The 72,089-nt window shown below is 35.4% G+C and overlaps 3 protein-coding genes across 3 annotated transcripts; 2 read left to right on the top strand and 1 right to left on the bottom strand.

The window, feature by feature from the left end:
* Window positions 1–28,872: 28,872 nt before the first annotated feature.
* Window positions 28,873–32,432, top strand: LOC145064148 (uncharacterized). Its single transcript, XM_079011655.1, has 5 exons — window positions 28,873–30,439; window positions 30,547–31,102; window positions 31,182–31,526; window positions 31,602–31,707; window positions 31,779–32,432. The coding sequence occupies exons 1-5, from the start codon at window positions 28,873–28,875 to the stop codon at window positions 32,430–32,432; spliced, it is 3,228 nt and encodes a 1,075-aa protein (XP_078867781.1).
* Window positions 32,145–35,369, top strand: LOC145064147 (uncharacterized). The gene is made up of 8 exons (XM_079011654.1): window positions 32,145–32,753; window positions 33,313–33,548; window positions 33,610–33,834; window positions 34,178–34,270; window positions 34,360–34,461; window positions 34,633–34,923; window positions 35,143–35,224; window positions 35,359–35,369. Exons 1-8 carry the CDS (start codon window positions 32,444–32,446, stop codon window positions 35,367–35,369), a joined length of 1,350 nt encoding a protein of 449 aa, XP_078867780.1. The 5' UTR covers window positions 32,145–32,443.
* Window positions 35,370–52,513: 17,144 nt separating this feature from the next.
* On the bottom strand, window positions 52,514–56,173 carry LOC145063501 (uncharacterized). The gene is made up of 16 exons (XM_079011098.1): window positions 55,965–56,173; window positions 55,826–55,842; window positions 55,603–55,714; window positions 55,425–55,522; window positions 54,914–55,010; window positions 54,718–54,807; window positions 54,563–54,625; window positions 54,402–54,476; window positions 54,241–54,306; window positions 54,067–54,144; window positions 53,859–53,960; window positions 53,691–53,768; window positions 53,476–53,595; window positions 53,328–53,371; window positions 53,118–53,175; window positions 52,514–52,743 (listed from the first exon to the last, which is right to left on the bottom strand). The coding sequence occupies exons 1-16, from the start codon at window positions 55,998–56,000 to the stop codon at window positions 52,735–52,737; spliced, it is 1,143 nt and encodes a 380-aa protein (XP_078867224.1). The 5' UTR covers window positions 56,001–56,173; the 3' UTR covers window positions 52,514–52,734.
* Window positions 56,174–72,089: the final 15,916 nt, after the last annotated feature.

Genomic DNA, 72,089 nt, shown 5'->3' with positions numbered 1-72,089 from the left:
GCTTTGATAAGCCTTTATCTAAGCTTCTTAAACTTACACACTTTTGCCTTAGAAAGCTCAAATGTGTGTCTAGACAAATTCAGAACTTATGTTACTAAGTCCCAAATGTTCAGAATAATTGCCAAATCTCACAATTTGAACTATGGAAAGGGATGTCGTAACCATAATCGAATTTGAGAATACAATTTTCACAATTGCTATCTTCTTAAAAATCTCTCCTAGTGAAAGCATTTCCTCACAGTCATTTTCATGAAGGAGGGAATCTTATGACACTTCGATTTTATGGTGTACGTGTTCCTATCCATGTGAATTTGCCAAAACCAAAGTTTGCGACAAATCCAAACTCATATGGATTGAAGTTTCTTAATCTTAATTTCTTGCCTTATGGTAACACAAGTGCCCACCATGTCTTCCAAGTAGTTTAGCAACTTATCCTTACATATCAATGTACTTTCCATCGATCAAGATGCTTTGTCTTTATGCATTCAAATGAGAACTCATAGAACTCACATACATAATTAACTCAATTGGAATGGCACAGAAACAAAATAATGTCAACACGATAGGATGTAAACCTCAAGTCGTGTGCTAGTGATGATCGATAAAGTTTATTCTTGATTTGTTCTTGAAACCCTTTTCAAGATCATTAAAACTCCCACTGACCTCTTGACATATATGATTCTCTTGTCAGGAAACTTTCCTAGACAAAACAAATATTCAAGAGTTAGTGTAGTTCTTATCAAGACAAAACACTTCACATAATTGGTCCTAGTTGGTCTTTGTCTTATCCAAGACATCACAACTTACCAATTTCAAATGTACAAGAATAAGAAGCTTTCTTATTCTACATTTGATAAGTGTTACAAACCTACTTAAGACTTTTCACTCTAGTCACAATCTTGACTCTAAGACTTGATATTGGAACGAAGTATGATTGACTTCTTGATTTAACCATTTCTACAATTCTCGATTCCTCTTCTTAGACATGCAATTGCACTAAGGTTCACTTAGAGGATCAACTGATACATGGTTCTTAATCATTAAGAACTATCATAAAACACAATAAAAGTTACTCTCCCTTTTTCTTAGAACAGAGAAAATTTTATCGTTCTGCCTTCTTGATTCTTCTTATTCGTTCTGCCATTCATTGAAACTTTTTCAATTAACTCAGAGTTACACTTAATCTTCTAAGTATAATCATATTTACTAAACTTTAGTAAATCATGACAAATATCTTTATCACTCTTGTGGTGGACTTGATTGATGCACAACATTGTGAACTCGATCTCCTAGTCCTTCACTTGACTCTTTGTCAATGAATTAGTCTTGAATTTCCAATTATAATGTTTCTCATTCATCACACAACCAAGTTGTATGATTCCAAGTTTCTGTCCAATTGAAACTTGGGCGATGAGAAACTCTCCATGTTTGGCAAATTCTCGACATATCCACAAATGACATAATTAAGAATCAAATCCATTATTGCTAATAATAGAAACCTTCAAACATAAATTTTTCATACATGCCATTGCAAGGATAAATAAATAAGATAAAATCAAAATTTATTTTATTGCGGAAAAACTTGTCCTTACAATGAAATTCAACTGAAAAACTATGCTATTACATATTTCTTAGCAATCTACCCTAACTCTAAAGTAGCAGCTCAAAAATCCGATCTTTGAATCCATGCGATCGAAATCCATTTCTTCGTGATTAGATTCAGCACGCTTCTTCCTTAAGCTTCCTTTCTTTTCTTCGATCCTGCAAAACATCAAAATGTAATCTTATCGCATCATGTATTAAGAATCAAAAATAGGAACTTATAGAGTTAGTTAATGGATTTTACCTGAAGTAGAGTCATACGTCTTGACTCTCCCATCTCTTAGATCTCTCAGGTAAACAGGGCAGCTTCGTCTCTAATGCCCCTTCTTTTGGCAATTAAATCAAATGGAATCCCTTGGGACATTACATGGGACAATCTCATGCTCAGTCCTTTCTGGACTTTCAATGTTGCCAGTGTCCAATGAAATATGGGAGCTTGATCGACCAATCAAGTTTGCTTGACCATTGAGCCAAATCATCGTTGATTCAGCAGCAATAAGCAAATAGGTCAAATCAATGAGGGTCACGTCGTGAACCATCGTATAGTACTCTCTTACGAACTCACAATACGAATCAGGAAGTGACTGAAGAACCCAGTCAACAGCCAGCATCTCTGAGATATCGACACCCAACATCCTTAACCTATCAATGTGTGACTTCATCACTAAGACGTGTGCACACATAGGTTTCCCATCTTCGTGTTTACTTGCCAAAAGAGCTTGAGTGAGCTTGAACTTTTCAAGCCTTTGAACTTGTAGGTCAGGGAGAACAATTGGAGGAGGTGGAGGAAGTGAAGCATGACTCTCATTTCCTTGATCGTATCTCGGAATGTCATCTTCATTTGGAAAGCTTGTTCCAAAGGATTTAGGAAGACCATTGTAAGATTCAGACATCTACAAAATGGGAGAAAATTCAAGTTAAGTTGATTGAGTCCTTAATAAAACACCCAAATGAGTTATTAAGGCTAGGATCCAACACAATACTCTACAACCTAGAAGAGGGATGTCGTAATCTAGTTGCAGAATATTTGAAGGTAGGTAAATGACGATTTACCAATTTCCACCATGAAAAACGAAAAGGAAATTTAAGTTTTAAATGAATTGAAACTCCTAGATCTTTTGAGATTCATTGAACTTTTCAATGTCATGTTTAATCTCGATTATGCCCTTCAAGTTTGCGACTAGGATGCCGAGGATCACAAACAAGGCGTGAATAACCATGTGAATCACGTGGTGCACTCAATGCTACTATCACCTAATCAATGTGCCGGTTAGCCACACACGCTCCATTGATATATGATAAACATCGAACCACCCTTTGCTACCAATGGCATCCCCAAATTAGTGTGCCAGTTAACCACACACGCTCCACTAACGTTTGACAAGGGTACGAAGTGTAATTCCATGGATTAGCATACAATTTCACATTTTGCCTAAAGTAACTATGATTTGGGAATTTGTAAAAGCATTTAGTTACTTTGTACTTCATTATACTTATAATGGAAGGTTTCTGTCCTACCCTACCCGTTCGGCTAACGACCCTCCACTAGTCAAGAGTGCGGTGGTTAAGAGTGGATACCCATTCAATCGCCATTTTATAGGCAATTTCCTTAAACACCCCTTATAGACCAGCTTCGTGAATGAGGCCTACTAACAGTAAGACTGACTGTTAACTCATACATATATATAATATTAGACTTTTAATGTTATATATAGTATAGGGTGTATTTTATATTTTTAAAATACTAGGTGGTTTAATTTAGTAAATTATACTTTTAATTTAATTAAATGTAAACCAAAACTTTATGGGTTTATTAAATCTCTTTTAATTAAATACTTTAATTAATTAATAAAACCATACAGTTGTGATTTGAACTTTTCAAATTTCTAGGGTTTTAGAATTTACTATTTCAAAATTAACTTTTAATCAAATTTTAACTTCCAAAACTTGAGGGCAAGTTTTAAAACTTTTAAAAACATTAGGGTTTAACTATTTAAATTTCAAAAACAAAACTATTAAGTTCAAATTTAAACTATAAAACCTAAAGGGTGTAAATTGAAACTTTTCAGACTTACTAGGTCAAATATTTATCTTATAATAATCCAATATTATCCATATTTAACCAAATCCATCAATTTTGATAAGGATAATGATGGGTTTTGAGCATTCTAACACTTCCTAAGTGTACATGCAACCCTAATAACCTTGGATCTATGTTTGTCTAATTATCATGCAAAGTTGAATTCCATGGTTATATTCCTATCTAGCATACATGGGGAACATTTTTTTAACTTGAATGGAAGATAGAATAACTTACCTTGTTGTTGCTTATGATCATTGAAACCTTGTGAGCCTAGCACCCCAAGTGTGATGCCTCAAATGCTTCACACAACACCAAATGCAAAGGAGTAGACTTTGAAAGAATCTTACACTTGCAAAAATCGGTCTAGCCCTCACTTGTTCATGTGTGTAACCGAGTTTTGGTGGAGAATGGGTTCCTTATATAGTGTTGACACATCTAGGGTTACACCATGTAAACCCTAATGTGTCATGACTCTTCATTTCCATGACTCATGGGTTTGTAACTCATATGGAGCATCCATGGAGCATCCTATGGGTGGAACCCAACTTGATAATCCATGGATCCTCTTAGCCCACTATACAAGTTATGGATGATTTACATAATCAACCCATAAATTTAATTAGTTATCTTTTGATCACTTAAGTAATTCTAAATTAATTCTTGATCAAACTAATTAAATAATATTATTAATATATTAGAACTTATAATATATTAATAATCCACAAGTGTTATTTCTCTCATTTAGTCTATCCAATTGCATGGTGCCATGCAACCCAAATGGACCATGTCGGGTCGGGTCAATTACATACCAGAAATAGTTATGGACTTGGACACCTTATCCAACAGTCTCCCACTTGGATGAGTCTAATAACTATAACTACAAGTATGACTTCAGGAACCGATCGGCAATCGTAGCTCTTTCAAGGTTTCTTGGAACTGAGAAGATGATGATACGCCATTTAAGATAAGTGATCATATAATCCTCTGTTCTAGATATCAGCTGGACAAATACATGGAACAATGTCTTACATATTGTCCAACAGTTTGTTTCCCGATTTCTGATTTGTTTGACAAAGAACTTAATTGAACACATCAACTTAGTTCTGACCGGGCCCGGTACATAGGTCAAAACAAAATCATCGAGGGACCCAGATATCAGCTTCTAATCCAAGAAGGAATAGATAAACTTCAACTCATATGTTTGTTCTACCACTCATTGAATTATACACAATAGCACGTTTTATAACATCGAGTTACCAATGCGTTTTCGTACAATCAATGCATAACCAACTCATAAGTAACAAATCATATCTCTAGGTTTGAAGACTTATATGATATTACCGTCTCACGATCACTCGAGATAAACTCCATGAAGTGATTCCAGTGAGAGTGGGTTGATTCCAATGCTCAAAACTTATGAGCACTCATGATTGTTGTAGCCATGTCCAACACCTTAGACCTATACAACCAATCATGACAGTCTTGATTCATACCTACTTCCGACATATGACCGACTGTGGAGGTTTGAATAATATGATATACCAAACATAATTATTCTGGAAGTCAAAACATGCAAAAGAAATATAGTAAACGATTGACAAGAGATAGCAACACTTTACTCATAAATAAAACACCTTTTATTCATCATCTAATGTCAATTACACTTTACAAATTTCAAGGTTATCTAACCACTAAATCTAATATCATCCTTCAGCCCTATGCTCCGATCATGTTGGAGATGCTTAACCCGAGTCAGTCCCTTCGTGAGGGGATCAACTAGATTCTCATCCGATAATACCCTCTTTGCCACGAGGACTCCTTCTTCTATTCGATGTCTGATGAAATGGTATTTTCTGTCGATGTGTCTGGATCTCCCGTGATCCCTTGGATCCTTGGCTAAGGCAACAGCACTTTCACTATCACAGAAAATTTCCATTGGCTCCTTAATAGCTGGTACAACTCCAAGGTCTCCAATGAAGTTCTTCAGCCATATCGCCTCCTTTGCTGCCTCGCTAGCTGCTATATACTCTGATTCGCAATTTGAATCAACCATTGTCTCTTGCTTGAAACTCTTCCAAGAAATTGCTCCTCCATTTAGGGTAAAGACCCAGCCTGACTGAGATCAGAAATTATCCCTATCAGTCTTAAAGCTAGCATCACTATACCCTACAACTCTCAAGTCATCAGTCCCACCGAGGGTAAGAACCCAGTCCTTAGTCCTCCGTAGGTACTTGAGGATATTCTTTACCGCAGTCTAGTGTGCCTTGCCAGGGTTCCCCTGATACCTGCTAACCATGCTCAAGGCAAAGGCTACATTAGGTCGAGTACACATCATAGCATACATGATCGATCTTACAGCCGAAGCATAAGGTATTCGACTCATTTCTGCTATCTCAGCCTCAGTACTAGGGCTTTGTATCTTACTCAATATGGCGTTACTCTGGATGGGTAACTCTCCTTTCTAGGAGTCATGCATGCTGAATCTCTTCAGCACCTTATCCAAGAAGGTACTCTGACTAAGTCCAATTAGTCTTTTACTCCGGTCTCTCAAGATCCTTATCCCTAGAATATAGGCAGCTTCTCATAGGTCCTTCATAAAGAAACACTTCCCAAGCCAGGACTTAACTTCCTACAGAGTTGGGATGTCATTTCCTTTGAGTAGTATGTCATCCACATACAACACCAAAAACCTAACTATACTCCCACTAGCCTTGACATATACACAAGATTCATCTTCACTCCTAGAAAAGCCAAATTCCTTGACTTTCTCATCGAAGCAAAGATTCCATCTGTGAGGTGCTTGCTTCAACCCATAAATGGATTTCTCAAGCTTACACACTCTATTAGGGTACTCTGTGTTGACAAAATCCTCTGGCTGACTCATGTAAACATCCTCAGCTAACTTTCCATTAAGGAAAGTAGTTTTGACATCCATTTGCCATATTTCATAGTCATGAAATGCGACTATGGCTAACAGAACCCTAATAGACTTAATCTTGGCCACTAGAGAGAAGGTCTCATCATAATCAGCTCCCGGAGTTTGTGAGAAACCCTTTGCAACCAGTCATGCCTTATAAGTGTGTACATTACCATCCATGTCGGTCTTCTTCTTGAAGATCCATTTGCACCCTACAATCTTACGACCTGGTACATTCTCAACCAAGTTCCAAACTTGATTGTCATACATGGACTGTATCTCGCTGTCCATTGCCTATTTCCACTTGGCTGACTCAGTGCCTTCCATGGCTTCCGCATAACTATTAGGTTCATCCAGACCTATCAGTGTCTCATCATTGATAAGTGTATCACCTTCCGCAGTAATATAGAATCCATAGTAATGCTCAGGTGCATTCCTAACCCTTGTGGTACGCCTCAAAGGTACAGACTTGTCAATTGGATCAATAGGAGTTTCCTCCTCAAGTTGAGTGCTAGGGTTTGAAGTTCCTTCACCGCTTGACTCTTGAATTTCTTCAAGGTCAACTTGCCTCCCACTATTTCCTTGGCTTATGAACTCTCTCTCTCTCTCTCTCTCTCTCTCTCTCTCTCTCTCTCTCTCTCTCGAAAGAACGCCCTCCTAGCTACAAAGAACACATTTTCACTAGGTCTATAGAAGAGGTAAGCAAAGGATTGATGTGGGTTGCCGATGAAAATACACCTCTCGCTTCGAGGTTCGAGCTTATCATGAGTCTCGCGTCTCACGAAAGCCTCGCATCCCCAAATTTTGATGTGGTCTAGTTTGGGTACTTTACCAGTCCACATCTCATGAGGAGTTTTGGCAACTTTCTTTATAGGGACCAGATTAAGGATATGGGCGGTAGTCTCTGAGGCATACCCCCAAAATGAGATTGGTAGCGAAGCTTGACTCATCATGGAATGAACCATGTCCAACAAGGTTTGATTACGCCTCTCAGCCACACCATTCAATTGTGGTCTCCTAGGAGGTGTCAATTGTGAGACAATCCCACATTCCCTAAGATAGTCGATGAACTATGAACTAAGATACTCACCACCTCGATCGGATCGAAGCATCTTAATGTCCATGCACTTCCTGTTTAAACTCTTTACACCTTTCGAAAGTCTCTGAATTATGCTTGATTAAGTAGACATATACATATCTATTGTAATCATCAGTAAAAGTCAAATAATAACGATTAGCATCCCTTGTGGCATGTTTGAAGGGACCATACACATTTGTGTGTACTAGATCCAACAAACCTTTACCCCTCTCACAAGAACCTGGAGTTGGCCTATGCGTTTCTTGCTTATATGTCCAAGACGACAATGCCATAATGATGCTTTATCCAAGTTATTATCATTAACAGAATCAATACACAAAACATTATTTCCTAAGTTATCAACCACAGATACAGTTTCATACACACCATCACAAGGTAATGCTATAAAATAAAGAACATTATTAAAGAAAGCATTAATCGAACCAACTTCATTATCAAATGAAAAGGTAAAACCTTGTTTATACAATGCATGAAAGGAAATAATATTTCTTACCATTTCTGGCGAATAACAACATTTATTCAAATCTAAATTAAACCCACTACTTAGTGATAAAGTATAAACTCCAATCTTGGTGACAGGTAGAGCTTTCCTATTCCCCATGATTAAGTTTATTCTTCTTTGATCCACATTCTCACTTCTTCTTAGTCCCTGCAAATCAGAACAGATATGAATACCACAACCGGTATCAAGGACCCAAGAGTTAGAATTGGCTGAGTTATTAGATAAGATAGTGTAAATACATGCATGGTTGGGTTTAACTTTCTCATCCTTCACATCTTGCTGGTACTTTGGGCAGTTCCGCTTCCAATGTGACTTTTCATGGAAATAGAAGCATTCAGCCTCTTTTGGGTTAGAAGAAGGAGTGACGAAACCTTTCTTGGTTCCACTTGAAGAAGAACTATCAAGGGTCCTAGCCTTGGTACCCTTCGAAAAGCTCTTTCTCTTCTTCCCTCGACTTTTCCCGAATGCGAAAACTGGGGCGGAGTTTGGAGTAGGAGTGTTAATAACCGACTTCCCCTTAAGACCTGTTTCTGCGGTCTTGAGAAGACCACAAAGTTTGCTGAGTGTGACCTCTTCCTTATTCATGTGATATGTCATGCGGAATTGATCATAGCACAATGGTAAGGAGTGCAAAATGATATCTATTGCAAGCTCCTCAGGGAAGTTCACATTAAGCTTCAGCAACCGATCCACATACCTTTGCATTTTCTACATGTGGCTCGTGACGGACTCTCCGTCCTTCATCATGGTTGTTATCATGGAGCAGATGATTTCATACATCTCTTGTCGTGCACTTTGATGGTATCTTTCCATCAGATCTTGGTGCATTTCAAAAGGGTAGAAGTCCTCATAGGACTTTTGGAGTTCCGTTGTCATGGTGGCCAACATGATGCATGCCACTTTGGTATCACCCCTTTCATGTGCCTGGAAGTCAACGATCTCCTGGGAGTTGCAGTGGTCTCATCAATCTCCTTAAGCTCCTTATCAAGGACATATTCTTTGTCCACGTAGCGGGTAATCATCCTGATGTTTCTGATCCATTCATTGAAGTTGGATCCATCAAAAATGACTTTCCCACATAAGTTCATAAGGGTAAAGGAGCCATTAGGATTAGAGCCAGAAGCAACGTTGTTTAAAGACATCTGAAAGAAGAGGACAAGATTAGTTTAGATATTAAGAGAGTCCTTAATAAAACACCCAAATGTAATATTAAGGCTAGGATCCAATAACAATATATTATAACTTAGAAGAGGTATGTCGTAATCCAAGTTATAACATATTTGAAAGGTAGGTGAATGACAATTCACCGATTTCCACCATGAAAAACGAAATATTAAATATTAGGTTTTTGATTGGTTCTTAGAAATTCCTAGATTCTTTTGAGATTCAATGAACTTTTCAAAGGCATGTTTCAATCTCTAGTGTGCCCTCCAAGTTTTGTGACTAGGATATCGAGGATCACAAAACGAGGTGTGAAGTAACCATACAAATCACTTGGTACCCTTAAAGTTTATCACTCAATCGATGTGCCGGTAAACCACACACGCTTCACCGATACTATGATAAACCTTAAGTCACCCTTTACCTACCTTGTTAAGCCCAAGTTAGTGTGCCGGTTAACCACACACGCTCCACCAACGACTTAAACAAAGTGTAAAGTGTAATTTCATGGATTAGCACCTTATTCACATTTTTCCTAAAGTAGCTAAGATTGGGAATTTAATAAAAGCATCTAGTTACTTTATAATATTCATCATACTTTTAATGAGAATTTATAAGTCCTTAACTTACCCGTTCGGCTAACGACCCTCCACCGATCAAGGAAGCGGTGGGTGAGATTGGACACCCATTAAGTTGCCATTTTATAGGCAACAACCTTATACCCTCTTTATAGACCGGCTTCGTGAATGAGGCATACTAACGGTAAGACGACTTGATCTTATATATATATATATATATATATATATATATATATATATATATATATATATATATTATTAACTTATAATTTTATAAAGTATAAGGGTTGAATTTTAACTTTTAAAATTCTAAGGGTTGGAACTAAAGTTTAATCAAGACTTTACTTGTTCCAAAACTTGAGGGCAAGTTTTGTAAACTTTCAAAACTTTTCATTTCTTATAACTTATGAGTTAATTGAGTAATAAAAATGAAGACTCTTCATTTTTATAACTCTTGTGTTCTTTTAATGGCTTTAATAAAAGTGTGACTTTTGATTTTCCATAACTTGAGGACAAGTTATGGACTCCATTAAAACACATTATGAGCATGAATTAAACTACCATGACGGTTACAAGCAATTCCTATGATCATCTAATCTTCATAAGTTCAAGAACATGAACATGAACACTTTCAAGAATCAAAAATTACACTTAAAAAACTTATAATTTTGATAATTGCCATTGATAATGGATTAGCATAACCATTACATCATCTAAAACAAGTTTTTAAGTACCAAAACAGCTTAGGGTAATGTTTCTAGTCCATTTCCAGCAACAAAAAAAGTCAAAAATTTGCATTTTGAGGCTCCTACTCGTCGAGTAGGATGAATTTACACATGAACTCGGCGAGTCCCCCCATGGACTCGGCGAGTTCAGCAGGCAGACAGCATAAAATCGACTTTTTTTCAACAATTTTGCACAAATAACAAACAAACAAGCCTAGGCTCTTGATATGGGCATATTTAGTTATAAAATTCATGCATTATCTTAATACTTTATGTTGATTTTATCTCATTTAATTAACAAAAGGTGCTTAATTAGTTTATAATTTCAGTTTTCAGCAACAATTACATGCTCGGATGGAAAATGAAGCGGAACTAGCAATTGGAAGCTTGGATCTTGGATTTTGAAGAAAGAAGGATGTTGCTGGACATCTTGACCCCTCGTCAGTGTTTTGGCCATATCTCCTGAACCGTAACTCTGATTGACGAGATTCAAAATGTTCTGAAAAGTAGACACAATTTCGGACGACTTTCATGTTTTGAGAAAATGTTGATTCGAAACGTACTCGGCGAGTAGGGTCGATTACTCGGAGATTTGTATCGAACTTTCGCGATTCTTGACGCGCTGACTTGCCGTACACGGGTTTTAAGTGATGTACTCGGCGAGTAGGTCACTGGACTCGCTGCGTAGCCTCTGTTTTGTGAAAATCTATATAAAGGTACTTTCATAACGATACCCTAGCATGGAGAGAAACCCTAGGAGGCTGAGAAACGATTGGAAGTGCTGCTAGGTCGTGAGGAACTGAAGAATCAACCCTACATTCAATTGTGAAGAGAATCAAGACAATTTTGGTTTATTCTTTGTAACTTTTTGATTTGAATCATGTTTACATACTTTGATTTCATTTTTGAGATTATGTTTACTACAATCATGAGCTAAAAACTTATTCTTCTGTTAGGGTAGACAATTTTGTGAACATGGATTGATTATTTGAGTAGGATTAATTTTAATTGGTAATTATGTTTTGTTAAGCTTGTTAAAGAACCTTATGTGTTGACAATAACTATTCTTCTTTTAATAAATTAGTAATTAAGTTGTATGAACATCTCTTAGTTATTAATTTCATATGATTTATTGTGACCACATAGTTGTATGTCTAGGAATAACGAATGTGAAACTAGAATTAACTAGAAGATAGGTAAGTTAATGTGTGAGCTTGTTTGATGAACATCAGCAAGAGGTTAATTGAAGGGCCAATTTAATTAACCATTACAAGTCTTGTTTAACCCGAATCAATAACTAGGAAATCCGTTAATTTAGACAACTGGCCACTGCTTGAGTTAATTTGTTTCCTAAGGATTAGTAATATCGAACGTGAAACTAATCATCTTAGTCGGTAGTCAATGAAGAATTAATCCGATACATTGAAATCATCCATGGGAACAAATGAGTCGAACCTAAACAGAAGTCCTCTTTATTATTGAATTTAGTCGATTTTTATTTTCTTAGCTCTTAGTTTCTTAGTTTAAGTTTTAGTTAATTGTTTAAGTTTCTAGTCTTGCAAAACTAGAGAAAACCCTCTTTCTATTACTTGTTTATTTAGATAATATTAGCATTTATTTTAATTGTTTACCGTTCCCTGTGTTCGATACCCTACTTACCTGAACTAAACTGCTAATCGATAGGTACACTGCCTTTTGTGTGTTCTTCTTTGTGTTTAAGTTAGTAGGATTAAAACTAGTTGGTTTTACACACATCAAGTTTTTGGCGCAGTTGCCGGGGAACGGTTCTAAATAGTTAATTTTATTTGCTAATTCTTATCATTTTTTTGTTGATTAATTTTTTTATATAGTTTAATTTTTATTTATTATGTATTTTCCAAATCTCGATACTTTTGATGCTTTTCTTGAGGAAGTAGTGCAGGTAAATGAGCAAAAAGATGAGGACAATGACTCAGATGATGATTTGAAGAAATTTGATAGATGGTTAGATAACATCTTGTCTAATGATCAAGAACAATTTGAGTCACAAGAGCTTAAGTTACAAGATGAAGAATTTAATCCAGAAAAAGATTTGGAGGAGCTGGAAAGGTTGTTAGCAGAGATGTCGGACGAAGAACAAGAACAAGCTGAATTGCAGGAACCAACCCGTGGTTTGACCATTACCACGACATGGCCCCTTGTATTTCCGATTTGTGTTTCAAAGCATGGGGTGACGATTCCAACTTTGGAGAAAGTTCTGAAGCGCGATCCATTTCTGATTAGTACTCGATCGGTCCCGACCCTTGTCAGAATTCTTGGGTTTTATGTATTCAAGCTCGTTTGGCCAATTTTAGAAGAAAAGAGCCAAATTACAAATTGGTCCAAAGAAAATATTTAATGCAATGGATGGATTGGCATTGAGTTTATTGAATGTTTATTAAGTTGGGAGTCCAGCTCAAGACTCGCACAAAAAGAAGCGCTTGCGGGAGGCAACCCGCCATTAGAGTTTGCTTTTCTTTTTCTTTTTAAACTTCTAGTTTATTAGGGTAATTTAGGAATTTTTATTTTGATGTTTGTTTTCCTTTTTATTATGTGGTTTTGTCTTTGATCTTTTCAGAAGCTAGGGTGATATTAGAGCGAATTCTTAAAGCATGAGGGAATTAAAGTGAGGGGTCGAGTCGTTTACGAGAAGATTAGAAGACTTTGAGCGATATGTTGAGTCTGGTGTTTATATTTGATTAAAAAGAGTCTCGTCCCTGAAGAAAATGAGGAGTAGTATTACCTTGATACTCTCCTTGAACACCAAATTAAAGCTGAGGCAGAAAGAAGAAAATGCCTGATTAGAGTCGAAAACTCGTCGAGTGCACCCTTATAACTCGACGAGTTCCAGCGAAATTTCGATTTCTGCCCATATGACAATTCAACTCGGAGAGTCTCCACATAAAACTGGACAATTTGCTCATTCTTTTATCTTTGAGTCGACGATTTGATTCAATTCAAGGCGACAATTGGCTATATTTTTGAAGACCATTCTAGGCGATTCCAAGATGCTTTTTCCCATATATTTGGAGCTGTCAACCACACGAGATGAATGACACCCAATGCATGGATGAGTTGTTCCTATGTCTAAAGTCAGCTGAAGATGGAGCTTTAAATGAAGAAGATCAACCTCGCCACTACTATCCCAGTGGAGTTTGTTCCAATTCTCTCCTTATTTTTATTGTTCTTTATCATGCATGATATGCAATGGGTACATTGCATTAATTAAGTGTGGGGTAACGGGTTGGTTGGTTACACTAGTTAAATTTTAAAATTTTGCATAAAATTGCTAGGGCTAAATTAGAAAATTTTGGTAAAAGTAATTAGGGATCATGCTAGTATTATATTTGATGATTCCATGAGGACCCAAATGTTTAGTTGAGCCAATACACGTTATAATGCATTTGTGGCTTCCCTTATTCTAGTGAAATCATGGGACAAAAACACAACCTCGCTTAGTTTGAGGATCGCAACATGTTTAGCATCGTGTACCAGAAATGTATCCAAGAAAGCTCAAGTAGTCATTGCACACTAGACTAATGCCTTTAACCAATAAAGGATGAAGTTAAATTCCCTTGCTTAAGCATATGTTTTTCTAGGTTTTTAGTTTTGAAAGGAAAAAGTGTGTTGAAAAAAAAAAGAAACAAAATAGAGAAAAAAAAAAGAAACAAAAAAAAGTTGAAAAAAGAGTGATGAAATGTTTGAATAAAGAATCTACAAAGCTATGAAGACAAAGAAGAATATCATGAAGAAAAGCTACAAAGTATAAAAGATTCAATCAAAAGTTGTATTTGTAATTTTCTTTTCTAGGTTATTTTATCATATGTATGCTTGGGGATTTAACCAAAAATGACTTGAGGTTAAGAAAGTTTTCTGGGGATGGATTCGGAGGGATGCATAAAATGAGCGTTGTTCAAAAGAAGTGGGCGAGTGTTTATGAGGATTGTGAGTATTTAGAATTGAGGGGGGTCCTTAGGAAAAATTTTAGACACAAATGCATGCGTTGCGGTCTTGGCATAATGGTTGGGTTCGATTGGGATTGTCTTATGTAATATTAGTGTACTAAAATTCAGTTTTGCTTGGGGGCAAGCAAAAGTCAAGTGTGGGGTATTTTGATATGGGCATATTTAGTTATAAAATTCATGCATTATCTTAATACTTTATGTTGATTTTATCTCATTTAATTAACAAAAGGTGCTTAATTAGTTTATAATTTCAGTTTTCAGCAACAATTACATGCTCGGATGGAAAATGAAGCGGAACTAGCGATTGGAAGCTTGGATCTTGGATTTTGAAGAAAGAAGGATGTTGCTGGACAGCTTGACCCCTCGTTAGTGTTTTGTCCATATCTCATGAACCGTAACTCCGATTGACGAGATTCAAAATGTTCTGAAAAGTAGACACAATTTTGGACGACTTTCATGTTTTGAGAAAATGCTGATTCGAAACATACTCGGCGATTAGGGTCGATTACTCGGCAAGTTGTATCGAACTTTCGCGATTCTTGACGCGTTGACTTGCCGTACACGGGTTTTAAGTGATGTACTCGGCGAGTAGGTCACTGGACTCGTCGAGTAGCCTCTGTTTTGTGAAAATATATATAAAGGGACTAGGCGAGTAGGTCACTGGACTCGTCGAGTAGCCTCTGTTTTGTGAAAATATATATGAAGGGCCAATTTAATTAACCATTACAAGTCTTGTTTAACCCGAATCAATAACTAGGAAATCCGTCAATTTAGACAACTGGCCACTGCTTGAGTTAATTTGTTTCCTAAGGATTAGTAATATCGAACGTGAAACTAATCATCTTAGTCGGTAGCCAATGAAGAATTAATCGATACATTGAAATCATCCATGGGAACAAATGAGTCGAACCTAAACAGAAGTCCTCTTTATTATTGAATTTATTCGATTTTTATTTTCTTAGCTCTTAGTTTCTTAGTTTAAGTTTTAGTTAATTGTTTAAGTTTCTAGTCTTGCAAAACTAGAGAAAACCCTCTTTCTATTACTTGTTTATTTAGATAAGATTAGCATTTATTTTAATTGTTTACCGTTCCCTGTGTTCGATACCCTACTTACCTGAACTAAACTGCTAATCGATAGGTACACTGCCTTTTGTGTGTTCTTCTTTGTGTTTAAGTTAGTAGGATTAAAACTAGTTGGTTTTACACACATCAGCTCTGATACCACTGATGGGTTTTGAGCATTCTAACACTTCCTAAGTGTACATGCAACCCTAATAACCTTGGATCTATGTTTGTCTAATTATCATAAAAAGTTGAATTCCAAGGTTATATTCCTATCTAGCATACATGGGGGAACAATTTTTTAACTTGAATGGAAGATAGAATAACTTACCTTGTTGTTGTTTATGATCCTTGAAACCTTGTGAGCCTAGCACCCCAAGTGTGATGCCTCAAATTCTTCACACAACACCAAATGCAAAGGAGTAGACTTTGAAAGAATCTTACACTTGCAAAAATCAGCCTAGCCCTCACTTGTTCATGTGTGTAACCGATTTTTGGTGGAGAATGGGTTCCTTATATAGTGTTGACACATCTAGGTTACACCATGTAAACCCTAATGTGTCATGACTCTTCATTTCCATGACCCATGGGTTTGTAACTCCCATGGAGCATCCATGGAGCATCCTATGAGTGGAACCCAACTTGATAATCCATGGATCCTCTTAGCCCACTATACAAGTTATGGATGATTTACATAATCAACCCATATATTTAATTAGTTATCTTTTGATCACTTAATTAATTCTAAATTAATTCTTGATCAAACTAATTAAATAATATTATTAATATATTAGAACTTATAATATATTAATAATCCACAAGTGTTATTTCTCTCATTTAGTCTATCTAATTGCATGGTGCCATGCAACCCAAATGGACCATGTCGGGTCGGATCAAGTACATACCATAAATAGTTATGGACTTAGACACCTTATCCTACAAATAATCATTCCAAACATAAAAAATCGAATTTAGTCAATAAAAACGAGTTTTGGTAATTATCCACATCAAAATCTGACCAAAAAATCAAAAAACACGGCAACTAAACAGCCAACTCGTCGAGTCCTTTTTGGAACTCGTCGAGTTCTAAGAGCAACTCGGCGAGTTCATCAGGCAGACAGTAAGAAATTTCAATTTTCAAGTCTTTGGCAGTTCAATTATGCATTTATTCAATAAAAAACGACCTAGGCTCTGATACCACTGATGGGTTTCGAGCAAAACATCAATCCTATGGTGTTCATGCAAACCCTAATAGCTTTGGATCTAGTTTGTCTAATGAACATGCAATTGAATATCCAAAGCTATAAACCCTAGATCTAGCATACAATTAATCATATTAACATAAAATAGGGTTTAGATCTGACCTTTGATTGTTATATAGCAATAACAATCAATCCTTAGCTTTAAAAAGCTTAGTACCTCAAGTGTTGCGCCTCTAATGGAGTCACAAACACCACTAAGAAACAAGATGAAGAAGAGAAGAGAGGGGAGGCACCAAAAACGGTTGGAAACCCTAATCCAAGTGTTAGCCACGTTTTTGGTGCATAGAGGGCCTTTATATACATGTAGGCTATTAGGGTTTACAACTAGGAAACCCTAATCTGGCTGCTTAAGCCCTAAGCAGCCCATGGTCTCCTTTAACATATCCCTTGAACGAATTCCTTATGGGCTTCCCATAGAATTTGTCCCACCTATATTATTTAGGTAATGTATAGCCCAATTGCAATTATCTTATAATTACATATCAAGTCCCCTAAGTTTTATTAATCTCTTTTAGCCACAAAATTAATTCTTAATTAATTCTTGACTAATATTAATTAAACAATATGATTTCTCCTTTTATATATTATTCTCATAATATATTAATAAATCATAATTAATCCTTTCTCTCCTTAATTCATCATACATATTGCTATGGTGAAGGCAACCCAAAAGGACCATGCTCATAATCGGGTCAAGTACATACCAAAATAGTTATGGACTTAGACACTAATCCAACATTATATTCTCAACAAAAGTATACTTCTCTTCCCCAAGGACATGCTCATACACGAGTCCAGCCCATCCAAGAACATCAAGGGCTAAATCGTCCACAAAATTAACAGCTTCAACACCACATGCCAAAACCAAACGTTGCATGTTTCTCTTTTTGGCTCTTCGAAGAGCAACTATCTGTCAAGTTACCAAAAATACCCTTTACACGTTACAAACCATCCCCCACGTGAAATTACCAAAATACCCTTATGGATATTTATGAGTTACTTACCCCTGCCCAAGCAAGAAGATCCAACGATAGAGGGTCAATCCCTTTCTGGTTGATAACAACAAAGTTGTCATCAGCACCACACACCTGCAAGCACAAAGAAATTTAAAATGTTAAATTACCATTTTACCCTTCTGGTTGATAACAACAAAGTTGACATCAACACGACACACCTGCAAGCCCAAAAACTAACAACACACAACGATGTCAGTTTCTTTATCTGTGTATAGGTATGTGAAAGATTTGGCTTCAACAACTATTTCTATATAACAATTAAAATATATGAGAAGTGAGAACACTATTAAATGCTTTTTATTGTGTTAAATTATACAAGAAAGTTAAAATTTGCATACTTTCAACTATTTCATCTGTACGAAATTTTGCATTGACTTTGTTTCCACTATCAACATCACGAAGCTCAACCTAATCAAACAAACATACAAACACAATATTATAAAAAAGAAACACAAATCAAGATTACATGATATAGAAACTTATGGAGGTTTTTATAAAAACCTGTATGATAGCGCCTCCTCTTCCTTAAGTAGAATGTGGAGCTTTCACGGCCTAGATCATAAGTGCAAGCTCTTAATACATATAGACACAAAGAGTTGCTTTAAATGTGAAGTTACGAATGACCATTTATAAGAAGTTACAAATGACCTCATAAGATGATATAACATAGTACCTTGAATGTGTTTTGGAGAAAGGTGGTAAAGGGACCAATGAGGATGTTTGAAGTTTGTGATCAATAACATTAAGCTCTGATAGAAGTTCATCAAAACTCCAGCCAATTTGTGGATCAGCTATGATCCCATGAACACGTTGGGGACACCGAAGTTCCAATTTTACCCCTCTCCTGGTTAAACAAACAATCTATCAAACTGATTGTTTCATCTTTTTTGTATAATTTACAAGAGGATTGAATAAATATAAAGCAGGACTTACATGATATTGAGTGAACCAATCTATCAAATTGATTGCTTCCTCTTTGATGTATTAGAAGTTATATTGTATCTTGACAACAATCGTGGAATTCAGAGTTAGAATCACATTTGGTAGTAACTCAAACATGTTAAAGAATTTTACCAATACATTTGGTGTCTTTTTCATAGCATTGTAATGTTAATAGGTAAGAGTTGAAAAACAATGGGAAATTTAGTGTTTGATAATACTCAAACACTAAATCAGTGGACTTGCCAAAAGACTCGCATTTTAGGGTTAGAGAAAGGACTTGGAGTTATTCGGATTTCCGCGAATTTATTTGAGATTAATGTAGATACCAGATGAATTTTGCGAGTTTAATTTTATATACATGTTATCTTGATTATCAGGAAGTAAGAATCATTCGAGCAGAGAGTGATTTCAATCAAGCAAATCAAGTCATGTTCATGAAGCTCAATCATAAACGTTTCTAATTTGTTAAGCTCAACCAAACATAATCCAAACGTACTTCTAATATGTCCAACAAAGAAAAATTCAGGGATTATGATGATCATATGACTCCAGACCACATTAAAACATAACGAATTCAAAAACACATAATGGATAATGAGAAATGAATGGAGAATACATGTACTCCCAAGCTGAAAGCCTGATTTGTAGAGGATGAAATGAAGAGGCTCCGAATAATTGAACACTAACCTAGGTCGCCGTAGTGGGAGTTGTATTCGTTAGAATTTGTAACCGAAGGTGAAAATGAAGCCGGTAGTTAGAATCATCGATGTTGAAGCTAGTCGTCGGTGAGGAAGTCGCCAAGGGAAAATTGTCGATCGATCCATGAGAGAGAGAGAGAGAGAGAGAGACTGATGATTGAGCGTGAAAGAATGAAACGAAGTTGGATGCACTCCTAATTTTAGGCATAGAAAGTTATGGGGACGACAAGTCGTGGGTACAGGTGTTTCAAGAACGCGCCAAATCCACATCCTTTCCGGCTTAACACACTGAGACGAGAAGTCGTCGTTGTAGCCTCAAAAGTCAAAAGAAAATTCGTCAACTCTATGGCAACGACATGTCGTCCCTATAGATGCTTATTCTTGTAGTGGAATTAGCATAGTTAAACTTAGTAATTTTGTTCTAACATCCGCAACTTCTTTGTGAACTTATTTAACTTAATTAAATGATGATTCGTTTGACAAACAACTAAAACTTATTCAACTTGTTTTCACAAAGAATTAATGGAGAACAACATGTAAAAGCATTGTTCTTTTTGGATCTTTTTCTTTTTTTCTTTTTTTTTTTTGTACAGCCAAAGAATTAGTATCAAAAGGAGGTCAACATAAGACTAGGCATGTACAGGATGAAAGCTTTCAATTTGGTTATTTATTTGTTTTTCTATAAGTTGTTTGTTTATACTTTGTTGCAAGCCTATATGATCCACCATGATAATTAAAAACTGATGACAACAGCTTTGAAATTTACAAGCTATTTGAACATCATAATAATTAAAAACTCATGACAATATAGCTTTTTAAATTTACAAGCTATTTGAAAAAACTTTGGTTTGAAAAAACTCTTCTAATAGTTTTTTTCAATTTTGAAGAAATTTTTAGATTGAAAAGGCTTTTGTAAAAACTCCTATTGTGATGCTCTAATAGGATGTTGTCCATTCAGAAATACAGTTTCTTAGGTTAATTTAAATACTTTTAACACCTAAACATTTCTGATCAAGCTTGATTGGACTTTGTTCTTGCTGTTTTGCAGTAACATGGATCCATATAAAGTTACAATGTAACGAAACACAACCATCTTTCTAATTTCTACATGAACAAATAAATACAATTTTTACCCGAAAGATGAAACTTTATAAAAAAATCATTACCAAATGAAACAAACATTTTGCAAATTTTCCTCTCATGTCCTCCATGGACTGCAAAGAAAAGGTGACCCTCGTCTGAATCTTTCAGTATAGCTGTCGAAGGAAGATGAAGATGAAAATGATGAAGCTCTTGAATCACTACGAACCCATCCTACAAACTCAGCATCGGAGTCTCCATCAGAGTAAGTTGCGTGTTTATTAAACCTTGTATGACGCCCTCTTCGATCGTATGTTTGTAGCCTAAGATTTTTACTTAACTTCTTCCAAGACCAAAACCTCCAAGAAAACGAATCTTTAGAGCCACTAACAACAAGTTTAGGCCGAGGAATGGCTAGGCTTTGTACAGCCGGTGGTGGTGTTGGTGGCGGGATGATCTCTACTTGTGGCGGATTCTTGGGTGTTCCTGGTTGCATCTCCCATTTGAAGGGTACACCTTCGTTGGTTGTGTTTTGATAGTATATACGCGATGATTGACCAACCGATGAATCTCTTGAGAGAATCTTGCTGGTAGGAAATTCTTCTCCTTTAAGAACAGAAAAAAGGGTTTGGTTATTTTCAAAATCTTGATTGCCCATTTTTGAAAGGAATTGTTTGATGTTTGAAGTGTTGAGTGAGAAACTTGTTGGATGGAGGATGGAATTGAAGATTTATGTTGGTCTACTTATAGATTGATAGGAGTAGCAATGAAGTTATTTAAAAGAAGAAAGTTCTCTTTTAAATGAAGGGTTTAATGCCTTCTTTTTCTCTAATGACTTTTTTTTGAAGAAAACAAATTCAAAAGCCTCTATTTCTTACAAAGACTTGAATTGCATAACTGGTGTGAGTATAGTGTTGTACGTCCATTTTTTTTAGTAAACGATTTATTCTGAATTCTGAAAAATGTACATAGTTACAATAGTAGAATTGTTTTCAAATTTGTATAAGAAAATATCGTAATAGATATTACATTTACCCTTTAGAATAATATAAACAAACGAACACAGATACTTCTCATATTCTAAGCAAAACTATCAAAAAAAACAATGCACATGTAAAACACTAAATTTTTGTGAGGGTTGCTTTTTAAAATTAACATCGAGCAAAATATATAGAAATTTTACAATTTTGTAAATACAGATTATGTTAAGAGTTTTCCCAACTTCAATAATCGTTTGATATAAAATATCAGTATTTGTGGGATAAATTTTGTGCAATAAATGCTTAAACAGTGTTTTCTAAAATCTATGTCTAAAAATATCATCTACAAGACAAGAGTGATGATTATGCCATGATTGTCTCATTTCCAAATCTATTGGAGAATAGCAAACGAATTCTTGAAACAAAAACATTACTTCATGATTTCTTTAGATTGTATCCACTTTTCGGTTGATAAAAAGTGAACAAAATTTACCTTCGTTATCAAGACTAAATAACAGGTTTAAGCTATCTTAAGCATAAAATATTTAATATATAATCGGCATATCATGCAATTATGTTAAACTAATATATACAAAGAATCGGGTATTTTTTTATCGTAAATAATGGCATGTTTGTTATTTTTCGACCGGTATGTGAAGATAAAAATCAGATGCTTAGTTATAGGAAATTTTTTATTCACGTTTGTATTTTTATTGTATTTTTGCATTAAACCAGCCGATGACCATACGCTTAAGGCATGGAGGGGTTAGTCGACTACCCCTTTTCTTACAAATAGTCGGCTACCCCTTTTCTTACAAACTACTACTGTTTTCTTTTACTAGAGTCAATAGTTGACTTTTAGTGGCGTTATAGAGCCCATGGGTAGGGTTCTTGACTTTGCCAGGCAAATATTATAGGATTTTAACAGGGTAGACCATTTGGAGTTAACATGCATCTCATAAGTAACTTGAGTTTTAAGAAACGTGTACCATTACATACATGCATTTGCCTACTTCTCTACAAATTTACTTCGATAACAAGCAAAAGGCAAAAAAAAAATATCCTTCAAAATGTGGCCCCATAGGTTTTCAAAGAAAAAAAAAACTTTACTTCTAACGATAAGACTTCAATGATAAATTACGTATTGTTGTAAAGAGATGAGAATCTCTAAACGAGGCCTGAATATCAAGCATGAACATCATATTTCTTGTTTTAGAAATATTGTGATGTACATCTTCATGTTTGTCGTATGACCGAAGAGATGGTCATTACCCTTTTTACATTAGGAGTTCTCTTATAAAAACAAATTTGAGGTGTTTACCATGACAAACCATCATCTATAAAATGTGACATGCATTAATGCTCTTTAATGTCATAGTATGCCCAAGATGTGGTAGAAAGAGCACCGTTACACAGCCATTTAATGTTTGTATTGACCCAAGCCTCACTCTAGTGTTAAAACCGGAGGTTTGTGCAAATATATTCTATTTTGTATACCGAAGTTCTCATTTTCTATCCATCACATGTTAAAAAAATGAGAACTCGACCGGTTCAAAAAAAAAAAAAAAAAAAACATGTTAAAAAAATGATCTCAAAGCTCCCCGGTGACAAATAATAGAAAAAAATATGAACACAAGAGTATATATAGAAAACTCTAAAACCAGAGAAAAAAAAAACCATATGTTTCTAGGAGAAAGAGAAACTATATGACACTGTTACAATCATATAAACTAATTTCTCAGGTCTCACACCAAATTAATGTTGGCTTTGATATATACATATATACACATAATAGTATAAACAGTAAAAACATTAACATATTAAAAATTTTATGATCATTTCTAAGCCATGGATCCATTTATAATAACATATAAGACAACAATAATTCAACCCATAAAGTGCTTAGAGTTGTACCTTATATTGATGGCATTATCAAGGCAAATTTTTCTCAACGGTGCACCATAAAGAGAAATAATAGTGACCAGTAGACAGTCAACTAATTCTAACTTTCCTTCATTCTTGCATGCTTGAAGTTGACACCAAGAGAGAAGGGATGGTTTTTGGCCACTAGGTTAACCTCCAACAGAGAGTAGTGCTGGTTTCGGAAACTCGTTCTTTTTCCTACTAATGCATACATATAAACATACTTCAGTTTTTCATGCCTTTTATTTGACAAATGAACTTAAAATTTGCACATTTTCCCTAAGGAGTGACAAACTAGAGGTATATGTAGACATATCTAGTGTGATAGTCATGTTACTCTTACTCAAGAGTGATTTATTAGGCTTGATGTTTGTGAGAACATAGTCTTTGAATAAATTATTGAGGAATTGCTCAACAATATTAAAGGCTTACATCACAACGTACAATGATGTTGATATTTCCATTTAGGTATTCATTTTATTCCTAGTTCTACATGGAACTCTAGAACATTCTCCAAAAGTCCAAGTGTATGACATGTTATTTGAGGTAGACTTAGTTGAAGAAAATTCCATTTCCACATATGATATCTCATATGGTATTACTGACATGTTACGTTGGCATGATAGTTTGTAGGTGAACATGCATCCTAAAATACATTTGGATTCAATGCATGCATTATGTCTTTTAATTAATAGATAACTTTTTCTATGTTTATCTAATATAAACTCTCATTCAAGACTCATTCTTCCAATATTATCATAGCAATGTGTTTTTCAAAAACGTGTAGACATTTTGTGGTCTTACGGGAAAAACAAAGAATTATATGATCTTTATTGTGTATCATATTTAGGCGATATAGAGTGCCCCCACTAACTTGAATGAAAACCTAAAACTCCTCTTCATAAGGCAAGCTCATTTCCTTGATTTTCCTCAAAACGACTACTTACACAAATCATTGAGATCTACGTCCTCGCATAAAGGTGTATATAAATCTTAAGCAATATTACGTCAGAATCATATACAAGAAGGGTTAGCATAGTCAACCCTTGTGAAAAAGGAATCAAAAGTAGGTCAATCCTTACAAAAGTATTTTACTTCTATTTAGTTCTTTATCATTCTAAAGAACTTTGAAACTCAAAACCGACATTTCTTCTAAAGAGATGAGATCTTAGTCATATCTCTTGCAAGTTGTCTTGTGTTCATCGTAGGGATGAAAGTGGGTCCAAACCCAGACCGGATGGACCCGGACCCGGAAAACCCGGAACCGGTTAACGGGATTTTATAGAACCGGAAACCGGACCGGTATATAGGAACCGGTTCCGGTTCGGTTCCGGGTATGGTTCCGGGTAAAGTGGGTCTAGAACCGGAAAACCCGGAAACATCAAATTGGGTAGGTTAGAACCGGATAAAGTGGGTTTAGACCCGGAAACCCGAAAAAAACCGGAATTTTTTGGTAATTACTTACTACTTAGTGGGTTGAACTTTGAAAATTTTCATATTGATATCCCGACTTTGGGGGCTGTAACTTATTGAATACGAAATCACAATTAACAAAATTAGAGTCTAAAATCATGTACAAACTCTAAAATACACTCTGGAAAAACCCACATGTCAATCCGAATTTAAACGAATGAGATATACTTGTGTTAATATTTTCACATAATACAAAGTACAAAAACAAATAGCTGAAAAGTTGAAAATTTTCAGTTTTGATATCCCGACTTCGGAGGATTGTAAATCATTGAATGTTAAACCAAAAATGACAAAATTATAGTCTAAACTCATGTACAAACTGTAAACTAGAATTTGGAAAAAAACCACATGTCAATCCGACTTCAAACGAATTAGATATGCATGTTTTAAAACTTTCACCGAATACAAAAAAACTAAAAAACTAAAAACTTTCAGCTTTGATATCTCAACTTTCACTACAAATAAAATGACATATAGTGGCACACATTTTTAATGGCATATGGTTAATGTGCCACTATATCATGGTTTTTAGTGGCACTTATCATATGCCACTAAAAATTAATACATTTAATGGCACTTAATCTTTTGTGTCACTAAATTTCATAGTTATTAGTGGCATAATGACTTGATATACCACTAAAACTTTTTTTTATTAAAAATACCGTATAAATAATTTTATAATAACTAAAAAATTTAATTATAATATCAACAATTTATTTTATATTTACATATTTATGGAAATTTATTATGTTAATACTTTTAAATTTTGATTTTGTTGTATTAATTTTGAAAACGAAAATTTTTACTTGAGATTAATTTATAATGTTTCCATTAATTTCTCTATTTTCTTGTTTAAAAAAAAATTCTAATATAACAATTTCATGCTGACTAATTAGATTTAAGAATTAAAGGAAAATTAATTATCAATTATAACCGATCAATACCCATATAACGATTTTAGCAAATCCATGTATTCAATTTTACATAGAATTTTTATTTAATTAAAATATCAAAAGAAAAAAATAGTGAATCCCCACTTATTGGATTACTCAAGCGTAGACCCACTTGTACATCCCATCTCAACAGCACCACCATTTTCTTTTCTCGATTTCTCGTTCAATAACTCCCGATAAATTAAAATCTCGTGATAAAATTAAAAACTAGTACATAAAACATAAGCCACAATTAAAATTAAAAAAATGATACGTGCAACAATCAAATCTTACGCTCCCACTCCTGACGATGATCTGAACGCACTATCACCACCCTCTATTTGTCGACGCCGGACGCTGTCGTCGGCTTGTGGGTTCTTCCGTGATCGTCGTTGCTTCCGGTCGTCGCCGCTCCCTCGATCCTCGCCGCTGCTTCCTCGATCGTCGCCGCTGCATCCTCAATCGCCGCTGCTTCCTCTATCGCCAAAACTTCCTCGATCGCTGTCGCTTCCTCGATAGCCGCCACTTCCTGGATCGTCGCCGTTGCATCCTCAATCTCACTGTTAGGTATTTTTGCTGCTCAAATAAGCATATTTACAAATTTCATTTGCTGGTAAATTTGAAGTTGTATACTGCTCGATTTGTTGCAAAATCATTGCCCAAACTTCTAGGGTTTATCAATTTTATGAGAGTTGCTAACCTTTAAAAGTCCAATAGTTTTTGATTATTACAAATGATGATTGCATTTTGTCTTTCTCAAATAAGCGTATTTACAAATTCCATCTTCATTTCTTTGTCACAATCTGGTGACACCATTAGATCATCTAAGAATGATTATGACTTGTTATTTGAGAGGTCCCTGGTCCATTAATAACATACCAACAATTGTTACAGTTTAAAAATTCAATAAATTTTACAATTCTACATATGTTAGAAATATGAGTAAATAAGAGAATTTATGACTATCACTAACAGCCACTCATAGATCAGAAGGATGAACATCTTTAGTTTTAGGTTCACATAAGCAATTCAAATCAATGTGCATAAGCAATTAAATATAAATATTATGAAAAGAGGCATATGAATAATTGACAACATCTTTAGACATTATTTGACTCAGTTGATGATCAACTATTTGTTTCCTGTTAGCAGCATTGTCCTGCATTATTGAATTCAACCATATCTTCACATGATAAGCTATGAATAAGAATAACTCACAAAGGCACATATAGTCAAGAACTCATATGATTGATGATAGTTGTCTCACAATTATAGATGTTAGAGTCTCTCCAAGTTCATAAGAACAATTACAAAATTTTCCATAAATACTCTCCTAAGGGAATAATCCTCAAAATAGGGACCATTGAGACCACAACCCAGCTGGAACAATCCCCACGATTACAGCAGCACAACAAAATTAGTGCTAAGGTCATAACCACCTAAAGGAATAACAAAAATAGAAGGATAAAGCAAAAAGGGTAAAACAGACAATTCACCACACTCCATAGCTGCTTTATTATTTATTGACCTTTCTACCCCTCTTGCTGTAAACTAGAAGTTCTTGAGGCTTATCATCACACTACAATAAGCTTATAAATTTATAGGAAATAATAATAATATTTTGTATCAAAGGAAATAAATGAAATCCCAAAAGATTAGTGGCCTCGTTTGTAATTAAAAATTTGATCTTTTACGATATGACACTCAAATATTTTGTGGTTAAAAATTGTCATATATGATGATTATCTCATAAGATTTTTTATACTCTATAATACGTTTGTGATAAATATTTTTGGGGGACAAACTGAAGCATACATCATCAAATTTTTGATACTTTGTTTCTTTTTCGTTTACATCTTTTTCTATCACTTCATTTCATTTGTATTTATCATGTACTTATTGAGTTTAGAATCAAAACCATCTCAGATAGATAACAAACTTTTAAGAAGATAAAATTTTGTATCAAAACCAAACATCGGTGGTCCTAGTAGAGTAAATTAATTTTAGAGTAAATTACAGTCTTGTTCCTTGTAGTTGTCTATTTTTAACACTTTTGGTCTTCTTTATTGAGATTTTAACACCGGTGGCCCTTAATGGGTAGTTTGATAACAATTAAGTCCATGCACTTAACAACCCTAACAAAAGGGCTGTCAAACTTTTGAAAAAGACAATTTTACCCTTCCAGCACATTAATGAACAAAATGCTATACATTGTCTAATTTTAAAAAATATTATTTTTTATACAAGACTATATTATAGTTTTGGGTAAAAAAAACATAAGTACATTGCCTTTAATGCGTTATCAGTTAATACAATAGAGTAAATTGTGGCTTCAAACTCTGCTTTCTCATTCTGAAACTTCTCTCTTTGCGCTAAACACTTTTCAACTTTTGTTTTCAGCTTCTCATATGTTAGTTTCTTAGCTTCTTCCTATGTTTATATGATTCCATTACTACAAATAAAATGACATATAGTTTCACTTTTTGTAATAGTTATTGTTTTTGTCATATCATGTATGAAAACCACTCATCTAGTTTGTTATTTTTATAATATATGTTTATATTTCTCAAATTAATATTAATTTTTATTGATGATATAGTTTCTTAAGTGAGTTGTATTGTACTACAACAGTTGGTTGACCTTTTAAGCAAGGTTGTTTACGTGTAGACTAGGCTTCAAATTTGAACATGTTGCAACTAGCTCTAGTCTATGTTTCTTTATGTGTTCCAACATTCATGAATTTGTTAGTTTCTTAGCATCCTCCTGTGTTTATATGATTCCATTAAGAGTTGATTAGGCTTCAAACTTGCACATGTTGCAACTATGTAACTTGTTTATTTTCATTGGAGCAGTTATGGATAGATCTTGGATGTATTCTGCACCAAGATGTAGTGAACCTTTTATAAATGGGGTTCAATTTTTCTTAAATTTTGCATTTGAGAGATCAAATGTTAACGGAAAGATATTATGCCCTTGTGCACGTTGCCTGAATATGTATTATCGTGGAAGGGGAGATATTTTGGATCACCTCATATGTTTCGGGTTTCGTTCAGAATACTTGGTATGGGTGTATCATGGGGAAGGCTCAACAACTACATCGTCTGGTATAGTACATAGTGCAGAGGAAGATCTATTTGACCATGACATGTATGAAATGTTGAATGATGTATTTCAACCCGAGATCGACGTAACTGGAGTAGAGACACACGAGGCTACCTTGAATAATGGTCAAGAGGTGGAAAATGAAGGAAGAACATTTGATAATATAGTTAAGGAAGTTGAAGAGAAGTTATATCTGAGTTGCAAATACAACAAGTTATCTAGCATAGTGCATCTGTACCATCTAAAGTGTCTTAATGGATGGAGTAACAAATCGTTCTCTATGTTGTTGGAGTTTTTAAAAGATTTGTTACCTGAAGGAAATTTGTTACCAAAGACCACCCCACAAGTGAAAAAAATAATGGCTAAACTGGGCTTAGGATATGAAAAAATCCATTCATGTCCTAACGGTTGCATGTTATTTTGGGAAGAGAAAGAGAAAGATGAATGTTGTTCTATTTGTGGATCATCGAGATGGAAAGTGTCTCAAGATAATTCAGAAAATGGAACGATTCCACTTAAGAAGAAGGCATCAAAAATATTACGGTGGTTTCCTTTGAAGCCTAGACTTCAGAGATTGTTCATGTCATCGAAGACAGCTAGCCTAATGAAGTGGCACCATGTGGAACGTGTGGGAGATGGAAAGATTCGACATCCGGCTGATGCACTAGCCTGGAAAGATTTTGATAAAAAATTTCCAGAATTTGCTAGTGATCCCCGCAATGTTCGTTTAACTCTAGCAAGTGATGGTTTTAACCCATTCAGGACAATGAACGTGTCGCATAGTATTTGGCCTGTTTTTCTTATTCCCTACAACTTGCCACCATGGTTGGTTATGAAACAACCTAATTTCATTCTTTCCTTAATTATTCCCGGTCCAAGAGCTCCCGGAAACAAGATAGATGTGTATATGCAGCCTTTGATAAAAGAATTGAAGGAGTTGTGGGATGTTGGAGTTGAGACATTTGATGCCTCGACTAAACAAAACTTTCAATTAAAGGCATCAGTTCTCTCTACTATATCCGACTTTCCCGGTTATGCCAATTTATCTGGGTGGAGCACCAAAGGAGCACTTGCATGTCCATTATGTGGTTTTGATACTGATTCTAAATGGCTAACCCATGGAAAAAAGTATTGTTACATGTGTCATAGAAGATGGCTTCCGACTAACCATCATTGGCGTAGAGACACTAAATCCTTTGTTGGAAGAGAGGAATTACGAGTTGCCCCAAAACCTTCTTCCGGAGAGGAGGTTCTCCAACAGTTAGATGGTACAGAATTTCTTGCTGAAAAAGTAGATGGTGGTCCATGGAAAAAGAAAAGTATTTTTTTATGTTGCCATACTGGGAGCACTTGTTGTTGCGTCATAATTTTGACCTAATGCACATTGAAAAAAATGTATCTGAGAACATTGTGGGGACTTTTTTAGGTCAAGGAAAAAAGTCAAAAGATAACTATGAAACACGACTTGATCTAAAACAATTGGGTATAAGAAAGGAATTGCATCCCAAAAAGCGACCTCGAAGTGATACTACTTTCATGCCAAGGGCATGTTATCAAATGAATCGGGATGAGAAGGGATTGTTCTTAAAAATATTAAAGCTAATTAAGCCTCCTGATGAATTTTCATCCAATATCTCTCGATGTGTGCAATTGAATGAGAAGAAATTAGTTGGGATGAAAAGTTATGATCACCATATGTTGATGCAAGAATACTTGCCCATTGCATTACGAGGTACTTTGCCAGACCATGTAAGCTCCACTATAATAGAGTTGAGCGATTTTTTTAGGATCATTTGCTACAAAGACTTAACCGAAGTTGATCTCCAATATCTCGAATCAAAAGTTTCCGTCACTTTATGCAAATTGGAAAAGATTTTTCCTCCTTCATTCTTTACTATAATGGTGCACTTGGTGATCCACTTAGTTAGAGAGGTTAAGTTAGGAGGTCCAGTTGCTTTTCGATGGATGTACCCTATAGAGAGGTAAACAATATTTATGTTAATTTTTCCTATTATCTTCTATTATTCTATAGATGATCATTTTTTGTAATTGTAATCATAGGTACCTTCTAACACTTAAGTCCTACGTTCATAATAGAGCTCATCCTGAAGGTTCAATTGCTGAAGGCTATTTAGCTCAAGAATGTGTAACATTTTGCTCCAGATATCTCTCAGGAGTAGAAACCATATTTACTAGAACAATTAGGAATGATGATGAAGGTGATCAAAATGAGATTGAAGAATCTAACAATCTTTGCCCAGGTCGCCCATTGGGACGTAAAAAGAATTCTAGGGTGTCACTTCAGAAAAGAAAGAGATCTTCAAATTTCGTCTTGGACGAGAAGTCACTCACTCAAGCACATCGTTATGTCCTATTTAATGTTGAATCAGTTTCACCATTCCAAGAGTAAGATAAACTAGTTTTCCTATGCGTTTACATATTATTCTTCATTTACCTCATATTATTGTTCTTTATCTGAAGGGAACACAAAAGGATAATAAAGGGACAAAATCGATCTCGGCGGATACATGATTATGAAATCAACAAGATTCACTGCCAACAATTTAGTGAATGGTTTAAGAGAAGGGTAATTTGGAATAAATATTGGATGTATCAAAGTTTGATTTTCAAGATGTAATTATATAATTATGTTGATAGGTTGCACGCATGGAAGAGCAAGGAGATCAAAAAGTAACTGACGAAATAAACTGGCTTGCACGTGGTCCACTTAGAGTTGTGCAAAAATACTCAGGATACCTAGTTAAAGGTTATCGATTTCATACAAGAAAACGAGAGGAACTTCTACGAACTCAAAACAGTGGTGTGGCTGTTATGGTAGAAGGTGCAAATTATTCCAGTAGTCGAGATAGAAGGCCAGTCGAAGGCGTGAATAACTACTATGGAAAATTAACTGACATTATTGAATTAAACTACTCTGGAATGATACGAGTTGTTTTATTCAAATGTGAGTGGGTTGACATCAACAGAGGTTGCAAGAAAGATGGAAATGTAACATTGGTCAACTTCTCATATAAGACACATACCGGTGTTAACTTGATTGATGATCCCTTTGTTTTGGCATCACAGGCCGACAAGGTGTTCTACTCCATGGATCCTAAACATATAGGTTGGGAGATTGTGCGACATGTAAAGCTTAGAGATGTATTTGACATGGGAGGTGCTTATGATGACATATTTGATGTACCTAACTTGCATAGGGTTGGCGATGATGGCATAGATGTTACACCTGAAATGATAATAGCTAATGAAAACATAGATGTCATAGATGATGAAGAAAATAACAGTGACTAGATTAGTATTTGATGATAGTTAATGAAAATTTGATGCACTTTATCTTTATATGTATATTTATATGCATGTATCTATGTATTATATGTATATATTTGTATGCATGTACTTATCTGTTGTGGTGCTATAGGAGGATGGGTAGGCGTAAGAGGCTATGCATCACCTCAATTGATATCCCTATTGACAGTGAGATACATGATCAAAGTTCTGAGTTTTCTGCAACTGATATCCCTACTGAAGGAGACCAATCGGATCATCCACAAACTACTGAAGGAGGCCAGTCTACTGCTGAAGAACACAGCTCTACTGAAGGAGGTCAATCAGGTAAGTCAATGACATATATATTTTTTCATGTAGTTCATGTTCTTTTTACTTTTGTCATTTACGATTTCAATTTATAGCAATTATCGTTCTCTGTAAACGACCCTTACTTTGTTGATTGATACTATTATTGCATATTTTCATATCTTTTTTGTGGTATATGCTATCCATTTTGAGTAGGTAGATCTGTTTCTAGTAGATCAAATGTTTTGATTTTGTTGATGAAAAATGCCCACTTCCTTTATCTACCACTAGGTCAAATGTCCACTTCCTTTATCTAACTATCTCTTTGTTTACATCATCTGAAATATGTAAGCTTAAATTCAATTAATAGTTCTTTAAAGTTTGTCAATTCTTCATCTTTCCCTAGTCTTTTAAGCTTTTTCTTTTTCAAAGAAAGGGTTAGATGTTTCCTTTGGAATAAATTTATTGCCTCATTATAAAGGCTTCCAAGTTTTTGAATAAAAAAGAAACACATGTCTATTTACTAATTAATTGATGAAAACTATCATATTATCACTCTATTGCTAATTTTGGTTAACTTTGCTAATTTTTTTATTAGGTGCTCAAAAGAAGGTAAGGGGCTATACTCAAAAGACCGAGACATGGAACATGAGTAGCTCCCAAAAAATAGTAGTGACATTTAATAGGTTCGGAAAACCGGTAGGAGATGAAGGAAATGAACTCATACAATATCTTGGGACCCTTGTGAGGATGGCTAATCATGTCGGAATAGATTATGATGATTGGAGGAAGATCCCTATACAGAAGAAAGAAGATATGTATTCTATGGTTAAGGTGTGTATCTATTAACCAAAATTATGGTGTATTTATATTTACATGTAAGCTTTATTTGTAGGCCAAGTTTGTTATTCATCCGGTTGAAACAAGTGAAATCAAGAAATGGATCCTTTTTAGCATGGGGAAAAAGTGGAGGACTTGGAAAGGTTCACTAAAAGCACGTGCATATGATTCAAGTCTTACAATCGATCAAATTGTGGCACAACAAACTGAGAAAGATAACAGGGTGAACCCAACTCAGTTTAAAAAACTTGTTACTCATTGGTTTACTCCAGAATATCAGGTGATATATTTAGTTTCTTACATAAACTAAGGAATTTATCCTTTTACTCATTAGTTACCCTTAATGGCTAAGCATGCTTTTATTTCATTAAATCCCTACTTTCACCTTTTAGTTAAAACAATTTTACACTAAAAATAGAAAGTACATTTCTATTGTAGGTAAAAGATAATGTAAATTTATGGAAAATAATAAAAAAGTTAGTTACCCTTAATGGCCTAGCATGTTTTTTATTCATTGAATCCCTACTTTTACTTTTTAGTTAAAACAATTACACTAAAAAATAGAAAGTACATTGCTATTGTGGGTAAAAGATAAAGTAAATTTATGGAAAATAATTTTGTAGAGCATGTGTGATTTGAGGAGAAAGAGCCGTGCAAAGATGGAAGAGCCCCATGTTTCTGGGACAAAATCATTTGCTCGACTTGCTCACGAAGAGGTATTATTATATTTTATTATTTTGACTTATATTATCGTCTTTTTTTAAAATTATTTATTTTCATCAAACATAACTACATCTTGTTATAGGCATTGAAAAATGGTGTATACCCAACACGAGGACAAATATATGTAAAAACCCGCACTCGTAAAAATGGAAATATCGTGAATGAAAAAGTCGCTCAAGTTATGGTAATGTTTTTAATCATATCAAGTCATATACTATTTGTTTTGTTTTAAACCTTGTAATTTGTCCCACTTTCAAAGTAGGTTGCTATATTATGTTGCTATTAATTTGAAAGTGGGACAATAACAGTGGGTGAGAAACACTTGTCATGTTTTTTGTATGTTGCTATAATGCAGACTTCCCTACAAGCCATTGCAAGTGATTCCTCAAATACCCAAGGATCAAATACCCTAGGATCTGTAGATGATTTTTCAAATGATGACTACTCTAAAGTTAAAGGTCCTGAAAAAAGAGGGTATATCAGATGTGTTGGAAGGATGCCTACCGTAAAAGAGAAGGTTGTTTCTTGTTCTAATGATCCGAGTGTCGAACAACTAAAAACTATGGTGAACGTTATGGCAAATATCATCCAAGAACATATCCCAAATGCAAACTTGTCTGGAATTCTTAGCAATATGAACATACAGGTACATATGTCATCTATAATTGCATTGTTCCTATTCAATTACCCTATGAACGAAAAAAAACATTCATTAAAATTAGTCCATTATCATATTTCCAATTGGACTCAAGAATGACCACTTTTGCCCTTCTGAATATTCTTCTTGGTGTACATTTGTACAAGACTAGTAGAAGATATCTAGAATTGGACATTAATGTTACATGTTTTCATTAATTTGTTTCAGATGCCAGGCAACACTTCTACAGGTCCACGTAACTCTAATTCAGTTAACCAGAGAGCATCTTCTGAAAGTCATCATAATGATGGTAATCATTTTTATGAGCTTTTGTCTTTCCTTTGTTCTTATAAATATAGTTTATTTGTGTTGAGTGTTATATTATTTATTTTCTAAACTAAGCCTTGTTTCACTGGATTCTGGATTATCTTTGTTTTTTGACAGGGAATTGCTAGCATTTATTCTAGAGTATGAGATAACACAATTTATTCAACCTATCATGTCTTTGTTTTTTTGTTTTATTTTATTTTTATATGTATGTTTGAACTTTTTCTCATTACTTTATGTTTAGCATTTACTTAAACATCGTTGATATTCCCCTAGATATTTGATTCAAAAAGTTAAAAAAATATTGATGAAAAACAATAAAATTTTGATTATTTGTAATGTGCTACAATTTAATTATTCATTTTATTTTATATTATAGATGAAATTGTATTGTGGAAAATAAAATTGTCACTAAAATCTTAAAATATCTAATTATACGTAGCATGAATTTTTTAAATCACATGAGCTTTTAACGGCACAAAATATATGCCACAAAAAATTTTCTTCTACTGTGACACATAAAAAATGCCACTATTTTTTTATTGTGGTAAATAAATAAGTGCCACTAAAATTTTAAAATGTGTAACTAAAAACAACACAAATTATTAAATCAAATCAGATTTAGTGGCACAAAATATGTGCCACAAAAGAAATTTGTTTTACTGTGACAAATAAAAAAGTGCCACTGAAAGCCTAAAAACTGCAGCAGCAAAAACAAAAAGTGCCACTAAAAGGTTTTAGTGGGAGCGTTTCTAGTGGCATTTATTAAGTGTGTCGCTGATTCTTTGAGAAGCCTTTAGTGGCATTTTTTGGACTTATAGTGGCACTTTTTGTGTGCCACTAAATGACATATTTTTTGTAGTGTTTTGAGGACTGTAAGTCAATGAATATAAAACTAAAAATGACAAATTTATAGTCTAGAATCATGTACAAACTCTAAACTACATGTTGGAAAAAACCGTATGTCAATTGGAGTTGAAACGAATAAGATATGCATCTTGTAAACGTTTCACAAAAACTGGTTCCGGCCCTAAAAGTGGTTCCGGTTCCAAAAACCGGTTCCGGATTTTAGACCCGGTTTACCCGGACCCAATGGACCCAAACCCGGATTACCCGGAACCCAGATAAAGCCAATTTTTAAACCCGGAACCGGACCCGGTTCTATATATTCCGGTTCTAACGGGTCCGGTTCCGGTCCGGTTTTCCGGTTCTGAATCTCATCCCTAGTTCATGGTTATAATCATATATAAATTTCTAGAACTGATAAAATATTTCTTGATTTCAAAATATCATAATCATTTCAGTGTTTTGGGGAATTCTCAATTCCCAATTTGGTCTGAATGATTGATAAGGAAATCAAGTGTTTGAAGGCTTTCTATTGTTCTTCTTTCAAATATATAGATACTAGTATATTTATTTATACTAATCAAGGAAGATGAAATTTTTGAACCAAGGTGTAACATCCTCAGAATGGGCCTAGAAGTTTTTTGTCTTTTTAGTAAAAAAAAATAAGAAATAAATAAAACAAACTAAATTAAATCAATTAAATGATGTAAATATGAATAAGTAAATAATAATTATAAACATAATTACATAAAAAAGTTAGAAATTTAATGGTGTCAAATTGGGGAAAAAAATTAGAATAACCAAAGATGCCAGTTAGCAAAAGTTGAGGTTTGACTCTTGTTGACCAAATAGAACTTGAATGTCATAAATTTTATGAGGATGGGTTAACTAGGGAAATATTAAAGTTACTAGTTAGTTTTATTAAAAATGGTGATCTTAATGTAAGGTTATTTTGTAGAGAGACCATTCTTGCCCATTTGTCTAAAGTTTTGGAGTTAGGTCTCCAAGCTTCCTTCTCTACCCCTTATTCAAACTTATTTAGACCCTAAGAACTTATCCATGGAGAATTTTACCTCCTCTCATGATGATTTGAAGCTCTTGAAAGAATTCATTCAATAAGATCCTACACATTACTCCATCAATCATTAACACTAGAAGGTCAATCTCTCCTCCAAACCTTCATCTCCTGCATGTTAAGGTTTTGATTCATAAGTCAACATATAGTTGTTTAAATTGGAGTTTTGATGAGGTTTTAGGTAAATCTAAACCCTAGCTTTTGGAATCTGTATTTGATTAGTAATTAATGTTTAGTCGATTCTAGTGTTTGATTTATGATCTATATCATCAAGGGGCTACTATTCAACTAATGGGTGGTTAAATCTCACTTTAAGTAGTGAATTTGGGTGAATTTCAACTCTAATCATTTGAATTAGTTGTATAATGGATTTGTTAACTTGTACACTAGCTTCTATAATCTTTAATGAATCAATAACCAAGGCATCTAGGTTAATTGTTATTGAATTTTCCCATATGATGATATCTAGTTGTGATTCCATTGTTTCAATGAAGTTTGAGATGGGAATTAGTGATTCTAATGGTGTATTACCATTAGAATTGAACAAGGAGAGTTTGAAAACTATTTAAATCTTATTGAACATTGATCGAACTTAACAATGATTTACTACTCAAACCAAACCTAAAAGGGTTTTGATGATTTTAAAAAAGGTTTACACGGATTTACAACATTCAACAATGATTTGAACCATCACAACTTCATAATTATTTTGTGGCATCACATTGGAAGGGTGGAATCATAAACTTGATCCATAATAGTAGAATGTCCTGAAAATATTGAGTAAAAATTTCATTTAGTGAAATCAAAACCATTCATTCATTTGGTCCAAAAGACAATCAGAGTAAAAGTATTCCCAAAACATTAGAGTAAATCATAAATAGTCAATGCAGAATAAATCTCCAGGGGATGCAGGACGATCAAGTCGGACCCTTCCTTTTGAAACAAAAAGTACCTAAAAACATTTAAACATAAAACCGTAAGTACAAACCTTAGTGAGTTCCCTCAAAATACCACATATCATACAAGTAACGGGCCCAGCCCATACAATCGTGCAACTCATATAATCGGGATCAGTCCATAAAAGCGGCTCCAGCCCATCATATATATACATGTAAAAGTCACAAAGATATCTAGCAACCTACATAACACAATCCAACGGGCCAACGTTGGTGCCTTCGACCCACAAGTATAGTGAGAAGACTTACCTGAACTACTCAACAGAAGCTCAATAGCTACCTTAGCAACAGCACAACCAACCCAAGCTTCCTAAAACTAAACTGAGACTAACCCATAATTAAATACTCAATTCTACCCAAGTTTTACCAAAAGTCAAACTAGTCAAAAAGTCAACGATTAAAGTCAACTCCAACTGACCTCCATGTTGTGGTCACTCATCTTAATCTCGATCAAAATCTGCTACCACACCGTGGTAGACATGTCACCACGCCATGGCAGAATCCTGGCAAAACAGTCGTGAAGAAACCCATTGTCACGCTGTGGCGAGCACCGTGTCACGTCGTGGGTACGTCTAGACAAAACAGGTGTGATAAGTCCCATAACCGTGTCGTGGCCTTCCTTGGCCACACCATGGTTTTCATTATGAAAAGCTTTTCTTCAATAAGAGCTTAATCCATAATGACCAAAGCTAAAAACATCAAATATGATTCCTAATAGCTTCATAATGGTTAAAGTTTCCAACTTTATCCATTATGATGGTCCAAATGATAGGTTTTATAGGTTATGATTCAAAACATGAGGTGAAATAACTTAATACTTAAGTTCACATACAACCTATTTGGATCTAAGTTTTCTCTATTGATGGTTATAATCTATGAACATCAAGAACCCTAAGTAGGCCCTACTATAATCTAAATTAACAAGGGATTAGAGCTTACATACCTTTTGATTATTATACCGAATAATCAAACCAAATTCTTTCTTCAAATGTCTTGGAAAGAAATCACCATAAATCCAATGCGTCTAATGGTTTGGACACAAATCCTAACAATTAGAATACTTGAGGAGAAAGGAGAAGGGAGTAGAATTTTTGGCTATTCCTTTGAGTGCAAGAGTGGACGAAAATGAGGACTCCTAAGGTCCTATTTATAGTTGATAGAAAAAATCTAGAAACCCTAATTTGAAATAAAATAATATTATTTCAAATATGGAATTATCTAGTTTCCTAATTATCCATATTATCAACGTGGACCCTTCTAGAAACCCTAGACGCAAGCCAAAATTTGGCCATACTGGGAATAATCTAGAATTCTTCTCTTGTTCAACTATTGAACAAAAATAGCTTAAGTCCTAGCACTTTTAGTTAATCCAACTAATCCCAAAATTAAGTCAAATTAATTTCTGATTAATTATTAATTAAATAATATTATTTCTAATTAATATATTAATCTCATAATATTTTAACAAACTATTTAATGCTATTTATTAATCATATAATACATCAATAAATGAGACTCTCTCTCCAAAAGTCATTCTAGTCAATTACTAGTTTTGAGTACAACCCAAAAAGGACTTTTCTTTTAATTCAAGTATACACCAATTTAGTTATTGGCTTAGACACCTTAATCCAACAGTCTCCCACTTGTATAAGTTTGTAACTACAATTGCAAGTGTAACTTCTGAATTAGACAGCAAAGTGTGCTTTCCGAAGCAACTTTCGAACTCTGATCCAATCAGACATTATCCCTAAGATAAATGATCAATATTCCTTCGTTCTTCAAGATATCATATGGACATGAGACATGGATTACAATCAATCTTTTGTCCAAAAAAAAATTTACCGATTTCTTGATTTGTGATGACGTCATTAGACTACAAATTGAATACATCAATTTAGTCCTGGGTGGGTCAAGCACTATAATGTCAACACCAAATCATCGAGGAGCCCAAAGATATTCCTTTTCATGTTAGGTAAAAAGGAATGAATAAAATTCGACTTATATACTTCTATCTTTTACTCACAAAATCATACATGACATTACGTTTTATAACATCATGTTCCTGATGTGTTTTTGCAATATCAATGCATAGCTTACTTGTAAATTGTAACTTATATATCTTTGTTTGAAGAATAAAAGATATTATCATCTTAGAATTATTTATAATATAATCCATGAAGTAATTCTATAAGTGTGGGTTTATCCGATACTCAAAATCTCCATTTTTCTAACATTCATGAATATTGTAGCAAACCCATTCTAACATCCTGTTTCCTGCCATTTCTTTTTCAGGACCATGGGACGGAAGTCAATTATGTAAAGGCTTTCGGCGTTAAGGAGGTAAAGTTTAGTCCTTGTAAAATGAGGTAAGGATAGTTAATAAATCTAACACTTGAGTTGTGTATTGGGTCAAAGTGTAAAAAGGGATAAAGTCTTAGACCGGTTTCTTGCATGAATTGCGGATTTTCATTCACGAATTTTTTAGTACAAGATATCTAGATATATTGTAGGGCTCTTCAACACATTTTTGTGCATATAAAGAACGCCAAAATAGCAGTTGAATCGAAGTTGTATTAATTGGAAAATGTGTTGAAGTTGGGAAGGAGGGTGGTACACTAGGCATACCAGCATGGTGAAGTCGCGCCTTTAGAAGCGTATGCTAGACATGCGTGATCAGAAAGCAAACCCTAATTTCGGGGTTTTGAGCCTTATTTATGCTCCTTAACTTCCCCAAACCCTTTCCATTCTCATCCTCTATCTCTTCAATGTCCTCCCTTAAAACTCTAACCCTAGTTTTAGCCTTGTGAGCTAAAGGTGTTTTTGATTACCTTTGAATGAAGAAGAAGGTGGTGATTGTGCTCAGAAGCTTGAAAAACCTTGGATCTAGAAGTTCTCCTCCTTCATTACACTCCAGAAGATATAAATTATGTACCTTTATGCCTCCATTGATAGATCTAGTTTAGAGGTCAAAGTTATGTCCTTTTTGTCCCATAAATTGGTCCATTTGAGTGTGAGTTGCTCTAGAGCTTGTGAGGTGCATTTCCAAGTGTATTTGAGAGTGTTAAGTCATAAAAATGCAATCTTGGTCTTGTTCTTTCTTTCATGCATGAGTTATGAAGCTTAGAATCTTATGATAAGTTAGGTTTTTGTATTTGGGCCCTTTCTAGCGATGTAACATCATAAAGGTGGAAACTTTATGGTTTAGAATATCATTTGGACTTAGATCTGAGCTCTAGACGAAAGGTATTAAGAGATAAAGTGCTTAATGGGAATATTGGAACCAAATCATGTACGCGGGCCGTACCTGGGAGGACGCTAAGCATACTAAGATGAGTTCGGGTATGTTGGGCGCAGGTTGAGTATGTTGGGTGTGCTCATCCAACCTTGGACTTTGAATCTCGTTGACCATTAAATTTTTTACCAAGTTTGACTTTGGGTCAAAGTTAGGGTTTTGGACTATAGATTAAGATTTTATCTGGTTTTAGGTGATAGTGGATTCACGGGAGCAAGAAGTGCGAAAGGGAGCATATCACGGTGTTTCAGAGTTCTTCGATCCAGGTGAACTTTGCCTCATTGTACCCGTAGTTCGAAGGCACCAATGTCAGCCCAATAGTTTTGGTTATCATTTAGCAAAGGGATGTCATGCAGAGTATATGTAGTCACGTAGGATAGACTGAGGACTCTTGATCTAGGCTTTTTTTTGCTTGTTCCTTGTTTGCTTGTGGCTCTAGGGTAGGATCACCTGTCCAGGTGTCTATTTCACCTCTAAGTATATACGGTTATGCATTCCTTGGATTTTTGGTCATGTATCCTTATGTATAGTATGTTGTTGTAATGTAGTGATCTGCTAGATCTATATATATAGGATGTTGTAGTAGTGGTATGTGATTAGAGTGACAGTAGACTGGTTAACATCTAGTGGAGTGCCCTAGGGGTTGTACGTAGTCATGTAGGATAACGTTAAGAACTCTTGATCTAGGATTTCTTGCATGTTTCCTTGTTTGGTTGTGGCTCTAGAGTAGAATCATCTGTTCATGTGGCTATCTCACCTCTAGTTACTTATGGTTACGCATTCCATGGAGGTTAGCTAGTAGTGGAGCAGTGTGCTGTGAGATGCCCGGTAGGCGGTAGCGAACTGTACACACTCATCAGCAGCACTGAGGATTTCGCGTTCACTATAATACTCTGAATTTCAATAACTGTTAGTGGGAATAAATGGTTATTCTTAGAATGAATTTATAATTGGGAAGTTTTATCTTAATAAAAATGAAAATTTTTGGTCATGAAAATGGGACGTTACAAGTTAGTATCGTAGCCCTGGTTTGAACGAATTTGAGGAACACTTGTGTGAATCCAGACTCAAACTAGGATCTAACAATTATTCACAAAAATGTTTTTGAAAAGAATTTATGATAAAAAGGTTGGGTTAGGGACATGGGCTCGGTCTCTTTTCATGTTCTTGTTTGATTGTTGGCTTGGGATCGGGAACGTAGACCTTAACTTAACTTTGGCTTCACAGGAAGATGTGGTGTGTACAATCAGCCAGAGCTCGAACAAGAGAGTGGTCCCCAAAATACCCATACTTTTTATATGTACTAAATTTTGATCTTGCTGATATGCAAATTGTTAGAAAATCATTCTAATGGATAAGCTAAGTTCTTTTAGGAGTTGTTGGATAAAAGTGTCTGATTTCGATAATGCCTTGTTATATAGAGAATTGTTTGTTATATGTTTCTTGATTTTGTGATTGCTATATGTATGTTGATTAGTTGTATATGATTGGGATTTAATAGCCTTAGAATGATCGACTTAATCTTACTTCATGTTCCTTATTTTGTTGTGGACTTAGGGCAGAGTCGATTATTCGACAGTATATCTAACCTCGTATTATGTACAACAAGCATGCACAAAAGCAACATGTAATGTGGGAGAGAGGAGGATCCTAGGACGAGTACCTAGGATGTTATTTGTACCTCGTAGGAGCATGTAGGTGTTAGAACGCCTAGGACTGGTCTAGTGCAGTGACTTAGGACCTTGGGATGAATTCTGAATCGACTACGGATAGGTGTGGAAGGTAGTATAAGCCTGTACTACTGAAAGCACAGGATCTGTATGAGATTCAGGAGGAACCTCGAGGCTACTAACGAACTAATAGGAGTGTATCCTGGTGTGTTGAGCATTGTTTTTTGATGTATGATCTTTCCATGGTATATTTTCAGTATCGTAGCTATTGAAGGATCGGGAACGAGAGCTAGCGTCGCTGGGAAAGCAGGTATGAGTGAGGACGAGATATGTGGGATCATTGTTGTCGGAGTGGCCGAGGCAATCATGGAGGTGATTCTAGAGTTGATTAGGTCGGTCAAGACCGTGTTGATCGAGGAGTTTGACTGGCGCTATGTCGTCGTCACATAGATAACTACTGTCGCAGCCACAGCAACTGTCACCATTGTAGGATCTTAGGAAGGAGGGTCAATGTAGTACCAAGAGTTCAGTTATACGAAGCCTTAGGAGTTCAGAGGAGATAGGTAACCGATCATCGCTTTGAGATGGATATTGTATGTGGAGGTATGTTTCTTCACGTGTTCATGTCCCAAGGGACAGAAGGTGAAATTTACGTTAAATCGTCTTTGTTGGGGTGTGAAAGATTGTTGGGAGTTTGTGAATCAGGGTTTTTCGTAGGCAGAGCAAGCCATGGTGACTTGGGAGTAGTTTTTGGATATGTTTTACGTTGACTATGTTCCTCTGGTGGAGCAAGAGCGACTGACACAAGAGTACTTGTCGCTCAAACAGACATCGAATTCAATGACGGAGATCACCGGGATGTTTATGGAGAGAGCTCTTTGCTACCCTGAGAATGTTGCTTCAGAACAAGCACAGATGTTGCAATACTTAAGTATCCTCAAGATATAGATTTGAGAGTTTGTATCTACTCAGCAGTACCAAACCTTGACCGAGATGCAGTTTAGCACCAGGAGGAGAGAGATTGATTTGGAGATTTAGCAGAAGGAAAAAAGGACGGCTTCAAGGAAGTATCAGTCGGTAGCCAAACGGTTCAAGTCTGCCGACCCAAGTTCAAGACCAGCTAAGATGAGCAGTTCTAAGTATGGAAAGTGCGGGAAGTTTCATGATGGGAGATGTCGATATTTTGTATATTGTTGGTGTGGCAGGAGGGTCATCTTGGCAGAGATTGCAGGTGGAGTATGCGAGTTTGCTTCCATTGCGACCAGGAAGGCCACATTAGAGCTCATTGCCCTTTTCTCATCTTTGGTGAGGTGCAAGACCCCATAACCCTATCTTGGCAGCTCCCCACAAATCGAGGTTTGAGTTATCAGTTCTTCTAGTTAGTCGATTGCTGCAATGTTGGTATTCATCTGTAATTTATGTTTATGTTTCAAAACTCAGTTGTAAACGTGGATGATCAGTTAAATGGAATTATCTTATTTAGCTCTTTTTTAAATTTATTTATTATTATGAATGGAATAATTATCTTTTCCCTCGATTTCATGCATGTTGGAATTTATGAATGTTTTGTGGATTTAGATTCTCCTTTGTATCTAGATATCGGTGGTCGGGATCGAGTGGTAGAGTGCAAGTTGGTCTGGGTATCAAGGATTGTGAAGTCGTCAGATTATAGCATACTTCAAGTGCGGGAGAGTTGAAACTCATAGCAAGAAGACCCTATACCAAGGTTTAGTTCTCAGTCAGGATTTCTCCAAGATCAAGACTTTCGTGCAACTTTTGAATCTTCAGGTTTTGCATCAAGATTATCGCCAGCTGTTAGATTTTCCTCGAGTTGTATTGATTTAGTTGCAATAGAAATATGTAGGGTATGCTTGTGCATTATAATCGATGGTGTTAGGAGCCCAGGTTGAGGGTATCTGATGAGGATTTCCTTGTATGTTCTTGTCTGATTGGGGATTTGAAGTCTGAGTCACGGCCCAAAGGCCTGATAGGTTCATTTAAGTTTTGTTTGGATCGATGTGCGTCTTGCTAAGCCCGAGTTCAGTTGCTGGTTAGTAAATCGGTGGTAAGCTTGAGTGTTGTCGGTGGATAACGGTGTAGGGGTTGTTAGAGTCGAGTAAGAGCATATTCTAGTTTAGTATGTAATCATTGGGTTCCTTGTGTCAGTATACTTGTGTGCGAAATTAGCATAACGTCGTTTGGCCGAGAAGGTTTTGGGTCAATCAATCTGTGGATTTTCGGTCAGTTTGGTTGATGTGAGCCCCGCTAGGCATACATACTAATGCATACACATGCAAGAGTCACGCAGACATCTAGCATCCTAACATAATAAACCATGGGTCAGAATTTGTGCCTTCGACCCGCTCAACACAGTAAGGAAACTCACCTCAGACTGTTGAATCTTACAGATAAATCTCTAGTTGTTGTCCCGCTAAAATCCCTCGCTATCAACATAGAATAACATCCACTTAATAATTGGATTCTCGACTCACACTAAGAGTCTAAACTAGGGTAAAAGACCTTTTTACCCTTTACCTAACTTGGCCCAAGTCCAAGGCCCAAACCAACTATCCAAAAGGCCCAATTTCCAAAATAATCACCCAAGGCCCAAATATGGCCCAATTTTCCAAATTGGGCCTAAATCCCTTCATGGGCCTTCAACCAAAAGAGTCCAATAAAATAGCATCAGTCCAAAAATAGAATTTGATGGCCCAACAAAGACCTAGACTCCTAAGGTCCAACATGGGCCCAATACCAAAAAGCCCAAAACTTTGAAGCCCACTGCTGACTATGTGGGTCGTACTCAACTCGTACGCTTAGCGTACATGCTCTGGGGCTTGTACGTGCAGCGTACCAGCTTGTACGCCCAACGTACTCCCCAGTTGTCCAACTTTCATCATTAAGCTCTTATTCAGTTAAGACTTCAACCCAACTCTCAGATCTGACTTCCTTAAGGTGGATTACCACGTAAAGTTGGCAACTTTATGTGCATGCATGGCTTAATAGGGTTCTATAGCTCAAAAGAATTTAACAAAGTGTCTTAATACATGCATGAGTCCATAAACACCTCAAAGCTTTCATTTTTATGGACAAAGGGACCAAAAGAACCCCAGATGTACCATCAATCACTTCTGGAGTGAATCAAGAGGCTCATCCGTCACTCTAAGGACTCAAAAACACAAAATAGCAAAATATCTAGATCTAGCATCATAGATTATCAAGATGGGAGTTTTTTACCTCAAAAGGTTAGCAAATGATGAACTAAACTCGGATCCTCAAGCTCCAAGCACAACTCCAAATGGTCTGCTTCTTCTTCTCCTTCACAAAGCACCAACAAACACACTTTATGGCTCAAAACACTCAAGAACTCGTTAGGGTTTCGATTTCTGGATAAGGGGAGATGGAGGCTGTCTAAACATGACCAAATGAGGATATCATAAGGCTTAAATAGGGTTCAATACCCTAAAAAATAGGGTTTCATTAACCATACGTACGTCATGCGTACACAATGTATGCCCAACATACGTTGACCGAATGCACGGTCATCTTTGGGCTAGTACGCTAAATGTACCACCCTGTATGCCCCGCGTACTAGATTAAGGACTAAACTTGCAAACTTTTTAGATAAAGAGGATAAATATGAAACTTACCAAATTCAGTTGTTAAAGTCATCATCTTTGTCGGATGAACATATCTGGATTTCACCTCGATCGTATAGGAAAACTCCGATGGAGATGGAAAATTTGAGGGTAATGAGTGCTTGGTATTCAGGACAACTAAGAAGACGGAGGAAGAGGGTCGGGAAAGAGAAAACGTGTCTCCAGTGGATTTTATTTTTTTATTTTTAATTGTTTTTTAGTTGTTGGTAATAAAACAAAATTAGAAAATTAAATAATAAGGGCAAAATCGTCTTTACAAAAAAGTTCAAACCAAATTGGACCAAACTCGCAAGAAAATAAAACTTTTGGACCAATGGTTCTAGTCCAAATTTTTTTGGCTCAAACATGCGAGTTTTGACATACAGTAAGGACCATTCTTGCAATTTTGTCTATAATTAATAAAAATAAAAATATTTCATTAGTTAAAAATAAAATTTACATAATAAAACCAATAAACATAATTAAAATTTACTCCAAATCATCGTTTGAATCCTTGGCGAAATAACAGCTATAGTTAGCTTGTACATACTTTCTTGTGTGTACGTTTGGACATCCTCAAATACTCATCCCATTTGTCTAATCTCATTTATGCTAACTAACGATTTGCGAGTGTGCATTTTTGAATTGGAATAAAAAAATATTTTCTACTTCTTCCATCTCACTTCACTTGAAAATATGGAAATCAACTCTCCACGTCAACAACAATATAAAAATGACTATTTCCTCATCCGAAACGGCCGCCTAAACTTTTCAATGTACATGGTGTCATCGACAAAATAGTCTTTTATAAGGCGATGGTGTATGGCTTGTAATTTCTCTTCAAATGAGCTCTTCTTGTTCGAAACGTGAACTTTAAGCTTCTTAGTTTGGGAAATACACGACTGGTTTTGCAATGGAAGATCCAATAAACGTTGCTTCTTCTAACGCCATCATCGAATCCGACGAACTAGATGACGATGATAAGATTGTGGTTGAATGATTTTTTGAGAGAACATATAGAAATTTGTGTGCGAAAAATATTGTAAGTGTTTAGTATTTATAGAGTGGTAAAGTTTTTATATATATATATATATATATATATATATATATATATATATATATATATATATATATATATATAGTTAGGATCAAATGAGAATAACAAGTATTGTGTGAACGTATTACAAAATTCTAACCATTAGATTAAAAAGAATGGATGGATGTGATCCTAGGATACATGTTATTAACATGGACTTGCATTTACTATATAACTTCATTTAATTAATTATATGGGCAAATTTGTAAAAATGGCTAATAATATATATGGAATTTTCGGATTATAAGCAAGTTGATTAAAACTTCTCCCATTTTTAGGCAAAATAAGTATATATGGAAGTATATGTTATTAACATGTTATTAACATGGACTTGCATTTACTATATAACTTCATTTAATTAATTAACGTTGCTTCTTCCAGATTTTCATCTATTCATAATGGCTACTGATTCTTCCACTGAATCTTTTGATTATTCCATTGAAAAATAATTTAATTGACCTTTATACCCTTGGTTTTTAATTTGTGAACATTTAAGGCAATCCTGAATGACAATAGCTTCAACACTAGCTTGCACCATAAGCAAAACAAATACCAGATCTGCAATGAGAAAGAACAACTGAAGAACAAGTCATAAAAGGTTTTTGTCACTTGATTACACAATTACACAAAACGCACAAATCCTAGGGAAAAAATATCCCCCTTTTGACCAACTTCAAGCAACTCAGTGTTTGGAGGCTCTTTATAGGAAACAATTAGTTTTTTAAAGGAACACATTTGAATCACTAAAACTACACCTGATCATCAGTACTCTCCAATCTGATTATAATGCTTCTTAAGGATCCTACTGATTTGTCCAAAAACGAATAGGAAAAACTAATTGTTTTCTTGTATCCATTTGTTAAATTCACTAGAACAAAAGGCATTTGAAGAATATAACCACAAACTAGACAAAAACAAAACATACACATATACATAGCGGAAGAATGCGTATGAATAAAAAAATACATGAAGAAACCGTATACCCAAAAAACATACATAAATTACCCAACTAAAAAATAGAGGAAGAAATCCCACACCACAAAAAAATAACGTTACAGTGGATTTGAACTTTGATTAAAATAGAGTTGTTTTTCACACTATCGATGCAGATTAATCGATTCAAACCATGGTTTAATTGATTGAAAGGAGATGAAGTATATATATAATTTAGTGTATCCCTTGTTTATAGAAATCGGTTTGAAGAGGATTTTGTTTTGCTAGAGGGAAATCGCATGATGTTTTGTGATTGTAAGAATCTATTTAATGGCAAAATTTGAAGAAATGAAAAAGGAAGAAGAAAAAACGAAGAAGAAGAAGAAGCAGTGTGTGTTATTTGGAAACAAATTCAAATGATTTCTCTTTCTAAATTAAAATAAGGGGCATTTCTGTCAATATCTTAATTTTTCTGTGGATTGATAAAAAGTTTCAGTGGCAAAATTAGCTCCCATTCAGAATACTCGTATAATCAATTCTTAAAGAATACCAAAATGTAGCAATACTCACTGAATTCTTAAAGAATGAAGTGTTTTTTTATCAATTATTATTCCAAATACAACATACTATTCTTAAAGAATATTCAAATGTAGTATTGAATTAGTGAATTCTTAAAGAATGTATTATTATACAACTGTTATTATTCAAATGCATCACATTGTATATAAGTTAAACTCCAATTCTTAAAGAATACCATAGTCAAGTATTTACATAACCCAATATTCTTGAAGATTTCCCTAAACAACTATTTACATAAATCTATATATATAGGTAGGATCATGCAACCTCTTGTAAAATTTGAGTTTGTACAGGTTCTGATTGTTGTTGTTGGGGTGCTTCTTGTACTAAACCTACAATTACAACAAATATTATTAGTAACATACAACACCGAAGTAAAGAATCCATATTTACAACCGTAATTCTTTAAAAAAATTTACATGGTATTCATATTAATAACAACAAAATTTCAATTTTAACAACTTTCTGTTATATGATGTTCAAATATGGATACATTCTTTTAGCATTTATCATGTGACATGTATGGATAAAACAAACAAAACATTCTTTGTGAATATATAGACAAAAGAAACATACAAATTCTTGTAGAATATATTATTTCTAATCTCATTCTTTCATAGTTTTAACAAATAAATAGATAGCATCTGACTAATTCTTAGAATAAGTCATGTTTAAAATAAATTAAGCATAACTAATGGAGATATGTGTAGATTAACAATCCTAAATAAAAACAAAAAAACACACCGGTAAAATGTGACATTGAAGAACTCACATATTAAATCAATGTAAGATTCTAAACTCCAAAAGGTATAAATACAAAATGATAGACCAAAAAAATTAAATACCAAAGGAAATAGAGAAATCAACATACGGGAACTACAAGAATCTAAGATTTGTTATCCAGAAGTGGTTAAACTTCAAATCAACTTAACTTTTCTATAGTTCCCATTCCAATTTCTGGTGAAACTCATTATAGAATAGTGTCCAAATAAATGAAATAAATAGCAAACCCACGAATATGTTGAAGCTAAAGTAACATTAAGTAAAAAAACAATCAAAAATATGAAATTTTTGTTGAGTTTAATTTATTGGATTTAGCTAGACCCTTGATTATGTTACTTGTTAAATAGAACTAATATAGTTGTTAAAGACCTGCACCACCACCACTTTGGTTGGATGCGCTTCTAGGTTCTGATTTTTTTTTAATGTATGGAATTTTTGTTTAATTTCATACACATAATCATTCACCTGCATTGATAAATATAAGACAAAAACGCAAATTTTTTTATTTTGACAGAAATCAATAGAATAATTAGCAAAAAAAAGTTAAATGAAAATATTGACTGATATGTACAAGAAATTAGAACATACCCTCAGTGAATCTAGGGTAAAATTCAAGAGTTTTTCTTTCTTTTAAAACTTTGGATTCAAAATAGAGGCTTGAATTGAAGGGTAGTATCCATAATTAGGTTAGATACTAATGTAATACTACTATGATTAATGATTTCATTGATTACAAATTGAGGCATTGAGTATATTCAGTGCATTTGATAAAAAAATTCAGTACCTCGAATAATAAATTAACCATGGAGGATGCGTCAAGAAGAGTCTAGCAAACAGAAGCATGACCTAACATTAATTAGATAACAAATCCAAACCCAAGCCACTCACAATCGTAAAATTACTTCTCATTTCAATGCTTAATGTAAATTGTAGGAACATTGAAGAAGAAATTACCAGGGGAGAACCCATTAAAACGAGTTTTTCTTACTTGGAAGGAGTGAGTGTAATAGCAAAAGTGGAAAACACGACAATAAAGGACTAAAGTGAAAGCGTTTCCTGACAGCAAAACTGACAGAGCATCTAGATGATGATCATGATGATAAGTGGTGCGTTTTTCAGCAAGTTTTGATGGGTACAAAAGCATTCAATATCGTGTATCGCTTGAGGGGAGGCGCCGATGTTTGCTTTTTTATCAATATTTTGTCGCTTGAGGTGAGGCGTTGATGGATGGCTTGAGTCGTCGGAGAGGAGGGTTTATTGGTGGGTATCGATTGTCGTCGGATGCATCGTCGTCATTGAGGAATGTCGACGAGGTTGTACATAGAGGAGTCGGTGACGTTATAGGTGGGGGAAAAGAAGGTTAAAAAGAAAGGAATTTATAAATAGGATGAGATGATATTAAAATTATTAAGGAATTAATTATATTGCCATAATTAATTATTGCTAAAGTTACCATTTTACCCTTACAAAATAATTGGTCCACAATTGGCCGCACATTCACACAAAAGTTATTGTTTATATATGAATCTCTCTCTCTCTCTCTCTCTCTCTCTCTCTATATATATATATATATATATATATATATATATATATATATATAGAGAGAGAGAGAGAGAGAGAGAGATGGAATTCAAAAACAAGCAAACAAACATTTTTTGTTGGCCAATCAGGAGAAGAGGGAAGCAGGAAAGGCTCACCGCATGGGACCAAACCACATCCGTAATATGGTGTTCCTAGATACGATTTCTGCTAAATCAACACACCGCAATGTGTGATTCAATGTACATCGAATGTGTGATTCAATGTACATCTGCTAAATCAACACACCGCAATGGTATTTGATAAAGCAAATCTAGTCTAAGAGTGGGATGGATGTTAATGCACCTTGGATTGATTAAGAAGAAATCAACCCAATCAAACATGTTTTTGACTTTTTGTAAATAAATTGGTTTGTTATTAAAATTTCGGATCTAATACCAACCGATATTGATTTTTATTTTATATTTATTTAACCTTTAAATTAAAAAATAACAAAAAAAACACACACACACACGATTCCATTTGTAACTTATTAATTATATCTAAACTTGTTTGGACAATAAAGTGGTAGTTATGTTTCCTTTAAACTTTGAGTTATTATTTAGTTTTATAACTTATCTAACCTAATCTAAACTTGTTTTATAATTAAACAAGTCAATCCGAATCCAAATCCACCCGGATCCATTGAGGCTTAAGATGCGTTCTTGAGTTTATAAAAATGGAAAGGAATTTTACTGTCAAATGACGTTTTTACCCATAAAGGAAACTGTCAGCTATAGAAGGCCAAGGGTAAAAGCAGTCTTTTTTTGTTTCTTTCCTTCCCATGATCCCATCCCCTAGACAAAAAAAACTTAAGAACAAGGTGTTAAAGAATTTTGCAGCTTTAATATCATTGATTCAAGACTAATTAAGGCTTCTCATTGTTAAAGTAGAGGCACATACTTAAACATATATCTACTATTTTACTAATACTAGTAGGCAGTAGCTTAATACATATAATGAATGTCAAAGAGGCTGATGACATGAATAAAGGGTAGGATTGCTAACACGTCACACAATAGCAAAGTAAGTCAAAGTCACCATTTCTCATACACCCTGAAAATAGATCAATTTCATTAACATTAGAAACACCAACATTTTATATTTCTTGCTTTTTTCATAGAGATTTTAGATATAACAAAATATTTTGATTTTTTAGGAACAAAAAAAAAATTCAACATATCCAGAAAAAGGAAAAGGAGGACTTTTTAAAAAATTAGGTTAAATACGCATTTATGCAAAAAAAAAAAAAAAAAAAAAAAAGTTAAACAAGTTACTGGTAAAATATAGCATATGTTGGTTCAAAAAAGGAAACATCATCATTGCATATTTTATATAAAAAACCATTTTGTGTTACTTTATTGCATATTTTGTACTTTATATATTTTTAATGGATGAGCTTTATAAAAAGTGGAAAAAAGGATGCTTACGTCAGCAGATGATGATATGATGGAATCCCTTTCAGAATTTATAAGTCCACTCAGCCTCCTATATTACACAAATCATCTCATTAAAATGACAGACATCAATATCAGTATCAGTCTCAATCCAATGCACGCAAAACACAGTATAAAACACAGTATAATTAATCTGTTCTGATTTGTCATGTCCTACATAACAAAAGGAGCCAAAAGAACTACCTTGGTTTCTCAGACTTTGCAAGGTGCTTAGACATGATAGATGCCTAAAAAAAATTATTAATTTTAAACTTTAGTTTGTATTGTGATAATAAGTAATAAGATTTAGGAACAAAATAAGGATCTTTATATACTAGGTAATTTTTTTAACCTGTTCTTGGATTATACTTCTAGCTTCAACAAGTTGAGCTTCTAACTCAAGCTCTCTTTCAGTTGCTTCAGAAGTGACTTCAGCTTCTTTTTGTGCATCTTGCAGCTGACCCATTCGTTCCTTTACATTCAAACATTTTAAAAAAAAAAACTAAATACTTTTTTTTTAATCAATCACAACAAAAAGAAACAAATGGATGAAAATCATGAAATTACCTTAATTGAAGCCACTTTGTTTCGAAGAAATGCTTCTATTTGATCTCTACCCATATTAAATGGTAGGTCAAAGACATCCTGATATTCATAACTCATAAACTTTCAGTTTATCTCATATAAGGAGGGCATTTTCGTCTTTTGCACACAAAAAAAAATATTTGGTCATACCGTTCTCCCACCCAATGGGGATTGTGTGGGGTCCGCATCCCTAACAGGGGAAGGATGTTTAGAAGAACCATTTGGAGCATTCAAGAAGTCACGCATATCCACCTATAAACACCATATATGTAGAAAATAGTGTAAAGAAACAGAGATTTATATAAAATAGTAAAATATAATCTTTTTTTCTATAAAAGTTACAATAATGATAAAATACCTGCATTGATCGTAACAAAGCCCTCAGATCAGCATTCTCTGCAACTAACTCTTGATTTTTTGCCTCATATGCATCCACCTAAATGTATGTAATAAGTATATATATAAATAATAAATTGAAGTTAAAGAGATATAGATTTATATAATTATAACATACTATTAAGAATTAACATACAATCTTTTTATAGAAATCATTGTCAGCTTTCTTCCCATTCCATGTCCCACGTTGTCTCCCTTCTTTCTGTGATCGATGAAGGAAAATTTATAGTTAGAAGTCTCAAAATTTGAAATGATAGATATTAAATATGAATATAGTCAAAAACATTGACCAATCACCTGAAGTAAATTCATTATTTCCATGCCTGATCTAGATTCCTTCTTCTTCTCCATCATAACTTGATTAAGTCGCTCCTGTAAAGAAACGAAAGATATTAACAAAATTTGTGGGAAATATAAGATGGAGATGATGGGATTAGGAGAGAATTATATTTTTATACCTGCAACTTAATGTACTCTTTTTCTTTTTTCTTCATCTCATGTATCTGTTGAGTTCTGACTTGCTTTTGCAAGATCATGTATTGAAAATGGTGAGTTATAGAAAGTTAGAAACAAATAAGATGAAAATCTAAAAGGGGGATGTATAAAAGCATACCTGATTTCCAATAACCATTCTTTGAAATTCATCTCTTTCTTGCTGCAACTTCTCAATTTGGCCCTTAAGTCCTGCTTTTGCTTTAGCTTCCTGATCATAATAAATGATAATTAAATAACTATATGATACAAGTTAATAGCTATATATGTATGTATACACTATACATAAGCATATTATATATATACAAACACATTACAGTTCGGGTAATTGTTGCTATTTCTCTATCTTTAGCAGACAACTGTGACTCCAGTCTCTCTACTTTGGCCTCTAGTCTTGATATATCAGATGAAAGTCTGCAAGAAAATCACAAAAGAGATAAGCATAATCTTAGTCTTGCATTGTACCATGTATTGCTTTCTGCTTTCAATTCGATAAAGCTAGTTTTAAATTTTAATCCACATGCTTGTTGTAAGCCAACAACAGTACTCCATTCCAGAATAAGAGATACAGTGTGGCTTTTGGAAATGAACAAATGAATATATGAAACCCTAAAATTCAATGGTTTAATTTATTTTGCAGGAACAATCAATATGGTGACTAGGCATTCCACCTCATTCAACTATTTCATTAAACAAGGCATTGTGGATGATCTAAGGAATTCACAGATTAACTTCTCAAATTGAAACTTATCCCTAATTTTGTAAAAGAGATTCTTAATTGATGAATCTCCTGTGTAAAGGTTAGATACTTTAGATAGAAAAGTTCACCTTTGTCTCTGATCATTGGTAGATTCTCGAAACTCTATATCACGTTGCCTCTGCTGCAAGAGTGAGTATAAACAATTGCAAGTTCTTGCAATCGAAACCTAAACAAAAAAAATATCTGTAAAGACAGAGAGTATATAAATTAAACAACAAATCACATATAAAGTCAAAATGTACAAACCGGATCAGTTGCAAACAGATCCAGAGAAGCTGGAAATCCAAATGTGACTAGAGTCTGGTTCAAATACTTCGCACAATGATCCAAATTATCAACATCGGCAAATGTGTACTCACTGCAAAAAGGTACGGAATATTTTACGAAATTTCGCTGGTGAAATAAAACCCTAACTCCTCGTAACAGTACAAAAATAACCAAAATTATAACAAAATCGATGAAATTTTACCTAGCTCCGAAGCTGGACTGTGTAGGTAACAGATCGAGATAACAGATTCAGGAAATGTAAATCAATCAGCTAGAGAAAAGATTTTAAAAATATGTATATAATTGAAGATGAAATTAATTTTAAAGATGAACAATTATACTCTGAGATCGAAGTTCGTAGTGTCAGTTGATGCCATTGTTGCGAAGTGATGGACTTCAGGACATTCGTCTCGCCGGCGCGGGAATGCAAGAGAGGAAGAGGCGTTTGAAGGTGCTGACGACCGGTCAAGTGGTGTTTGAGAAACTGTTGATAGATCAGGATTGTGGTTGCTTTCGAGGTGTGATAAAACAGTTTGAAAGTTTGAAAATTGAATTGCAAAAAGTAAAAAAAGGGTGCTCGGATTTTATTTTATTTTTTAAAAGTATGTTGCAAAATGCAAAGACATAAGTTTAGAATTTACAACGAGCGTTTGAATTTTGAAGTTATATGTATTTAAGTTTAATCTAATATAAGATATGAGGCTATTCTCCCAAATTTCAAAGGATATCGATTAAGGGAAAATGACTTATATGGGTAATTATGTTTTAAAATCGTTTAAAAAATACCATTTAAGTTTGATGTGTCCAAAAAACATCATTCAAATAAACCATTTGTACAAAAAAACACCAACGAAGTACATTCTTTGTTGAAATTTGACCTTTGGTAACCGGCAATTACCGGTAAAAAATAAGTAAAGGAAAAAAAAAAGCAATAGGAAAATGACTCAAAGAGGTAACTATGTTTCAAAATCGTTCAAAAAACATCATCCAAGTTTGGTATGTTCAAAAAACATCATCCAAGTTTGGTATGTTCAAAAAACATCATCCAAGTAAACTTTTTATACAAAAAACACCAACAAACAATATGTTTTGTTCAAATATTACCCATTGGTAATTGGTTCTTACAAGTTAAATGATAATTTGGCTTAACTATTATGACATGGCATAATAATGATTGACAAAACAATAAATGATATATTCCTCTTTTAAAAACCGATTTAGGGTTTCTTCATGAACGAATGACTTCTTCTTCTCCTATGATTGCTCTTCTTCTTCTAAAGCGATGATCTCGAACTCAAGTCCAAAACCCTAACTCTTAACTTAATGCAAAAAGGGCTCCTTTACCCCTGCCTCAACGGGCCTCCCTCCCCCTAGGGCATAAATCCATAAAAAGCCCAAAAAGGCATTCAAGTCCAACTACAAGGCATCTAAGGCCTAATATGGCCCAAGAACCCCCAACATGGCCTTAAGCCAAAAAAATGACCTGCTACAATCAGGTGGGCCCGATACCTAACTTAAACAAGTCCATTCATACGCCCAGCATATGCTGAAGCCTCTGCGATCTGGATTTTATGCAAGTACACCCGGCGTACTCCTACGTACGCCCATCGTACTCGACTATGCTCAAGAACCGCCAATCTTCCGAAGGCCATAACTTCTTCATTCTAAGTCCAATTTCGTTCTTTATATCCACGTGAAGGAAACGAGAAGCTCTACAATACTATCAACTCTCCCTTGCCATAAAACTTTTCTAACATAAACCCAAACTTCATAAAGGCTCGAACTGATACTTACTAATATGCCCTTGGGCTCAAACACAAACCGAACACTCAGTCCCTACCCTCGGTTGGACCTTGGAATGACGAAATTTAATTTAGCATTAAGATAACACTAAAAATTGCAATTTGAAGGCCATAACCCTCGGTATGGCTGTCTGATGCCTAAATTAGCTCCCGTAGATATAAAGAATGACGAAATCACACTTAGAATGAAGAAGTTATGGCCTTCGGAAGATTGGCGATTCTTGACCCTAGCCGAGTACGTCAGGCGTACGCTAGGAGTACGTCGGGCGTATTGGCTCGACATCCGGATCGCAAAGGCTTCAATATATGATGGGACTATGCACAGACTTGTTTAAGTTAGGCCTCAGGCCCACCTGATTGTAGCAGGTCATTTTTTGGGCTTAAGGCCATGTTGGGGGTTCTTGGGTTATATTAGGCCTTAGATGCCTTGTAGTTGGGCTTGGATGTCTTTTTGGGCTTTTTTATGGATTTGGGCCTTAGGGGGAGGGAGGTCCATTGAGGCAGGGGTAAAGGAGCCCTTTTTGCCTTAAGTTAAGAATTAGGGTTTTGGACTTGAGTTCGAGATCATCACTTTAGAAGAAGACGAGCAATCATAGGAAAATAATAAGTCATCCGTTCATGAAGAAACCCTAAATGGGTTTTTAAAGGAGGAATATATCATTTATTGTTTTGTCAATCATTATTATGTCATGTCATAATAGCTAAGCCAAGTTATCATTTTGTTAGGGTGCAAAGTCTCTTGGATGTAGTGTTTTAGGCTTTCCCCTTTGTATGTGTAAATGGGTTGAGTCCTTCCTATAAATAGGAAGTGAGTGACTCCCATTATGTAAGGGAATCCATTTAGAGTGTTAGACTAGAGAGAGAAACTTTGTACAAACCCATTTGTATATTCTTTCTAGATCTAATAAGAGCTTACAAAGATTTATTTACTCCTTTTGTTCTTGATTTTACATGATGATTCACTAGATCTTTCTAATTCCGCACATGCCATCATAATCAACACCACTACAATTGGTATCAGAGCGGGTGTTCTTGATTTGATCAAGAATTAATCCTTGATGGCTTTCTAGATTTGGTGATTATTCTTTTTGATCTTTGATATTTGTGATTTAGAGAGTTTTTGGATTCTAGAAATCAAATTCATCTTTGATTCTATTCATAATTCGATTTTTTTCACTAGAATTTAAGTGATTTTTACTTTCTCTCTCTCTAGAAAACTCATTCAAAATCACTTTCTTTCTCTAGAAATCTTCAAGTTTTTGTGATCATGGTGGATTTGCCATATGATTCTTGGATTGTGATCGTTAAAGATGTGAAATATAAAGTAAATGAAGATCAATTTTATGGGTTGGTGTTAAGCAAATTGATTTCATGGGGTAATATGGTTTCTTATGGAGGTTTGAAGGATGATCATGGAAGCTTGGTATTTCAACCACTTTGTAAGATTGCATGGTTGAATAAAATTGCCTTGTCCATATTAGTTCGTAGTAGAAATCAAAAGGAAGGAGAAGAAAGAGATCTATTCAATAAGAAATACATTTCTCTAATTGAAAACCCAAGTGATCTTCGTGCTCTTAAGTTTCTTGAAGTTCTTGATAATGGAGTTCAATGTGATGTTCTTGATGTTCAAGAAAAAGGAGTTCAAGTTGATTCTCAAGATGAAAAAGTTTTTTGCTCAATTGGAGTTCAAACTGATGATATTTTGTGTTCTTGTGATTCGTTTGAAGGAATGATTCTTTATCGGAAGCCGGTGATCCAAGAAAATCACAAATATTAAACTCCAAAAGATTTGATTCAAACTCAAAATGTTCATGTTGTTGAAAGTGGGTTTGTTCATGAAGTCAAGTCTTATAGATGCAAAAAGATGAGAAAGAGAAAGAAAAAGAAGAAGAAGATCAATTGCAAAAACAAGCGGGTTTACTCACAAAAATCGTCAAATGTTGTGAAGCCAAAATTCGTGAAGCAAATTTCGGTTCCAAAGCAACAATCTCCAAAGGTTGCATTGAATTTGAAGTCAAAACCCAAAAGTGTTGGTGGTTCTTTTGAAGATGTTCTTGGATCGTTGAAGAACACGAAGAACGAGTTGTACATCTCGCATGGTGGGTGGTACAATGTTCGATTTGAAGATTTTCTCATTTCGACAAAAGAACCAAGATCTTCCAAATTTGATTTGTTCGTTGAAGATGGATCTCGATTCGTGAAAAAGGTAACTCAAATTCTCAAATGGATTCCAAAACGTCCATGATTTCAATTCATATTTTTCGTTTTTCATTTTTGATCGATTTGCCTCATTGGATCTAATTTGTTTCAACCCCATTGTTGATCCAATTATCTTTTGTTTAGATCAATTCAAAATCAAAATCTTATTCTCAATTTTTTTTTAAACTTACTGTTCATCTAGCCCAACAAGATTGAAATCATTTATCAAAAATTCGAAGTCCATTAGTGTTCGTGATTAATTCAACCCAATCCATACAATTTGTTCTATTCTTGCTCATTACTCAATTCAGCAGCCCAAGATCAAATCATTCGATTTTCACTCCACGCATATAAGGGTTGTACATCTGATATTCCAGCAGATTCATCGTTTGCGTTATTGTTCTTGATCTTTTGTTTCATATCGTAAATTTCTCTTTCTTCTCGATTGCATTATTCTTCTTCTCGATTGTTGGAAAACGAGTTTATATAATTCGTTTTATGATGATATCAGTTTTAGAATCAGAAATCGGTAAATGATTCATTGATTTTGATAAAATTGATCAAGAAATGTCAAATTTTTGTGAAGAACATGTGAAGAATAGTTGGATAATCATGTTTTGATCTGGATTTTGTCACTAGAAACATCAATTTCATGTTTGTTGACTGTTGATTTCGAAAAAGTCAAACACTGTGAAAAAGTCAAAGTTGAGATTGAAGTGATGAATTGATGAATTGATGAATTGGTAGAAGAAGTTGGTATATACAAGTTGTTTTGAGGCTGTAAGAGTCGAAATCTAGTCTAATTTGGATTTAATTTCGAAGTTGGATGAGAATGTATTATTGATGACGAATTCTATTGGAGTCGATGTTGTAGGAGTCGATAGCTGGATTCATTTGATTCCATCAGTAGATTATGTTTGGGTTAATTTCGATGCTTGTGTAAGTCAACGTCGATGGCTTGAAGTTTACTGGTTCATTATTGGGAAGTTGATTAATAACGAATGTTTGAATCGTGAAGAGTTCCTGTGATATTGAAGATTTTGGAATCGATGGCCTTTATTAACGAATGGTTGATGATTGATTGACGATTCGTGAAGGAGAAAGCGAAATCATGGGATTGAACAATTTCGTTAGTGGTTCAAGATGTTAACTGGAAATCGACAATTTGGGAAGTCGATTGAGAACGAATCGTGAATGGATTCCAGTCAGTCATGATGTTAAAAACGAAATCGATTTGGTTTGATTTTGCATCGAGTTCTTCATTCGCATCTGTAATTGTGATATGAAGACCTGTGAAGATTTGGAGTTCTGTTGGAATCGCATTTGGGTCTCAATATCAATTTCGCATATGAGGTTGTATTGATTGGGGTTAAAGATGCGAAGGCTTTGATTCTATGATGTTGATTGGGTTTGGAATTGAAAGTTTGTGTTGATGAACGAACATTGGATTGTGAATAAAATGCGAATAATAACAATTGTGTGGTTAATGGTCAAACAAGATTCGCATATGAGGGAATCAAAATGGAGTTTGCATCTGGGTTTCAAACATGAGTTCGCATCTGGGTTTCAAACATGAGTTCGCATTTGGTTAAACAAATTTGAGGTCAAGAACGATTCGCATATAAGATAGGGATATTGTTAGTTCGCATCCATGTTTCAGTCACGTGCGAAGAATTTGACGATGCGAAGTATTTCACTGGTTAGTGAATTGGGGAAGAAAACAGAAGTTTCGAAAAGAGTCCCTGCAGTTTCGTAATATTGGCAGTTTATACCCAACTTTGCAAATGGGTAATATAAGCTGAGAAATTGCAGAATTTTCAGTTCTGGTCCCTGCAGTTTGTGCGAATTTACGCTTTATGCCCGGGTTCGCAAATGGGCTAGAGTTTCGCATATTTGACTGTTTTTGGCGCAACGGGTCCCTGCAAGTTTCAGAAAGTGACAATTTCTACCCGGTTTTTGAAAAATCTTGAAACTTTCACCCAAAAAGTCAAAAAATTTCATAAATTGGAAATTTTTTGTGGCTTTTTCGTGATTGTTTTTCCGTGCAAGATTTTTGGTGATTCATTTTTGGTACACATCAAGGGGGAGTATTGTATTGTCTATTCCTCGGGCGCTTTTCATCCTTAATGGGTTTTATAATCATTTTTTTATTATAAAAAGGGGGAGAATGATGGGTATTCGAAGCTTCTCGGGTTTGTCGAATATTCATTTGCGGATTTGAAGACCGGTGTTACTTCGAGGGGGAGTTTGGTCTTGATCACGCTAGCTCGTTGGAGATTGAAGCCGGACATCCAATCTTAACTTTGAGGGGGGAGAATGTTAGGGTGCAAAGTCACTTTTGGATGTAGTGTTTTAGGCTTTCCCCTTTGTATGTGTAAATGAGTTGAGTCTTTCCTATAAATAGGAAGTGAGTGACTCCCATTATGTAAGGGAATCCATTTGGAATGTTAGACTAGAGAGAGAAACTTTGTACAAACTCATTTGTATATTCTTTCTAGATCTAATAAGAGCTTACAAAGATTTATTTACTCATTGTGTTCTTGATTTTACATGATGATTCACTAGATATTTCTAATTCCGCACATGTCATCATAATCAACACCACTACACATTTAACCTGTAAGAACCAGTTACCGGTGGGTAATATTTGAACAAAACATATAGTTTGTTGGTGTTTTTTGTACAAAAAGTTTACTTGGATGGTGTTTTTTGAACATACCAAACTTGGATGGTGTTTTTTGAACGATTTGGAAACATAGTTACCTCTTTGAGTCATTTTCCTATTGTTTTTTTTCCTTTACTTATTTTTTACCGGTAATTGTTGGTTACCAAATGTCAAATTTGAACAAAGAATGTACTTCGTTGGTGTTTTTTGTACAAATGTTTTACTTGGATGGTGTTTTTTGGACACACCAAACTTGAATGGTATTTTTTGAATGATTTTGAAACATACTTACCCATATAAGTCATTTTCCCATCGATTTATATTCTCCCAAATTTCAAAGGATATTGATTTATGAAAATGAAAATTTCACCATATGGCTAATAGATTAAAAATTCATAAAATGTCTCCATTGGCTTGCAAGGAAGAGGGTGCCCGAGATTTCGGAGGTCCTATTTAATTTAACAAAAAATAGGTTCTAAAACTTAAAAAATCTGAAATTTAAGCAAAATAATTTGTAAAATACATAAATTAAAATTTTCATGCAAAATAATATAATTTTTTTTGTTTCTACTTGAAAACGGATAATATCCATTGAAATAAACTTTTCAATAACGCCTTCATAAATAACTTTATTCAAAATGTTGTTTTCAACCATGACAATCAATTTGTAGATTTCTTTCTTGGTTCTTATTCTAAATCTCAAGTAGTAAAGTATAACACTTTTGTACTCTAAAAGATGTGTAAAAGTCAGATTACATTACGTCATTAATACGTTCTCATAAGTCAAAAAGTAAAAATCAGATTACAAAGAAAAAAAAATCAGAAATTAGAAGTTATATTACATTCTTATAAAAGAAATATTCTGATTTGCTTTTGATAAAAAAACAAAACAAAAACAAAAACAAAAAAAATTGATAAAGATTTCGTATATTACATTCTCGGAAAAGAAATACTCTAATTTGCTTATCATAAAAAAAGTTTTGATAAAAAATTATGAATATAATTTCATATATTCAACATCTCAAGATGATGGTTTTCTTCTGAAATTTTGACTGACTCTGATTTTCAAAACCTCAAAGCTTTTGAATTCGAGAAAGAGATAAATAAAAAAAACTTATTTACTTCTTATAAAGAAATTATAAGGAATAAGAATACTATCTAATTTGTGCATTATAGTTTATTGATCTTGAAGTAAATGTTAATTTGCTTGTGAAGTTTTGATTTTCAATTTTTGAAGTAACAAGGCTTCCCGGTTTTTTTTCATTCATTAGTTTTTGAGGATTGATGAAGAAAGGGGTAGGAAAAAAGAAATAAGAACTCAAAGCTTATGAAGAAGGAAGTAAGGGGATTGTTGATGCCATAGAGTCTAGCGGATTCACTAGCCATTAGTAATTAGCAAGAATGTAGGAACCAAAGCGATGTTTACTTCTCCTGGAATTATGATTATCGCTTTCCGTCGTTTCTGATTCCCGTTCATCACCTTGCATCGTTCCTGATTACTCTCAACTGATGGCTGATATATTCCTAACCTAATATGATTTGGGCCAAAAAATAACACACGATGCAAAAATGGGCCCTAGATTTTAGTGTGCCATGTTCAAAAGTACACTTTGAACTCCCCTTGGGCCGGCCCTGGCAAGGAATTATAAACTAAAATGATCTAAAAGGGTAACATAGTTTTCGTTTTATACACGTTTAAGTCCTTGTTTTTTTTTATAAAATAAACTCTTATACTTTTTAAATATGTATACATTAATTCTTTTATAATGGATTCTACAGGTTTTGCTTATGTGGAAGCACATGTGGTGTAACGCACGTTTCAGGTATCAATTTCTTTTCGAAATTTTTAGGGTTTTAGACTGAAACTCGACGAGTTGGGGAGATTCAACTCGTCGAGTAGAGGTCATTGTGGGACGCGGGATTGAGGACCTACTCGATGAGTTGGAAGGCCCAACTCGACGAGTAGGCGTCGTAAAGAAAAACCTTAAATTTTAGGGTTTGCACCATATATAATCTCCTTAAAACCTTGAGGTTGACCTTCCATCAGCCTCCAAACCCTAAGAAGGTCAGTGCTAAACCCTAATCTCCATTTTCTCTCATATTATGAACTAAAGTGACTTTTGGAGCCTAAGAAGAAGAAAATAGTGAGAAGAAAGAGAAGATCCAGCAAACAAAGCCCTCACTCTTTAGCTTGACCATCTTGTTGACTATTGTAATCACTCAAGATTCAATTTTTATCTTAGAATATGACTAGATCTTGATTATACTCTTCATTTCCTATCATTCTTGTTGATTGCATGCATGGGGTTCATAAAGTTTGCAACTTTATGAATCTCTAGGGAAAAATGGTCCCATGGTGGGCTAGATCTAGCTTATAGTCAAGCATGGGTTCCATGCATGGATTTAGGGCATATTCTCCTTCTTTGGCCCTTTTGACCTCAAGACATGCATGTCCATAAAGTCTCCATCTTTGGAACGTTTTGAGGATTAGAACCTCTTTTGGAAAGGAGGGATTTCAGATCCTTAGAGTCTTGAACCACATTGATAAGATTTTATTATGGGATTTAGATAATTTGGAGTGGTTATAGAGGATAAAGTTGGAAAGTTTATCCTTCTAGACACCTTTAGGTTTCAGATCTAAGCCCTACAGTCCCTGCAATCAACGTATCATCCGAATAAGCAAACAGGGAGAAAACTCGACGAGTTTCCCTGGCAACTCGACGAGTTAGACCGGGTTTCCCCGTCTACTGGATATTGAGTGAACTCGCCAAGTTGATGAGACAACTCGGCGAGTTGGCTAGGGTTTGTCCCGGTTTTCTGGACTCTGAAGGAACTCGACGAGTTGCTAGATGCACTCAATGAGTTGGGGTCAACATGTACTATTGACCTTGACTATTGGTTTGGACTTTGACTAGGGCTGACCAAGTTTGACCTGAGAGTATTTTCGGAATTCCGAAATTTTGACAAAACTAGTCACATGATGATTGTAGGCAGGTAAGTTGGAGCTATGCGTTAGGACTTATCCGATCTTATTTTAGCAGTCCATCATTTTGAGAAGGTGAGTCTCCTCACCATACAAATGGGTTCAAGGCACCAATGGTAACGTCCGTAGATCCGGGCTAGTCAATTTAGAGATAATAGGGGTCAAAAACGACTTTTAGGCAAAAGATTATTTAGAATAAATAATCTTAACCAAGTTTTAGTATATGTTACAAGGTTTCCGTACATATAAAGAGCGCCGAAATCCGAGTTATAACGAAGAAGTTATGACCCGTCGAAGTTTCACGACGGAACCGGCAAGGCACCGGGAAGTGTAAATAGTGAATTTACGATAGAGCGACTTTTAGCCTTAGAGATCTAAAAAAAATTCGTAGAAAATGTTAAACCAAAAGTGTCCATAAAAAGAACGCCCAAATCTAAGATCGGTCGAGAATTTAAGATCGGTCGAGAATTTAACAGTCTAATCTCTTCCTACTGTTAAATTTAAGATCGGTCGAGAATTAGACGACGGAGTAAAAAGGAAAGTTGTATATTTTATTTTTACCTACGCGTGGATATAAATAACGTCAAAAACGAAGCTCGTATGCGAAAGTTATGGACAAAGCTTAGTCTCTACTTTTCGAGCGTGGCAAATTCGATACAGTTTTGTAAATCCGAGACAGATTGAGAATTAGCCAACGAGGTCTAAATGAAAGTTGTAGTACTCGTAAAAAATTAACGCGTGGATATAAATATCGACAAAAACGGAGATTGTATGCGAAAGTTATGGACGAAGCTTAGTCTCTACTTTTTGAGCGCGACAAATTCGATACAGTTTTTGTAAACATGAGATAGAAGGAGAATTAGCCGACGGGGTCTAAATGAAAGTTGTAGTACTCGTAAATACCAACGCGTGGATATAAATAACGTAGAAAACGGAGCTCGTACGTGGAAGATACGGACGAAGCTTAGAGACTACTTTACTATAAAACTCCTATAAATAAAGGATGAACTCCTCATATTTTCTTCACACCATAAGCCTTTCTTTCTCTCTCTAACTTCTCTCTAGCCTACTTAGGGAACCTCCCTAGCACGAGAAAGAAGCCCTGGAGCGCCCGACGGCTCCGAGAAGAAAAGCTATCGGCTCAGAAACGCTGCTCCAGCGAAGCCCGGTTTTTAATAAAAACCCATTGTGAGTGATCTACGCCTATACTATATTTAATATACCTTTTATTTAATTATAGTTACATTATTAGGACCTTAAAACAATTATTTGGGCTATTATTACGAGTTATATTGAGTGTTATTTAACGCTTACATAATAGTAATAATAGCTAGACTGTTAATTAGTCTCCGTTAACGTTAAAACTAAACCCTAGTGGTATTGATACTAGGCTTTGTCGAAGAAAATTGTTTTGAGATAACGAAGCGCTGTCTGAGTTTGGAATCATCACTATAACAAGTGAGTGCATAGTCTCTTTCATCTTACACATAGATACGAAGTATTTTATATAAACTACGTGCTATGTGTGCATATTATCTGTATACTTGCTATCTATGCTGGATGAACGATTTTATACAAGTTTTAAATGATTTAAACTATATACGTATTTTATATCTACAAATATGTTGGGTATAACATGGGTAGATGAATGATGAGAGATAAAAGATGATATGAGTGATGATTGGCAGCTATGGACTTAGTGCCTATTGAATAAATGATGGTAGTTATGGACTTAGTACCTGATAGATAAACGTTGGTAGCTATGGACTTAGTACCTAGACACTGGTAGCTATGGATTTAGTACCCGATGAATGAACTTTAGCAGCTATGGAATTAGTGCTTTACGAACAAGCATTGGCAACTATGGACTTAGTGCCAGTCCTATAACCCTGGAAGCAAAGGACTTCAGAATGAACGAAGGCAGGATAGATGACTCTTAGGGTAGACTCTTGAGAGTAAGGAAGATAATGGGGATGGGTAATTGGGTTGATTGTTTGATTGTTTAAAAATAATAATTATATTATTGTGGGTTGAAAACCCTATGTACTCACCAGGTTTCCCAACCTGACCCACTCAGCTTATTTATATCACAGATGTTGATATGAAGTCACATTACACTGAGAGATTAAGGAGATATAAATCACTAGTGATAATGAATGTAAGTTCTGTTTATGCTTATGTTTCTGTATTGACGATGACATCCCAAATGTTTTAAAATGAACAAAAATACTTTTCTTCGGAAATGCTTTGATAACGTATTTATCATGTTTTACTGGGAACAAATTCCGCAACATTTTTATTAAAAGAGGTACTCTGATTTTTATAAAGCATAAACAAAAAAAATCGGTCTTTTTTGGCCGTGAAAACGGGGATGTCACACCAAGGCCGACCCATTTTATGATATGTGGTACACTAGTTGAAGTAGTGTTATGTGGCATGTTAGTTGTTTATGTGTTAGGAACTATGGTAGTTGTATATTTGGTATACTTGTTTGGAAGACCATGGGAGAGCCCATGGAAATTGGATGTAAGACCATGTGGAAAGCCCATGGTTTTCCTATTTAAGACCATGGGAGATCCCATGACACCTGAATGTAAGACCATGTGGATAGCCCATGGATTTCCTATTAAAGACCATGGGGGAGCCCATGGCACTTAGGTATAAGACCATGCGGGGAGCCCATGGTTGTAACACCCTAAACTAGGTTTAACTTGAAACCCTCAAAGAAGTTACATTTTTATATAAATATTCCCTTGAGTATGTTGGGCGTACTTATGAGTACTCTTAGTGTACTCTGTTTGGTTGGTCGCGGAGGAGCTGGACGTACGTTGGGCGTACGTGTCGCGACCAAGCAAGCTTGGGACGAGTTGGTGCTTCAATAATCTGCATCTTGGTCATCTTGCAAAGCTTCTGGAGGTAAAAAGCTTGTGCCTTTCCACTTAAATGTCTAGATCTAGCTAGGGTTTTCTAGTTTTGTCCCTTTGGTTAATTTTGGACCTCCATTTGTGAGTTAAGCAACTCCAGTAGATGGGAGTGGCAGATTTGAGGTCCCTTGGTCCTTTAGTATCATAAAAATTGAGTCTTGATGGGAGTTTTGGCCTCATGCATGTGTTAAAGACCTTGGAAAGGTCTTAATAGAGGTGTTGGGTGCATATGAGGCATGCAAAGGCATAAAGTTGTCAACTTTATGCCTTAGGACGTCTTAACAAACTTAAATCTGGCTTTTGGACGTAAATGAACTAAGTATTAAGCACTTAATGTAGAAAGTGCTTAATCTGGTAGTACATTGGGCGTAACCCATGTACGTTGCACGTAGTCCCAAGACCCCAGTACGCTGTGTGTACCAGGATGGTACGCCAAGCGTACGCATCACAGTTGGGCCCGAATCTATTTTGGGCCTTTGAGCTATTGGGCCTCGTTTGGTTATTGGACATGGTTGTATTATGGGAATTATGAGTCATTTCATCTGTTATGGGCCATGGACATATTGATTGGGCCTTATTGGGCCAAGATGCCCATTAAAAATTTTGGACATTGACTTTGGGCCCATTAACAAGGAAAGGATAATTAGGCCTCATGGAAGGGTTGGAGTTTTGGGTTTCCTTTGATTAATTAAAGTCCTAACATTGATTAATATTATTATTTAGCACGGGAGGTTATGAACTGTTAGGAGAGCAGCTTTTGTATTCAGCAGACAGAGGTGAGGTTCCTCACCATACCAATGGGTCTAAGGCACCAAGGCCGACCCATTTCATGATATGTAGTGTCCTAGTTGTAATAGCATTATTTGGTATGATAGTTGGTATGCGCTAGGAAGTATGCTTGTATTATATGTGGCAAGTTGGTATCGAAGACCATGGGAGAGCCCATGGTACTTGGATGTAAAACCATGTGGAGAGCCCATGGCTTTCCTATTGAAGACCATGGGAGAGCCCATGGAACTTGGATGTAAGACCATGTGGAGAGCCCATGGCTTTCCTATCAAAGACCATAGGAGAGCCCATGACACTTAGGTGTAAGACCATGTGGGGAGCCCATGGCATCCTGGAGTAAGACCCTGGGGATGAGCGCACGACATCCCTATTTGTTGTATGCATGGATTATGTGATTTGTATAGCTGTTTAGCTAGTACGTTATGTTATATGTGATTGTGTGTGGTTATGCTTTGGGGAACTCATTGAGCTTTCAAGCTTACCGTTTGTGGATTTGTTTCAGGTACATCTCAGCCCAAGGTCAAGGGCATGGCGTGATGGCCTGGCGTACACTCTATCTCTCTTTCACTGATATGTTTTGGGGACACTTTGATGATTTAAATAAAGTTGTAAAGAATGTTGATTTGGAAACAATTATGTTGGGATTTCATGGTTTATGCAAATGTGTTTTATTAATTAAAAATGATAAATTTCTTTGTAAAATTTGGGTCGTTACAGTTGGTATCAGAGACTTGGTTTGAGGGATTCGGGCATACTCTCGAGTGTGTCAGGACTCAAACTAAGGAAATGGTAAAATTGTTTCAAAAGTTACATGTTATACTGATATTTGAGTTTTGCTGATTATATAGAACTTGATATGTGTATGCTTTCAAAATTATATACGGTTAGGAGCTTATAGCCTCAGAATGATTGATTTGACCTTATTTCCTGTTCATTGTTTGGTTGTGGTCATAGGGTAGAATCTTTTATTCAAAAGTCAATTTGATCCTTTTCTGTGTACAATTTGCATGCATAAAGGCAACCTGTTATGATTGGTTTGATTGATATGAGTAGAGTAAATCTTAGGACAGCCTGAGATTAATGTACGCAGTAGTTGTGGGATATGGTTTGGGTTGTGGGACGAATTGGATTTATCAGGTAGAGCAGTAGGGAAAGGTACATATAGGTGTGGAAGGTAGTATTGGGCTCGTACTACTGGAAGCACATGACCTATACCCGAACCACTGTTTGATATGACGACTTCAAGGAGGACCGGTGTGGGAAGATCCCTTATATGGAAATCCTGATCGTTGTTATTTATGATATTTCAGTACATCATGGTGATGACACGATTTGGAGAAGGAGGATCAGGATCGGGATCTGGATCCGGGCGGGATCAGACGACACTATCGATATCATTGATGAGAGGTTGCGCGAGCTCATTACAGTCGAGGTTACTAGGGGCATCCTTGACGCTACCCCAGTCATTTTTGGGACAGTCAAGGAGTGCATTATGGAGATCATGGAGGAGAGGATCAGATCATTCAGGGCGGAGATTGTTGTGAGCCAGGTTGGGGCCCGAACTACCTCGTTCCGGGAGTTCAAGGCGTGTGGGGCGCCAGAGTTTTTCTGGGTCAGGGACCCCGTTTTCAGCCGATGCTAGTTGGCGGATATCGAGAACGCCCAACGTACGAGTTCTTTCCCGGATGCGGCAAAGGTTGGGTTTGCTTCTTGCATGCTGAGAGATAGGGCCCAGGATTGGTGGGGCGAGGTTACTAGCCAGGTGGGACCAGCCAGGGTAGCTGAGATGACATGGTTCTAGTTTGTTCGACAATTTGATTCAGAGTTTGCACCACCTATTGAGGTGCAACGGCTAGTGAGGGAGTTTCATGATTTGCAGCAGACCACCGAGACTGTGGCAGAGATCACTGCCAAGTTTCGGGAATGAGCTTTGTTGATCCCACAGTATGCTATCGATAAGGAGATGAGGCGGACCCGATATCATTCCTTGTTGAGGGGTGATATTTGGGAGTTTGTGAGCTTTACGGGGTGCAAAACCTTGAATGAGATGGTGGAGAAGGCTCATGAGAGGGAGATGGAGTTAGATTTCTGCATGAAGTGGAAGCCTGAGCAGGCTCAAGCAACAGTAGATCAGGCTAAAAAGCCCAAGACCTCGGATTCATCTAGTAGGGGCCAGCAGAGCCGGGGCCGGTGTGCCAAGTGTGGTAAGCCGCACAGTGGAGCCTGTTAGACGAGTGGCTCGGGATGTTTCGGGTGTGGTCAGACAGGCCACGTGATCAGGGATTGCCCCAAGAAGGGCTTGATATGTTTCCACTGCAACTAGACTGTCCATAAAAAGGCTGACTATCCAAGGTTACAGGGAGGGGGAGGATCAGTGGCGGTACCTGCACCCGCCACACTGAGGATCACTGATGGCCGCCATGCTAAGACGGATGCCCCGGCGGCGAGGAGCTGCAATTTCAATTGACTATCGAGGAGGCTCGGGTCGCGCCAAGCGTTGTGGTTGGTATGTGTCTATTATCCTTTACTCTTATTATTTTGCATGACTTATGTATATTTATGCTTGTATGGGGACCTTTTTGTTCAATGGTATATATGCTCATGTCTTGTTTGATTCAGGTGCCACCCGATCGTTTGTGTCACTTGCGATCAACAAGAAGTTCCAAGACGTGTCGAGAACTTTGGATTCCCCGCTCGAGATGGAGATTGCAGAATATCGCATTGTTAGTGATGCGAGGGTATATCAGGGTTGTGTCCTAAATGTGTTGGGTGAGAGGTTCCGTGTTGATCTAGTTTCAATAACGTTTCGAAGGTTGAAAGTGATTGTCAGGATGGACTGGTTGGGGGCCAAAGAGGCCATTATTGATTGCGAGCGCCAGTTGGTCAGGGTTCGAACCCCAAGTGGGGGTGAACTGGTTATTCATGGTGAAAGGGTCTCATAGGGACGACCCTCTATTCGGCTACGAGGGCTAGGAGGTTTTTACAGTAGGGTTGCACGGGATTTCTGGCTTATGTCTCAGATACGAGAGTAAAGACCATGACGGATGTGGGCAGTGTGCCAGTGGTACGGGACTTTTGGGACGTTTTCCCCAAAGTGTTACCAG

This window comes from Lactuca serriola, chromosome 7 (genome assembly GCF_051521515.1).
Source record: "Lactuca serriola cultivar US96UC23 chromosome 7, Lser_US96UC23_V15, whole genome shotgun sequence".
Lineage (NCBI taxonomy): Eukaryota > Viridiplantae > Streptophyta > Magnoliopsida > Asterales > Asteraceae > Lactuca > Lactuca serriola.
Note: the sequence above shows the minus strand (reverse complement) of the source record. Positions and strands in the feature narration are given on the sequence as shown.

Bases quoted from the DNA above. Each gene is read 5' to 3' on its own strand.
- LOC145064148 (XM_079011655.1), top strand. From the start codon at position 28,873: ATGGATAGATCTTGGATGTATTCTGCACCAAGATGTAGTGAACCTTTT. The intron at 30,440-30,546 runs GTATTTTTTTAT...GGACTTTTTTAG, and splicing joins TGGTCCATGGAAAAAGAAAA to GTCAAGGAAAAAAGTCAAAA. The intron at 31,527-31,601 runs GTAAGATAAACT...CTTTATCTGAAG, and splicing joins TCAGTTTCACCATTCCAAGA to GGAACACAAAAGGATAATAA.
- LOC145064147 (XM_079011654.1), top strand. From the start codon at position 32,444: ATGATAGTTAATGAAAATTTGATGCACTTTATCTTTATATGTATATTT. The intron at 33,835-34,177 runs GTGATATATTTA...ATAATTTTGTAG, and splicing joins GGTTTACTCCAGAATATCAG to AGCATGTGTGATTTGAGGAG. The intron at 34,924-35,142 runs GTACATATGTCA...AATTTGTTTCAG, and splicing joins TTAGCAATATGAACATACAG to ATGCCAGGCAACACTTCTAC.
- LOC145063501 (XM_079011098.1), bottom strand. From the start codon at position 56,000: ATGGCATCAACTGACACTACGAACTTCGATCTCAGA. The intron at 53,961-54,066 runs GTATTTTATCAT...TGGTGTTTATAG, and splicing joins CTTTGTTACGATCAATGCAG to GTGGATATGCGTGACTTCTT. The intron at 53,596-53,690 runs GTAATTTCATGA...TTGAATGTAAAG, and splicing joins ACAAAGTGGCTTCAATTAAG to GAACGAATGGGTCAGCTGCA.